General features: G+C 38.5%; 1 protein-coding gene and 1 pseudogene across 1 annotated transcript in view; both read left to right on the top strand.

The window, feature by feature from the left end:
• The window catches only part of BMP2 (bone morphogenetic protein 2), a 10,718-nt gene extending 8,039 nt beyond the window's left edge, over positions 1–2,679 (top strand). Inside the window, exon 3 of the mRNA XM_007191728.2 lies at positions 971–2,679. Within this exon, the coding sequence (XP_007191790.2) occupies positions 971–1,815 (845 nt within the window). The 3' untranslated portion in view covers positions 1,816–2,679. The remainder of the gene's footprint in view (positions 1–970) is intronic.
• Positions 2,680–21,496: 18,817 nt separating this feature from the next.
• On the top strand, positions 21,497–53,558 carry LOC130704929 (tigger transposable element-derived protein 1-like; annotated as a pseudogene).
• The last annotated feature ends 18,531 nt before the right edge of the window (positions 53,559–72,089 follow it).

The raw sequence follows: 72,089 nt of genomic DNA, 5'->3' as shown, positions 1-72,089 counted from the left end.
TAAATGGCTATTTTAAAATAATGATAATAGATATAAAATGATTATTCTGTAATTAGATTATCCCTTACATCATGAATGTCATAATGGCATTTCTGTAGATTTTTATAAAGTGGGGGGAGGGTTATCTGTACCCTGTAGCCTATTATTGGGTAGGTGTATATTTTTAATATGGTTTATTTTTTTTTTAAGATAAAGGAATTATAAACAGAAGAGAATTATTTTTTTCCCAAAAGCATCTGAAATGAGATTTTGATTTTTGAGGTCATAAAGAGGTGAGAGAACAGACAAAGTTGGGAAGTTATTTCTCTTGAAATCATCCAGCCTTAATTACTACAGTGTCCTAGTACCACCCTTACGTTTCCAAAGAAGTAGATCCCTGTAAATGCCTTTGTCTCTGGACTTTTGAGTAAAATAGTAGGGTGTACTTTGCAAAATGTCATCGTTGATGTTGAGTTTCAGAGTCTTTAATTAGGAAACTGAAATCTGTATATCGAGATTTGTAAGTCATCTAAATTGCAGAGTAATGTTTGAGAATACTGCTTAAGGGATTGACATTAAAGCCTTTTTCTTTTTAAGAAATGCAATAATTTCCTCAAATCCTTACTCATTAGACCTCTACTAACTATAGTGCTGACTTTTTTTTGCCCTAAAGTCTGTGAATTCCAAAGAAATGCTTCACCATTTCCCCCATTATTATAGCCACCTGGAAGCAGTATTCACGTATTAGATTAAACATGTAACAGTGAATTGTGAAATTTTGTTTCATGGTGTGCATATTGACATAAATGTATAGAAAAGGGAGGATCATTTCTTTATCTAAAGGGGAAATTTTAACTTTCTGGCTGCAGATTTTTACATATGTTAAATCAAACCCTGAAGTGATGTATATAAATCCTTATATACAATCAAATTGTCATACTTGCCTTACTGAATGATTTTTCTTTTTTTCCACTTTTTTATATTAAATTAGAATCTTTGGAAGAATTGCCAGAAATGAGTGGAAAAACAACCCGTAGATTCTTCTTTAATTTAACTTCTATCCCCACTGAGGAGTTTATCACCTCAGCAGAACTTCAGGTCTTTCGGGAACAGATGCAGGAAACTTTGGAAAACAATAGCAGTTTCCATCACCGAATTAATATTTATGAAATTATAAAACCTGCCACAGCCAACTCCGAGTTCCCCGTGACCAGACTTCTGGACACCAGGTTGGTGACTCAGAATGCCAGCAGGTGGGAGAGCTTTGATGTCACCCCTGCCGTGATGAGGTGGACAGCGCAGGGGCTCGCCAACCACGGGTTTGTGGTGGAGGTGGCCCACCCAGAGGACAGCCACGGGGTCTCCAAGAGGCACGTGCGGATTAGCAGGTCTTTGCACCAAGACGAGCACAGCTGGTCACAGAGAAGGCCCTTGCTGGTCACTTTTGGCCACGATGGGAAAGGACACCCTCTCCACAAAAGAGAAAAGCGTCAGGCGAAACACAAACAGCGGAAACGCCTCAAGTCCAGTTGTAAGAGACACCCTTTGTACGTGGACTTCAGTGACGTGGGGTGGAATGACTGGATCGTCGCCCCCCCGGGGTATCATGCCTTTTACTGCCACGGGGAGTGCCCTTTCCCCCTGGCCGATCACCTGAACTCCACGAACCACGCCATCGTCCAGACGCTGGTCAACTCAGTTAACTCTAAGATTCCCAAGGCGTGCTGTGTCCCAACGGAACTCAGTGCCATCTCCATGTTGTACCTTGACGAGAATGAAAAGGTGGTATTAAAGAACTATCAGGACATGGTTGTCGAGGGTTGTGGGTGTCGTTAGCACAGCAAAATAAAATAAAATAAATATATATATATATTTTAGAAAAAAGCAAAAAAAAAAAAAAATCAAGTTGACACTTTAATATTTCCCAATGAAGACTTTATTTATGGAATGGAATGGAGAAAAAAAAAAACACAGCTATTTTGAAAATATATTTATATCTACGAAAAGAAGTTGGGAAAACAAATATTTTAATCAGAGAATTATTCCTTAAAGATTTTAAAATGTATTTAGTTGTACATTTTATATGGGTTCAACCCCAGCACATGAAGTATAATGGTCAGATTTATTTTGTATTTATTTACTATTATAACCACTTTTTAGGAAAGATAGCTAATTTGTATTTATATGTAATCAAAAGAAGTATTGGGTTTGTACATAATTTTCCAAAAATTGTAGTTGTTTTCAGTCGTGTGTATTTAAGATGAAAAGTCTACATGGAAGGTTACTCTGGCAAAGTGCTTAGCACATTTGCTTTTTTTTTGCAGTGCTACTGTTAAGGTCACAAGTTCATGTCCAGAAAAAAAAAAAAAAAAAAAAGTGGATAATCCACTCTGCTGACTTTCAAGATTATTATATTATTCAATTCTCAGGAATGTTGCAGAGTGGTTGTCCAGTCCATGAGAACTTACGTCCTTATTAGGTGGAATATTTGGATAAGAACCAGACATTGCTGATCTAATATAGAAACCCCCCACCCCTTAGTTTGCAGAAAGAATAAAGCAGGACCAATAGAAATAATTAAGAAAACGATGAACCTGCAGGAAAGTGAATGATGGTTTGTTGTTCTTCTTTCCTAAACTAGTGATCCCTTCAAAGGGGCTGGTCTGGCCAAAGTATTAAATAAAACATAAGATTTCTTCATTATTGATATTGTGGTCATGTATATTTAAAACTGATATCTAGTGGCCCTCGTGAAGAGTTGAAAATTGATTTGTATTTTACTTTTACCTCACCTGAGAGCTCTTTACGCTCAAAGGACTCAATTTTCTAACTTTGCCCCTCCACAGCAAAATTGTTTTCTGCCTACCCCTGTTCTCTGTTCCATCAGCTTGCTTTTCTTTCCAAGGTTATGTGTTTGAACACATTTCTCCAAATGTTAAACCTATTTCAGATAATAAATATCAAAGCTCTGGCATTTCATTCTATAAAGGCCAACCTGTAAGAGAAAATGGTGCATTTGTACAGCGTTCACAAAGATTACCTTGTGTTTGCATTTTTGCTTCTGAGGCTACTTATTTTGGAGGGAGGTAGGGAGAAGGCAAGGAATGGTTGGAAATTTGCAGGCAAGTCATTGGCTAATTCCTAGGAATTAATCAATGATTTAGTATTTCACATGAACCTCTTTGGGGCAGGAAGATTTAAGAGAAAACCAAAGCAACAAAAATCAAGCAAAACCTGGGGAACCCAAGATAAAGTTTCAGAGATGATATCCCATGCAATAGAGGCAATGGTGCCAAAAAATTAGAAAGGGAAAGTGTCTGAGATCAAGCTTCTACAAGGACATCTGCCAGTTGGACTGAAGCCCAAGCAGAATGAAGTCAAATTAGGCCGCTCAGAATGAACACATACCAGTGGCAGGGCTTCTGTGCTCTGGGTTGAAATCAGACCCAAGGAAGGGTTTGGTAGGTATGCTTGTATGGCCAGGGGACCCACAACCCCACAATTTTACTGGAAGTATTTTAAGGTCAATTTCTAGGGCTTTGTGTCACCTCTGATCGTGCTGTGATTGGTGAGGCCTAGTTCTAATTTCCTTTCCTAGCCCTGCCTTGATTTGGCCGAAAAAAAGTGTGTTAGTAAAGGAACAGACTGTTATCGTCAGATTCTTCCCAGGAATTAACTTGCAATGACCCTGTTACATTTTGGATTATATTTTGGGTGTGATAGGTTTAACCCTAGTTTTGAGATTACATAGATCATATTTTTCTAAAAAATTAGTACAAGTTATCTTTTATTCCTTCCACTGTTAAAATCTTTTAGTCTCTTTTTATCCCTATTCTATTGCTCTTATGTATCATTGGTGTTAGACACCCCTGTGGAGGGCGGGATCGTCTTTGTCCCTTGGCATTCTTCACCCTCTCTTGCCATGGATGTGAGGGGCAGGCTGCACAGTCGTAACATCTTAAAAAATAATAATCCATGTTTTCTCATCTCCAAATACTCCAGATAAGAGTGTAAAAGTACAGCACAAGAATTTCCATACATTTGGCAGTTCCGTCCCTTTTTATTTCTCTGCTTCATTGGGTCTGATTTTCTTGGTTAAAATGGTTCTCAAATGTTCTTTTCTCAAATGGTTCTCAAATGGTTCTTGCATAATATATATGTGTAAATATATAGACATATATATGTGTAATATATATAAATATATACACAAATATATGTGTAAATCTACATACAAATATATGTGTAAATACATATAAATATATGTGTAAATATATATAGACATATGTAATATGTATAAATATACATATGAAGATATATGCGATTAGTATTACATATATATAGATGATGGCATTTTCAGTTTAGTTTCAGAGGTTTTTTAATAGTTGAGGACTCTGACCCTCTTGGCAGCTCATTTGAGAAACATAATATTCTTACATATATTCTACATTCCTACAGACATTTTGTCTCATATTCCTCATTCTGAGAAAAAAAGTGTCATAACTAACCCCATGACACTGAATGTCTTCAGTTTTCAGTCACTATTCTATAGGAAACTTTGAATCTTTTTAGAGTTGGCTTTTCAAAAAATGTAGTAAGTTTCTGAATTTGGGGAGATCACCTTTCAAAATTGATTAAGTTGTGTCATCTCGTTTTGTGCTTGTCTGGGCTGTGTGCACCTCCCCGGCACGGTTTTAACCTGTATGGCAGGTCCAGATTGCTCTGTTCATTTTTTGCCTTCAAAATTGGGGAAGAAGAAGATGAGTCGTTTACATATTTCTCTGTGCTTCCATTTTTTCATAATTTCTACTCCATTTGCTGCTTTAAATTGTACCTCAAGAGGACAAGAGTGGAGAGATGATCTATCAGTCTGGTCTAGGTAGCAGGCTACATCATTACTGGATAATCTAAGTGTTCCATATTTTTTTCCTCGGTTTTTTATTGGAGGTGGAAAAATCATTTGTGCAATTCACAGCACTTTTTAAAATAGTGTATTTCTATTCTAGAGTCATATTAATGTTAAGATATTGATTCACGGAGTGTTAGATGCCACAGCCGCCCAATCTGTTATAAGGCAAAAAGAACCTAGCCTTGCAGTAAAGAACAATTTAAGTGTAGAAATAAGTGTGACATGCATGGGCAATCACAAAGAAGTAGGACTGCCCTGGCACTATTCTATTCCTTTTCTGCTTTATTTTTTGCAGGGGGCAGGTAGGGTGAGATGGGATTAATGCAGGTCTGCTTCGCTCAGGTAAATTGCTTTTCCTCTTGCCTCCACCCCACTGACATAAATTACAGCCTTATGGTATTCTCCAGGGCAGAGTTTTCTCACTGTTTCCCTGCCCTGCAAACTTCAAAGTGAACTTCTACCTAACTTGGGGGACCAATGCTCTAAATAAAACTTTTTAGATTTTATTGTGCATGCGAATCACCAATACTAGCTCCAGGAGAATGCAGCCTTGATGTGTATACAGACCCCTTGGGATCATGTTATAACATAGGTTCTGTTGCCATGAGTCTGGGGTGGGGCCTGAGATTCTGCATTTCCAACACATTCCCAGGTGTAGCTGCCTTTACCCACCGGCTTAAGGTCTTACACATTGAGTAGCAAGGCTCTAAGAATTCTCAATCACAACAGCAGAAAGCAGGACTAAGTTTAGGCCCCTTGCTAAGAAGTAGCACTAAAAGGAAAAACAAAACAAAACAACAAAACCTGTATACAGGATGGCATTTGGATACATTTTATCTGAAATGATGCCCTACATATTTTTTTCAAAGGCATTCTTTTCCCCCACAAGATGACTGGCAATTTTGTGTTCTAGCCACCCTCAGACATGAAAACACTTGGTTGCTTATCTTGTAAAATCTGCTCAGCTTGCTTGCTTGGGCATGTATGTAGTCAGTTTAGTCAAATACGTGTCAGTACATCTATGTGGATGGGGGAGCAGGTGCAAGCCCTTAACGTACTTTTAAAAAGTTTTAACACTTAAGTCAGTCCACTGAGTTGATCCCGTGTGATCTTAGTGCCAAGCGTCTGAGTTAAAAGTTTTCCCTTTGAAGGCAGCAAATAGATGTCATACATTTGAAGCATTTGTTTATACTAAAAATGATGCTTTATTTTTTTTTCAAGTTCTAAGACAGTTCACTCTACAGCACCATTGAGCCTAGAGGGTGATATAAAGCTTCCCAAGCTAGTATTTGACATTTGATTTAATGGATATTGGAATTTGTGATGCCACGGTTGGCTTCGAAGAAGGTGCTGAAGTGAATGGGCTCTGACTAGAAAAAGTTAAAGGAATTGATTTCTGTCTGCAAAGGGGGTCAGCAAAGAAAGAACTTTGTCTTGGCCCCTCTTTTGTAGCAAAACGTCTTAGGACGGTCATCTGTTTAGTAGCCTCATTTTACTTTCTAAGGGAGCACTTTGAAGGTTTCTTACAAGCAACTCAGATTTGAATATTTGTTGAAGAAATGCTGAAATGAATGAATCCTAATCTCAAATACACTCTTTATATACATATATAATGTATACATATATCGATATAGATATACACACACACACACAGATATATATATATACCTATGTTTTCTCTTGCAGATATGTATACCCCAGGGGAAAAAAAATCTTGGTTTGTTCCTGTCTGGGGTCCAAATGCTGAGTGTAGGGTGCCTAATTTTGTATCCATTGGGTCTATCATTTCGTTTAGGTCTCCACACTTTGGACTGAGTCCCTCTGAGGTGCGTAAGCAGTGTGCCAGATATTGACTTGAACGCCACTTCCAGCCCGTGTTTGCCCTGCCTTCTGGGCCACACTCCGAGCAGTGCCAGGACTGCATTCTCGCTGCAGTGCGTGCCGGTGAGCAGCTCTCTCTGCAAGCCGCCCATTGCTGAAAGCTCCCCTCGTGAGGGGCAGGCTCTCATCTGGTCTGCATTTACACTGGAACTGCTTGGCCACAACACGATGAGAGAATAATTATTGAACTATTTTACTGTACAACTATTTCCAAATTGTTGATTCTTTATTGATTTCAGGAGGCAAGCTAATTGCCCCATGGCAACTTGATGTGAACATTTAATGAAGATCAGGAAACAGAGTTTATGAAAAGCTTTGTATAGTCACTGCAAAGTTTCAAGAACTGTTTTATACTTCCTGACAGTGCTGGGCCGAGCTTAATGGTTTGTTTTTATTACTTAAGAGTGTAAACCTTGCTTTAGCCCGGTGTGTGGAAACTATACCCTCATCCCACATTACGCATTTTCGAGTTGCTTTTTCCTCACTCCCAACTTCCTTTCCTGCCATCTACAATCAGGACTTTTTCTGTCTTAATTGTCTGAAAGCAAGTTTCTATCTTTGCACCCTGAGAACCTTAATACACACACACTCCTAAATAAGTGTCTGCATTGTTTCACTTTGTTTTGGGTGGAGTTTCTTTTCGGCACTTGGTTGCTAGACAACCAACCAGACAAAAGTTAAAGATTGAAAAGGCATTTTTAAAGATGTCGAATCTCGGCTGCTGTGCTGTTTTATCTTTGTCTTTATATGGAAGGCTTAGTTCTCTTACCAGGTTACCCTGGTCTTTTGTTGCCGAGATGGCTGGTAGAAGATTTGTTGAAGTTGAGCTCTTAAAGCATTAGCTGTTTGAGAACTTTCTTAAGTGTTGTTCCCATTTGCTGGAACACGCTTCCCACCTGGATGGACAAAAAAAGAGCCAGCTTAGTTTCCAAGGGTGTGTTTTAAATCACTAATAAAGTGAGCTCCAGCCCCCAGCTGCTTCAATTGTTTCAAGGCAAAGAGGTAGAGAAAAGATTGCTTTTTGAGGCAACATTCAGAAACACAAGACGTCAGTTTATGGAGAATCCTATCTCCATGAAGCTGCATTTGGTTTTTGGTAGATAACATTGGAAATGTTTTCAAAAATTCTTAAAAGTCTAATTCTAAATCAAAGTCACTTAAATCATCATCATTTCAGTAAGATGTTTCAGGAGCACATTATAAATACCCAATCTTTAAACATCTGCCAAGTTGGACGTGTGTTCACAAGTTCATCTTGCATGTGTACACAATTTGTAGCTGACGTGCTTGTGCTTTGCTCACTTCAGGTCTGCCCTTTTCCCTCCTCCATCCTCTGAGATGCTGTCTCTCTGCCTCTCCTCTTCACAGGGTTCCCTGTGCTGTAATTCGTCAAATCCATGGAAAACTTTACCAGCTTTACTGAATCATTTACAGGCAGGATTTCCTGGCATGGGAATCAAACAGGGATCCCCGAAGTTTGTTCGTCGTAGACTGTCTTGGAAATTAGGACCTTCTGAAGCCCGTCTGGCCTGTACATACCGATTTGATAAAATGTTCTCCTCTAAAGAAATCTTACTACTGACTTACTTAAACATTGCTCAGTCACTTGGCTTCACCAGTAAACCTACTGTCCTCACTAGCACATTTGTCTTGTCAATATTAGGAGGCACGACAATAATGATGCTTCAACGTCAAGGCCCTGAAATGAATCAGACTGCAAACCTCATGACAATCAAAGGGTGAGCTAAACAAAAATAAGAAAATAGGCCCAGGAGAAAAATTCCAATATTTTCTAATCTCAAAGGATTTGCTGTGTGTTTAACTACCTGAAGATCACTTGGCTGAATAAAAGAAAATGGGGAGAACTGGAGAAGTTAAGCGTTGTTTGTGTGAAAAGAAAAACATATGTGAGTGAGATCAATGCAGCTTTTATGAGCAGAGGGGTGATTTTTAAATACCACCATCGCACAATAACTCCTTCCTTGGTGATGCTACAGAGTATTTTACCTGTGTAGAGAAGGCACAGAGGTGACTTTTGATACCTTCCTTTTTATTGAACTGTGGAGAAACTGAAAAAGAGTTTCAGTTTTGTTACCTGAAAAAGAGCTGAAGACTAAGAATTCTAGAATCCTCTTACCAACAATAGCAACCCAAAGGAAAATATATTTCTGCCTTGTTGGGGAATAACATCTAAGTGAACTCTAGATCCTCTTTCTCTTTTGTGAGCACCTTTTATACCTGAATATCACTTTCACTGACTGGGTCAGGTTGAGGCCAGGATGGTCCTTTGTACCTTGGTGTACTCATGAGTTCGCTAAGATACTGTTAAGGATGTGGCATGAAGGAGCAGAGAGGGAGTTGCCAGATACTCCCAAAATACAGGTGCATTCTCATAACATGGGGGGCACAGTGTCTCAAGGATCCCCCCTTCCTAGAACCACATATTATGTACCATTTCTAGGACGTTCAGGGAGATGGTGGTGTTTCAGCCCCAGTGGTGTAAAAATAGGAGCCTCCCTCCATAGCAGCTGTTGCCAAAACACAACTCTCTCAAAGCTCCTGCCAAGTGGATCTGTGGGGGTTTGACTTCTGGGTCCCGAAGGACATCACAGGCTGTCCAGTGATGAGGTAAGTCAAGCGGTGGTCCTTGTTTAGCAGGAGTGGAAATTGATATATTTATTTTGTCCCCATCACTTACCTAATCTTCAAAAAACCAATTAGAATTTTCCTATACTTCTATTTTACATTCAGCTCTCCCTCTGTCTCTCTTTCTCTCTCTCTCTCTCTTTCTCCCTTCCTCTGGGTACCAGGACAGTCTGGGAGATGAGGAAATGCATTTGGGAAAGAGGAGCTAGAAAAGCTAACCTGATCTGATACAAAAGGGGAGGGAATTGGTCCTATGTTGTCACCAATCTGGGAGTTTGCTGAACCAAAGTGTAACTCTGCTGAAGGTCTCTTCTGAGACGCCAGCTTGGACAGGGAACACAATCCTATCGTGATTTCCTTTTTTTCCAGGGTTGTAGGACTGAGTTTGGGGAAAGGAGTAATGCCACAGCCTTTCCTCGTGGAAAATGCTCATGGTGGGGGAGGAATTGCTCTGCTCCTCTCCATAACCCAGCCTATGGGATGCTAGGGGGAAGGGCCGCCAGTCAGGCAGGTGGGGGTGGGGTGAGGTGGGAGGGAGCTGGCAGCCAATTGCCTGTCAGCAGAGTATAAGCACAGACCAAAGTGCTTCTGCTTTGCAGGGAGAAGCCATGATTCATTTGATTTTAATTTTGACGTTAGCATTTTTCTCATGACTCACTGATAATTTCATGTGAAATTTCAAAGGCTGAAACAGTTATTTACTTTTTAGGAACTTAAAACATTCACCAGGTGGAATACACTTTGCCCCCTCTGAAACGAAAGATGGACTAATGCTTCAATTAAAAAAAACAAAGGCAAGGGGGCATTTTGCAGACCCTTCTCCTCCTAGGTCCTGCTGGCTCCTCTTCCCCAGCACATCTTCTCTCTAACATTGACCAACTGTCAGGCAGCCTGTCTCATCTTCATGTTTCTCTTATCTTGAATTCCTTTCACCACTATATGGAATGTTACTGTAGGTATTTTTTAAAAGATGTTTCTTTATCAAGTTGAAGAAACCCTTCTCTATTCCTGTGTTTTGAGAGTTTTTAACATGCAGAAGAGATGCATTTTATGCTTCAATTGCTGAGATCACATGATTTTTCTACTTTCCTCTGTTAATGTGGTAGATTACACTGATTGATTTTCAAAATTTCAACCAGCCTCGCCTCGTTGGAATAATCCCTACTTGGTCATGGTATAATACTTTTTATACATTGCTGAATTCTGTCTGCTAATATATTATTAAGGATGTGTACATCCATATTCATGAGGAATATTGGTCTGCCTTTTTCTCTTTTTGGTACCATTTTTTTGTCTGGTTTTGTTATAAGGTAATACTGGCTTCATAGAATGAATTAGGAAGTGTTCTCTCTTCTTGAATTTTCTGGAAGAGATTGTATAAAATCGGCATTAATTCTCCTTTGACCATTTGGTAGAATTCTTCAGTGAAACCATCTGGGTTGAAGATTTCTTTTTTGGAGAAGTTTTTAATTATGAATTCAATTTCAATTTTTAAAATAATTATAGGGCTACTCAAATTATCTATTGCATATTGAGTGATTTATGTTAGTTTGTACTTCTCAAGGAATTGGTCCATTTAAATTGTCAACTTTATGTGTAGAGTTGCTTGTAATATTCCTTTATTATCCTTTTGAAGTCTGCAGGGTTTGCCATGATATCTTCTGTTTCATTCCAGATATTTTTAATTGTGTCTTCTCTCTTTTATTTTCTGTCAGACTTACTTTATAGAGTTTATTGATCTTTTCAAAGAACGAAATTTTTTGTTCATTGATTCTCTATTTTTTCCTGTTTTCAATTTTTATTAATTTCTGTTATTTGTTATTTCCTTCCTTCTTCCTATTTGGGTTTATTTTTGCTCTTTGTTGTCTATGCTCTTGAGGTGAGAGCTTAGTTTATTGATTTGAGACTTTTCTTCGTTCTTCATGTAAGCATCTGGTGCTACAAATTTCCCTCTCAACATTTCTTTATCTGTGTCTCACAAATTTTGATATGTTTTATTTTAATTTTCATTCTACTGTTTTCAATGAGACTTCCTCGTTGACCCGTGGATTATTTAGAAGTATGTTTTTTAGTTTCCAAGTGTTTGAATATTTTCACTTTGCCTTTCTGCTATTGATTTCTAGTTTGATTGCATTATGGTCATAGAACATACTGTATTTGATTTCAAATATTTTAAATTTGTTAGCATTTGTTCTATTGCCAAGATTTGGTCTATCTTGGTATATGCTATGTGAGTACTTGAAAATGTGAATTCTGCTGTCATTGTGTGGAGTGTTCTGTGAATGTCTTTAGATCTTAAACCTTGTTGGTTGATGGTGGTGTTGAATTCCTCTCTGTCTTTGACTTTCTGTCTAGTTATTCTATCAAGTGTTGGGAGACGGGAGTTGAGATATTCAACTATAGTTGTGGATTTGTTGATTTTTCCTTTCAGGTCTATCAATTTTTGCTTCACATGTATATCATAGGCATAAAATATACTGCATCATATATCTTTTTCCATTCCTAACTAAGGTGAAGAAATCTTACCTCCCTGAATGTCACTTTACTCATCCCCATTTGTAATACAGATGTTTCAAATATTTCCTCTACAGTCATTGACAATCACATTAGACAATGTTACAATTGCTACTTTAAATATTGAACATAATTCAGAAAAATCAAGGAGAAGGAAAATCTTGTGCTTAACCCATATATTTCCTCTTTCTGTGGACTTTCTTCCTTACTGATGTTCAAGAGTCCTTTTATCATTTCCCTTCTGTTTACAGTGCTGGCTGGGGAGGGGTCTGGATGAACCCTCACCCTGGAGCTGCTGCTGCCCATGGGGAAGGAGGAGGGGAGCTCCCTGTTGGCCTTGGCAATGGCTGCAAGTCCACCACAGAGCAGGGCAGCCAGGCCAGCACTTGTCCCACACCGCGTGAGCAGCCAGGACTCTTCTTTAGCTATTCTTTCAAAGTAGATCTGCTGGCAATAAATTCTTAGTTTTTCTTCATCTAAGAATGTCTAAAGTTTCCCCTTCATTCTTAAAGGATATTTTCACTGGGTATAAGATTCAGAGTTGGCAGTTCTGTTTCCTTCAGCACTTAAAAAAATCTTCTGCCCCTTCCTTCTGGCTTCCATAGCTTCTGGTGAGAAATATACTGCCATTTGAATTGTTTTTCTCCTCTAAGGGATACCTCATTTCTCTCCAGCTACTTTCAAGATTTTGTCTTTAGTTGTCAGAAGTTTGACTATGATGTGTGGTGGAATGGATTTCTTTGGCTTTTTTTCTGTTTGAGTTTCACTCAGCTTCTTGAATCTACTGGACCCCACCAACCTCCCTTTTTTTGTCAGATTTAGGAAATTTTTTTGCCATTATTTGTTTGGGTACGTTTTTCAGCCTCATCTTCTGTCTCTTTTTCTTCTAGGACTTCGATGACAGGGTCTTTTGTTATAGTTCCACATACCCCTGAGACTGTTCATTTCTTCCAGTCTATTTCCTCTCTGTTTGGATTGGATAATTTCTATTGTTCTATTCAAGTTCATTGATTCTTTCCTCTGCCTTGTTTCTTCTTATGTTGAGCCCATCCACTGAGCTTTTTTTTTGTTTTGTTTTGTTTTGTTTTGTTTTGTTTGTTCTTTTATACTGCAGGTTCTTATTAGGCATCAATTTTATACACATCAGTGTATACATTTCAATCCCAATCGCCCAATTCAGCACACCACCATCCCCACCCCACCACAGTTTTCCCCCCTTGGTGTCCATATGTCCATTCTCTACATCTGTGTCTCAACTTCTGCCCTGCAAACTGGCTCATCTGTACCATTTTTCTAGGTTCCACATACATGCATTAATATATGATATTTGTTTTTCTCTTTCTGACTTACTTCACTCTGTATGACAGTCTCACTGAGCTTTTTAATATCAGTTATTTTCGTTTTTTAGTTCTAAATTTTCCACTTCGTTTTCTCTCATGTCTTCTATTTCTTTGCTGAAATTTTCTATTAATCATTTATTTCAGGTATGTTTATAAATGTTCATTGGGGCAGCTTTATGATGGCTGTTTTAAAATCCTTGTCAGAGAATTCTAACATCTGTATCATCTTGGGGCAGCATCTGATGACTGTATTTTCTCATTCAGTTTGAGCTCCTCCTGGTTCTTGGTATAAAAAGTGAGTTTTTAAAAATTGAAACCCAGACAGTTTCAGTGTGTTATAAGATTCTAGATCTTATTCAAATCTCGTGTTGTAGCAGCCCTCCTCTGACAGTGCTCTGGTGGGTGAAGGTGGGGGGTGCCACCACCTTACTGCTGGGTGAGGTGGGAGTCCAGGTTGTCCCCTCTGCCTCCACTGACACCCAGGGGGTGAGGGGCTCTTTGTTGCTGCTGGTTGGGGTGGGATTTCAGGGTCCCCGTATGGCTTCCACTAATGCTGTGGGTTGGGGTGTTCTTGTTACCACTTAATGTTGGTGAAAATCCTGACTCTCCATTAGGCCTCCTCTGACAAACCCTGGGGGAGAGAGGATTGGAGGCCCTGATTTCAACCTGCCAAGGGTGGATGTCTAGGCTCTCCACTTGGCCTTCGCTGGTGGATGTAGGGGTTGGGCTGCAGTTTTTTTCTGTGTTGCTTGGCTGGAGTAGACTGGTTGTTATCTAAAAGTTTTTTACCTTTCTAGACTACCCCATTCCTTATCCTTTGGCCAGAGAGAGCAGGCTTTCCTTTGTTTTTTTTTTTTTTTTTTTTTTTTCATCTATGGTGTTGGTAGGGTGCCACTTCTCCAATATTCAGGCTGGAATACATGAAGTGCCGAGAAACTTCAGGGAACTTACCACCTACGGTCTTCAGGTCCCAAGGCCTCTAGATGGCCTGTCTTCTTCTTATCACCTTTAGGATCTTCTTTTTTTTTTTTTAAACATCTTTATTGGAGTATAATTGCTTTACAGTGGTGTGTTAGTTTCTGCTTTATAACAAAGTGAATCAGTTATACATATACATATGTTCCCATATCTCTTCCCTCTTGCATCTCCCGCCCTCCCACCCTCCCTATCCCACCCCTCTAGGTGGTCACAAAGCACAGAGCTGATCTCCCTGTGCTATGTGGTTGCTTCCCACTAGCTATCTATTTTACGTTTGGTAGTGTATATATGTCCATGCCACTCTCTCACTTTGTCACATCTTACCCTTCCCCCTCCCCATATCCTCAAGTCCATTCTCTAGTAGGTCTGTGTTTTTATTCCCGTCTTGCCACTAGGTTCTTCATGACCTTTTTTTTTTGTTTCCCCTTAGATTCCATATATATGTGTTAGCATACTGTATTTGTTTTTCTCTTTCTGACTTACTTCAGTCTGTATGACAGACTCTAACTCCATCCACCTCACTACAAGTAACTCCATTTCGTTTCTTTTTATGGCTGAGTAATATTCAATTGTATATATGTGCCACATTTTCTTTATCCATTCATCTGATAATGGACATTTAGGTTGCTTCCATGTCCTGGCTATTGTAAATAGAGCTGCAATGAACATTGTGGTACATGACTCTTTTTGAATTATGATTTTTTCAGGGTATATGCCCAGTAGTGGGATTGCTGGGTCGTATGGTAGTTCTATTTGTAGTTTTTTAAGGAACCTCCATACTGTTCTCCATAGTGGTTGTATCAATTTACATTCCCACCAACAGTGCACGAGTGTTCCCTTTTCTCCACACCCTCTCCAACATTTATTGTTTGTAGATTTTTTGATGATGGCCATTCTGACCAGTGTGAGATGATATCTCATTGTAGTTTTGATTTGCATTTCTCTAATGATTAATTATGTTGAGCATTCTTTCATGTGTTTGTTGGCAATCTGTATATCTTCTTTGGAGAAATGTCTATTTAGGTCTTCTGGCCATTTTTGGATAGGGTTGTTTGTTTTTTTGTTATTGAGCTGCATGAGCTGCTTGTAAATCTTGGAGATTAATCCTTTGTCAGTTGCTTCATTTGCAAATATTCTCTCCCATTCTGAGGATTGTATTTTGGTCTTGTTTATGGTTTCCTTTGCTGTGCAAAAGCTTTTAACTTTCATTAGGTCCCATTTGTTTATTTTTGCTTTTATTTCCATTTCTCTAGGAAGTGGGTCAAAAAGGATCTTGCTGTGATTTATGTCATAGAGTGTTCTGCCTATGTTTTCCTCTAAGAGTTTGATAGTATCTGGCCTTACATTTAGGTCTTTAATCCATTTTGAGTTTATTTTTGTGTATGGTGTTAGGTAGTGTTCTAATTTCATACTTTTACATGTACCTGTCCAGTTTTTCCATCACCACTTATTGAAGAGGCTGTCTTTTCTCCACTGTATATGCTTGCCTCCTTTATCAAAGATAAGGTGACCATATGTGCGTGGGTTTATCTCTGGGCTTTCTATCCTGTTCCATTGATCTATGTTTCTGTTTTCGTGCCAGTACCATTCTGTCTTGATTACTGTAGCTTTGTAGTATAGTCTGAAGTCTGGGAGCCTGATTCCTCCAGCTCCATTTTTTGTTCTCAAGATTGCTTTGGCTATTTGGGGTCTTTTGTGTTTCCATACAAATTGTGAAATTTTTTGTTCTAGTTCTGTGAAAAATGCCAGTGGTAGTTTGACAGGGATTGCATTGACTCTGTAGATGGCTTTGGGTAGTAGAGTCATTTTTCACAATGTTGATTCTTCCAATCCAAGAACATGGTATATCTCTCCATCTATTTGTATCATCTTTAATTTCTTTCATCAGTGTCTTATAATTTTCTGCATACAGGTCTTTTGTCTCCTTAGGTAGGGTTTATTCCTAGATATCTTATTCTTTTTGTTGCAATGGTAAATGTGAGTGTTTTCTTAATTTCACTTTCAGATTGTTCATCATTAGTGTATAGGAATGCAAGAGATTTCTGTGCATTAATTTTGTATCCTGATACTTTACCAAATTCATTGATTAGCTCTAGTAGTTTTCTGGTAGCATCTTTAGGATTCTCTATGTATAGTATCATGTCATCTGCAAACAGTTACAGCTTTACTTCTTCTTTTCCAATTTGGATTCCTTTTATTTCTTTTTCGTCTCTGATTGCTGTGGCTAACACTTCCAAAACTATGTTGAATAATAGTGGTGAGAGTGGGCAACCTTGTCTTGTTCCTGATCTTAGTGGAAATGGTTTCAGTTTTTCACCATTGAGAATGATGTTGGCTGTGGGTTTGTCATATATGGCCTTTATTATGTTGAGGAAAGTTCCCTCTATGCCTGCTTTCTGCAGGGCTTTTATCATAAATGGGTGCTGAATTTTGCTGAAAGCTTTCTCTGCATCTATTGAGATGATCACATAGTTTTTCTCCTTCAGTTTGTTAATATGGTGTATCACATTGATTGATTTGCATATACTGAAGAATCCTTGCATTCCTGGAATAAACCCCACTTGATCATGGCGTATGATCCTTTTAATGTGCTGTTGGATTCTGTTTGCTAGTATTTTGTTGAGGATTTTTGCATCTATGTTTATCAGTGATATTGGCCTGTAGTTTTCTTTCTTTGTGACATCCTTGTCTGGTTTTGGTATCAGGGTGATGGCGGCCTTGTAGAATGAGTTGGGGAGTGCTCCTCCCTCTGCAATATTTTGGAAGAGTTTGAGAAGGATAGGTTTTAGCTCTTCTCTAAGTGCTTGATAGAATTCGCCTGTGAAGCCATCTGGTCCTGGGCTTTTGTTTGTTGTAAGATTTTTAATCACAGTTTCAATTTCAGTGCTTGTGATTGGTCTGTTCATATTTTCTATTTCTTCCTGGTTCAGTCTCAGCAGGTTGTGCATTTCTAAGAATTTGTCCATTTCTTCCAGGTTGTCCATTTTATTGGCATAGAGCTGCTTGTAGTAATCTCTCATGAACGTTTGTATTTCTGCAGTGTCAGTTGTTACTTCTCGTTTTTCATTTCTAATTCTATTGATTTGAGTCTTCCCCCTTTTTTTCTTGATGAGTCTGGCTAATGGTTTATCAAGTTTGTTTACCTTCTCAAAGAACCAGCTTTTAGTTTTATTGATCTTTGCTATTGTTTCCTTCATTTCTTTTTCATTTATTTCTGATCTGATCTTTATGATTTCTTTCCTTCTGGTAACTTTGGGGTTTTTTTCTTCTTTCTCTAATTGCTTTAGGTGCAAGGTTAGGTTGTTTATTCGAGATGTTTCCTGTTTCTTGAGGTAGGCTTGTATTGCTATAAACTTCCCTCTTAGAACTGCTTTTGCTGCATCCCATAGGTTTTGGGTCATCGTGTTTCCATTGTCATTTGTTTCTAGGTATTTTTTGATTTCCCCTTTGATTTCCTCAGTGATCACTTCGTTATTAAGTAGTGTATTGTGTAGCCTCCATGTGTTTGTATTTTTTACAGATCTTTTCCTGTAATTGATATCTAGTCTCATAGCATTGTGGTCGGAAAAGATACTTGATACGATTTCAATTTTCTTAAATTTACCAAGGCTTGATTTGTGACCCAAGATATGATCTGTCCTGGAGAATGTTCCATGAGCACTTGAGAAAAATGTGTATTCTGTTGTTTTTGGGTGGAATGTTCTATAAATATCAATTAAGTCCATCTTGTTTAATGTATCATTTAAAGCTTGTGTTTCCTTATTGATTTTCATTTTGGATGATCTGTCCATTGGTGAAAGTGGGGTGTTAAAGTCCCCTACTATGATTGTGTTGCTGTCGATTTCCCCTTTTATGGCTGTTAGTATTTGCCTTATGTATTGAGGTGCTCCTATGTTGGGTGCATAAATATTTACAGTTGTTGTATCTTCTTCTTGGATCGATCCCTTGATCATTATGTAGTGTCCTTCTTTGTCTCTTGTAATATTCTTTATTTTAAAGTCCATTTTGTCTGATATGAGAATTGCTACTCCAGCTTTCTTCTAATTTCCATTTGCATGGAATATCTTTTTCTGTCCCCTCACTTTCAGTCTGTATGTGTCCCTAGGTCTGAAGTGGGTCTCTTGTAGACAGCATATATGTGGGTCTTGTTTTTGTATCCATTCAGGCAGTCTGTGTCTTTTGGTGGGAGCATTTAATCCATTTACATTTAAGGTAATTATCAATATGTATGTTCCTATTCCCATTTCTTAAATGTTTTGGGTTTGTTATTGTAGGTGTTTTCCTTCTCTTGTGTTTCTTGCCTAGAGAAGCTCCTTTAGCATTTGTTGTAAAGCTGGTTTGGTGGTGCTGAACTCTCTCAGCTTTTGCTTGTCTGTAAAGGTTTTAATTTCTCCATCAAATCTGAATGAGATCCTTGCTGGGTAGAGTAATCTTGGTTGTAGGTTTTTCCCTTTCATCACTTTAAATATGTCCTGCCTCTCTCTTCTGGCTTGCAGAGTTTCTGTTGAAAGATCAACTGTTAACCTTATGGGGATTCCCTTGTGTGGTATTTTTTTTTTTCCCTTGCTGCTTTTAATATGTTTTCTTTGTATTTAATTTTAGATAGTTTGATTAATATGTGTCGTGGCATGTTTCTCCTTGGATTTATCCTGTATGGGACTCTCTGTGCTTCCAGGACTTGGTTAACTATTTCCTTTCCCATATTAAGGAAGTTTTCAACTATAATCTCTTCAAATATTTTCTCAGTCCCTTTCTTTTTCTCTTCTTCTTCTGGGACCCCTATAATTCGAATGTTGGTGTGTTTAATGTTGTCCCAGAGGTCTCTGAGACTGTCCTCAGTTCTTTTCATTCTTTTTTCTTTATTCTGCTCTGCAGTAGTTATTTCCACTATTTTGCCTTCCAGGTCACTTATCTGTTCTTCTGCCTCAGTTATTCTGCTATTGATCCCTTCTAGAGTATTTTTATTTTCATTTATTGTGTTTTTCATCATTGCTTGGTTCCTCTTTAGTTCTTCTAGGTCCTTGTTAAACGTTTCTTGCATTTTGTCTATTCTATTTCCAAGATTTTGGATCATCTTTACTATCATTATTCTGAATTCTTTTTCAGGTAGGCTGCTTATTTCCTCTTCATTTGTTAGGTCTGGTGTGTTTTTACCTTGCTCCTTCATCTGCTGTGTGTTTTTCTGTCTTCTTCTTTTGCTTATCTTACTGTGTTTGGGGTCTCCTTTTCCCAGGCTGCAGGTTCGTAATTCCTGTTGTTTTTGGAATCTGTCCCCAGTGGCTAAGGTTGGTTCAGTGGGTTGTGTAGGCTTCCTGGTGGAGGGGACTAGTGCCTGTGTTCTGGTGGATGAGGCTGGATCTTGTCTTTCTGGTGGGCACGTCCACGTCTGGTGGTGTGTTGTGGGGTGTCTGTGGCCTTATTATGATTTTAAGCAGCCTCTCTGCTAATGGATGTGGCTGTGTTCCTGTCTTGCTAGTTGTTTGGCATAGAGTGTCCAGCGCTATAGCTTGCTGGTCATTGAGTGAAGCTGGGTCTTGGTGTTGAGATGGAGATCTCTGGGAGATTTTTCCCATTTGGTATTACGTGGAGCTCTGAGGTCTCTTGTGGATCAGTGTTCTGAAGTTGGCTCTCCCACCTCAGAGGCACAGCCCTGATGCCTGGCTGGAGCACCAAGAGTCTTTCATCCACATGGCTCAGAAGAAAAGGGAGAAAAAATAGAAAGAAAAAAAGAAAGAGGATAAAATAAAATAAAGTAAGATATAATAAAATAAAGTTATTAAAATAAAAAATAATTATTAAGAAAAAAGAGAAAAAAAAAACTTTTAAGTAAAAAAAAAAACAAACAAAAACGGATGGACAGAACCCTAGGACAAATGGTGAAAGCAAAGCTATACAGACAAAATCTCACACAGAAGCATACCCATACCCACTCACAAAAAGAGGTAAAGGGGGAAAAATAATATATCTTGCTCCCAAAGTCCACCTCCTCAATTTGGGATGATTCGTTGTCTATTCAGGTATTCCACAGATGCAGGAACATCAAGTTGTTTGTGGAGCTTTAATCTACTGCTTCTGAGGCGGCTGGGAGAGATTTCCTTTTCTCTTCTTTTTTCACACAGCTCCTGGGTTTCAGCTTTGGATTTGGACCCGCCTCTGCGTGTAGGTCGCCTGAGGGCGTCTGTTCTTTCTCACACAGGACGGGGTTAAAGGAGCAGCTGCTTCGGGGGCTCTGGCTCACTCAGGCCGGGGGTGAGGGAGGGGTACGGATGCGGGGTGAGCCTGTGGCGTCAGAGGCCAGCGTGACTTTGCAGCAGCCTGAGGCGTGCCGTGCATTCTCCAGGGGAAGTTGTCCCTGGATCACGGGAGCCTGACCGTGGCGGGCTGCACCGGCTCCTGGGAGAGGCGGTGTGGATAGTGACCTGTGCTCACACACAGGCTTTTTGGTGGCAGCAGCAGCAGCCTTAGCGTCTCATGCCCGTCTCTGGGGTCCGCGCTGATAGCCGTGGCTCGAGCCCGTCTCTGGAGCTCGTTTAGGTGGCGCTCTGAATCCCCTCTCCTCGTGCACCAGGAAACAAAGAGGCACGAAAAAGTCTCTTGCCTCTTCAGCAGCTCCAGACCTTATCCCGGACTGCCTCCCGGCTAACTGTGGTGCGCTAACTCCTTCAGGCTGTGTTCACGCCGCCAACCCCAGTCCTCTCCCTGGGATCTGACCTCCGAAGCCCGAGCCTCCCAGCCCCCGCCTGCCCCAGCGGTTGAGCAGACAAGCCTCTCGGGCTGGTGAGTGCTGGTCGGCACCGATCCTCTATGTGGGAATCTCTCTGCTTTGCCCTCCGCACCCATGTTGCTGCGCTCTCCTCCGTGGCTCCGAAGCTTCACCCCACTGCCACCCACAGTCTCCGCCCACGAAGGGGCTTCCTAGTGTGTGGAAATCTTTCCTCCTTCACAGCTCCCTCCCACTGGTGCAGGTCCCATCCCTATTCTTTTGTGTCTGTTGTTTCTTTTTTCTTTTCCCCTACCCAGGTACGTGTGGAGTTTCTTGCCTTTTGGGAGGTCTGACGTCTTCTGCCAGCGTTCAGTGGGTGTTCTATAGGAGCAGTTCCACGTGTAGATGTATTTCTGATGTATCTGTGGGGAGGAAGGTGATCTCTGTGTCCTACTCTTCCGCCATCTTCTCCTAAATCTAGGATCTTCATATATTTGTTTTTAGTTTAGTTGTTTTTAGTTGAACTTAGCAGGAGGACTAAGTAGAAGGATGACTACTCCATCTTCCTGGAAACAGAAATCCCAGCAGGTAGGTTTCATTCAATCTCTAAATGCCCTTACAAATTTGCAGATCAAAGGTGATACATTATTTCAATTTTCTAGAGGGAAAAATTGAGACACTTAGAGGTAATTTACCTGATCAAAGTTTGTTAGAAACGTGGCCTTGGCTTGAAGTAAAACCTTGGAATTTTAAACAGTTATTTTTTTGCGTTTCCTTTTTCTTTTTTTGTTTGTTAGAAAGAAAAACACTGGGAATAGGTGTGGTGGGGGTGAGGTAGGAAGGAATAGTTACCAAAGAGAAGACTAAAGGATTACGTTTTGGCTTGGAAGCAGCAACTGTTTAGAATTACAAAGGTAGGACTTTTCAGGGGGATTCAACTGAACTTTAAAATGTTGTTAATTTCCACAGATTGATTATATGATCTTCATAGTTACTCATTTATGTCTTATCTTGTAAATGAGTGACTTTGATTATTCACACTGTATCCTGAAGCTTAAGAGACATTTAGTAATCACTACTACTTCCTTGATTAAAGATTTGCATAGAAATGGGAAGGATGGGGAAAATCACCACTTTGCAGTGATGAAAGTTTGTAATACTTTCGTCTGAACACTTTTGGTCCTGTAAGTTCTCTAGATTGCTTAGTATTTCAAAAACGATTTTGGACTACTCTCTTAAAACCCATTATCTAGAGTTCTTGAAAGGTTTCCAACACAGCAAAGTCAATGATGAGCTCAGAGAATTACCTTTCCTAAGCAAAATTCCCTAATTCTAATATATTTCCTATTAGAGCTTTCAGAAGCCCTCTTTCCCTATTTTAGTTTTGATTGCTACCACCATTCTTCAAAACTTCCTGAGTCTAAAATCAAGAGGGGATAAGAGATGGGAAGGATCTTTTAAGAACAGTGAAGTGGACTATCTCCTTGATCATTTTGTGGCCATTTTGGTTCATCCAGTTCTTATGGGTTCAGATTGGCATACATTGCAGGAAGAGCAAAAATGCATAAGTCATTTTATTTTATTTTATTTTATTTGGCTGTGCCACGCAGCATGCAGGATCTTAGTTCCCTGACCAGGGATTGAACCCCTGCCTCCTGCAGTGGAAGCATGGACTCTTAACCACTGGACTGCCAGGGAAGTCCGAAAATGCATAAGTTCTTAAAAAGAATATAGGGGCACAGCAGAGGGTGGTTGGCAGGGAAGAATATGTATAGTCATTCCTATGGAAAATTATCTTTGCTTCCAAGAATAGTCAAGAGTTATAACAGTTCTGGTTTCACCCAGAGATTTGGGGTTCTACCTGGGGTACTTACTATTTGTGTCTGTCTTCAATTCTGTCCCCTGGTCTTCCCACAGAACTTGATGGGAAAAATATCTCTCTGAAGGCAGCAATTTCTAGGCTTTTGTAGAAATTTTAGCTACCGAGATTTTTTTTTTCCTAAGTTGTTCATGGTGTGTTCCAGCCCCTCAGCTATAGAACTGGCTTCATTGATGCTTTCAAAGTTGTTTCAGGTGGTGCATGATGCTCTTTTTTTCCCTTTCATTGCCAGGGAAAGCAACAGGTCTTGTTCCCTATGCTTCCTTTGTGTGAAGCACAGACCATTTTCTGCTTGAGGAAGGGAAAAATGGATGATAACATTTATCCCCTGCTTTCTCTTTTCTTATTCCTATATATCCTTCTCTCATGAAAAAATAAAACAGTCATTCATAAGCTTCCTGGCCAGAGAGAAACCTTATATCCTATGAACTTGTCAGGAGGCAGGCTTGGAGTTTAGGGGCAACTGAGAAGTCTCAGTTACAAGTTTGCATTTGTTTCCATGAGGCTAATTGTCACCTCCACAAATCAGTCCCCAGAAGGAATAAATGCATTTCCCCCTGATAAGAGAAGGGGTATAAGAAAATGGGGGTTGGGTATTAGCCCTTTCACAGGAACTGACTGGGCCTCTGACAGTCATCTGAGATCTACTGCCAAGCAGGTGGGGGTACACAAAGACTTTACATTGGCATTGACTGCTGTGTGGATGGCTGTTATTCCCTCTAACTTCAGAAAAGTTGCTTCATTAGGGTATTAGAGTTGGGAAGTACCGAGGGTCACAAGTCTGAGTGGGTTTTGTTTGTTTGGTTGGTTGGTTGGCTGTTTTTATGTTTTACAGTCTTCCATTTGAAGTTTTTCATTTGGAGATAATGTTTTCTCTCAAGAGCCATCAATCTGGGTGAATGCATGGAATTCAGGAAGGCATCTATCCAAGTGGCTTCACTCCTTCTACAGAATGCAGAGCTACTGCTGAGGGCTGCAATAAGAAAGAAACACTTAGAAAGATGTAAAAATATTTCAGAATAACTTCTTAGAAAGTATTAGAAGTCCTTTCAAATCTAAATCACTTGCTCTTATATTTTCTAATGAATCAGAGTATATTGTGTTAACAAAAGAATATCTCATTTCAACATTCATTTCTGTATTTCAGTATGAATTTGGATAGTTTGTGTCATTTTTACATGTCACTTACCCTTGTCCTGTACGAGAAGGCATGTTAAAAATTTGCAAAGGGATAGTCAAGAGGGCAGAGGGGAAAGACCCTGAGCTCACCTCCTCTCATGAGCCCACCAAAATCACAACTATCTGCAGATGACCATCGATGAAAAAGACCAGAACATACCAGAACCTACAACTAAAGACATAAAGATGGAACCACAACGAGATGGGTAGGAGGGGCGGACTCATGATAGAATCAAATCCCATACCCACAGGTGGGCAACATACAAACTGGAGACTAATTACAGAGGTTCTCCCACAGGAGAGAGAGTTCAGAGCCCCACGTTGGGCTCCCCAGCCCAGGGGTTCTGCACTGGGAAGACAAGCCCCCATTTGGCTTTGAAGACCTGTGGGGTTTAGTTTTGGGAGTCCCAAAGGACTGGGGGAAATAAAGACTTCACTCTTAAAGTGTGCACACAGAATCTCATGCCCACTGGGACCCAGTACAAAAACAATAATTTGATAGGAGCCTGGGCCGGACCTACCTGCTGGTCTTGGAGAGTCTCCCAGAGGGACGGGGTTGGGGGAGGTGGCTGAGACTCATCCTGGTGACGTAGACATTGGTGTCAACCATATTTGGGAGGTTTCTACTGTGTGAACACTGGTGCAGTTATGCACCATCGTGGGATCCACCCTCTAGTTCATTAGCACCAAGACCTGGCCCTACTCAGCAGCCTATAGGCACCAGTGTTGGGATGCCTCAGGCCATACAACTAATTGGGTAGGGACACAGCCCAACCCATCAGCAGACAGGTTGCCTAAAGACTTCCTAAACCCACAACCACGTCTAGACATGCCCCTACCCACCAGAGGGCCAAGACCCAGCCCCATCCACCAGGGGACAGGCACTGGCCCTGCCCTCCAGGAAGCCTGCACTAGCCTCTAGACCAACCTCACCCACCAGGGGGCAGACACCAGATGCAAGAAAACCACAATCCCACAGCCTACGGATCCAGCACACCCACAGCAGGCCAGAGCTTACCCTGGGACCAACTGGGCCCCAGCCCTGCCCACTAGCCAGCCAACACAAGCTTTGGGACACCTAAGACCCCATACCCAACTGTGTCAAGAGCTGGGCTCTGTCCTCCCCACCCTTCCACCCCCATTGATCTGACACCAGCTCTAAGAACCCTGGGCCTTGCAGCCAGACTCCAAGACCCAGTTCTACCTGCTAGTAGTCTGCCACTAACCCCAGGACCTGCCTCCACCCACCAGTGGGAGGGCAACAGCCCTGGAGTCTTCTGGACCCTGACTCAACCCACCAGTGAGCCAGCACTAGCCCTGGAGTCCCCTGGGATTCTGCAATCAGCCATTCATGACCAGGCCTTGCTAACCAACAGCCAGCAGCATCAACACAAGGCACGGCCTGGCAACCAACCAGACTATGGTCCAAATAAGCCTACCAGATCATGCCCATAGTCAGCTTGCTACAATAGAAGGACCCATACAGCCCTCTTAGGGGAACCCCTAGAGCATATAGCTTGGATGACAAGAGGGGAGTGCACTGCTAGGACACATAGGACATCTCCTATAGCAGGCCACTTCTACTATCCTTCTCAAACTATTACAAAAAAATTACAGAGGAATATTTCCAAACTCATTATACGAGGCCAGAATCACCCTGATACCAAAAGCAGACAAAGATATCATAAAAAAAAATTACAGGCCAATATCACTGATCAATATAGATGCAAAAAGTTCTCAACAAAATATTATCAAACCAAATCCAACAATACAGTGAAAGGATCATACACCATGATCAAGTGGGATTTATCCCAGGGATATAAGGATTTTTCAATATCCGCAAATCAATCAACACGATACACCACGTTAACAAATTGAAGAATAAAAACCATATGATCATCTCAATAGATGCAGAAGATTTTGACAAAATTCAACATCCATTTACGATAAAAACTCTCCAGAAAAGTGGGCATAGAAGGAAAATACCTCAACATAATAAAGGCAATGTATGACAAACCCACAGCTAACATCATACTCAATGGTGAAAAGCTGAAATCATGTCCTCTAAGATCAGGAACAAGACAAGAATACCCACTCTCGCCACTTTTATTCGACATAGTTTTGGAAGTCCTAGCCATAGCAATTAGAGAAGAAAAAGAAATAAAAGGAATCCAAATTAGAAAGAAGTAAAACTGTCACTGTTTGCAGATGACATGATACTATACATAGACAATCCTAAAGACACCGGCAGAAAACTACTAGAGCTCATCAATGAATTCTGTAAAGTTACAGGATATAACATTAATATACAGAAATGTGTTGCATTTCTATACACTAACAACAAACTATTAGAAGGAGAAATTGAGGAAACAACCCCATTTGTCATCACATCAAAAAGAATACAATACCTAGGAATAAACCTACCTAAGGAGATAAAAGACCTGTACTCAGAAAACTACAAGATCCTGATGAAAGAAATTGAAGATGACACAAACAGACGGAAAGATATACCATGTTCTTAGAATGGAAGAATTAATATTGTTAAACTCACCATACTACCCAAAGCAATCCCTATCAAAATACCAATGGCATTTTTCACAGAACTAGAACAAATAATTTTAAAATTTGTATGGAAACACAAAAGACACCAAATAGCCAAAACAATCTTGAGAAAGAAGAATAGAGCTGGACGAATCATGCTCCCTGACTTCAGACTATGCTACAAAGCTACAGTAATCAAGAAAATATGGTACTGGCAGGAAAACAGACACATAGATCAATGGAACAGAATAGAAAGCCCAGAAATAAACTGACACACTTATGATCAATTAATCTATGACAAAGGAGGCAAGAATATAAAGTGGAGAAAAGACAGCCTCTTCAATAAGTGGTGCTGGGAAAACTGGACAGCTACATGTAAAAGAATGAAATTAGAACACTCTTTAACACCATGCACAAAATTAAACTCAAAATGGATTAAAGACCAAAAGATAAGACTGGATACTATAAAACTCTTAGAGGAAAACATAGGCAGAACACTCCATGACATAAATCACAGCAAGATCCCTTTTGACCCACCTCCTAGAGGAAATAAAAACAAAAATAAACAAATGGGACCTAATTAAACTTAAAAGCTTTTGCACAGCAAAGGAAACCATCAACCTACTGAATGGGAGAAAATATTTGCAAATGACATTATCAATAAGGGGTTAATATCTAACATATATAAACAATTCATTCAACTCAACATCAAAAAGACAAACAACCTGATTTAAAAATGGGCAAAATAACTGAATAGGCATTTTTCCAAAGAAGAAATGTAGATGGCCAACAGGCACATGAAAAGATGCTTAACATCACTAATCATTAGGGCAATGCAAATCAAAACCACAATGAGATATCCCCTCATACCTGTCAGAATGGCTTTCATCAAAAAGAACACAAATAACAAATATTGGCAAGGATGTGGAAAAAAGGGAACACTTGCACACTGTTGGTGGGAAGGTAAATTGGTGCAGTCACTGTGGAACAGTATGGAGGTTTTCCAAAAACTAAAAATAGAACTACCATATGACCCAGCAATTCCATTCCTGGATATATAGCCAAAAAAACCCAAAAACACTAATTTGAAAAGATACATGCACTCCAATGTTCATAATAGCGTTATCTATGACTGCCAGGATATGGAAGAAACCTAAGTGTCTACCAACAGATGAATGAATAAAGAAGATTTGGTATGTATATACAATAGAATACTACTCAGCCATAAAAAGGAATGAAATTTTACCATTTGCAACAACCTGAATGGACTTGGAGGGCATTATGCTAAGTAAAATAAGTCCGACAGAGAAAGACAAATATTGTGTGATATCAGTTGTATGTGGAATCTAAAAAATACAACAAACTAGTGAATATAACACAAAAGAAGCAGACTCACAGATATGGAGAACAAACTAGTGGTTACCAGTGGGGAGAAGGAAAGGGGGAGGGGCAATATAGGGGTAGGGGATTAAGAGGTGCAAACTATTAGGTATAAAGTAAGCCATAAGGATATATTGTACAATATAGCCAATATTTTATAATAACTATAAATGGAGTATAACCTTTAAAACCTGTGGATCACTATAGTGTATACCTGTAACTCATATAATATTGTACAATAACTATACTTCAATTTTTAAAAAGTTTGCAAAAAATAAAGCAATTTTCTTGGAGGCTCAAACATTCAATAATTTTTGTATATAATACTTCTAATTGTAAAATTTTGTGCACCTGGAAAATAGATCCCTCTGTCTAAATATTGATGTCTCAATGGGGTTATTGAGCTGTTCTTACCAAAGTTCTCAAGGAAAGGAGACTTTTGTAACTTTCCAATTTCAAAGTGCAAGTGTTGTATCACTTATTCATTCTGGGCTTTCAGAATATATTGGGTGTTTTAAATAATATTGGAAAAGCTCAAAGGTTGACAGTTGTGCTTGGAGAGGGTTAATGGATTAGGAAGATTTGTTACCTGCCTAGCCATCAATTTCCCAGTTTTTTGGAAGATAATTCTTCAAAACTCAACAAATATTTATAGGATACCTATTATGTACTTGGTAGTGTTATAGGCCCTGGGAATTCAATGGTGAATAAAAACAAAGTTGCCATCTTCAGGAAGCTTACAGCCTTTCTATATCTAGTCCACATAGCCACTATTCCTCTGTACTCAGAATGTAGGCCTTCAGTGTTTCCTGGGATGCTAGAAATGCAGAATCTCAGATTCCACTCTAAATCTCTTGATTCAGAATCTGCGTTTTACCAAGATCCGCACAGGGTTCATGTGGACATGTAACTTTGAGAAGTTTGCCAAGGGTCAGTTTAAAAACCCAGGTTATAGCCAATCAGCATATGGCATTCCTCTGACCAAAGGAATTGGCTCAGAAATGGGTATGTTTTCAAGGAAATGTGGTAATGGGAGTTTTTTCATTAGTGAGAGAGCCAGAGGAAGTAATAGTCCTTTTCTCCCTCTCTCTGAGATGCTGTGCAGGTATGATTCTTGAAACTGCTGCAGCCTGATGATGAAAGTAAGGATGGGCAGAGGCAAGAACCTCATAGGAGGCCTGATTGAACCACACCTGATCCTCACCCTGACTTTGTCAGTTATAAGAGCCAATATATCCCTTAACATCATGATTCACTTGGAAAGGCTATTTCCTAGAGCCTTGGTAGAAAGGCACACATATCAACAAACAGTATACACCAGAGTGGGTAAACTTGGCCAGCAACACGTCAGCCTGGGGAGCACCCTTAGTGCCACCTGCCAAAGTGGATAAATGAGACACAGTTTTGGGAAATCTCTGGGCTTAGGACCAACTTGGGAGGCAAGGTGGAGGAGTGAAACTGCATATTTTGCTGATAGAGAAGAGAGAACAGTGAGTCATAGAGATATATAGATGCTTGGGGTTATTGTGAAAAAGAGAAGGGAGAAGCCCTTGGGTTCCTGAAATGAGATCCATGATGTGGCCTTAGGCAGAATCAGTCTTCTGTGCTCCCTGCCTGCTTCTTGTCACCCTCACGGGTTCTCACCTTGTTTTTTCTACCACTAGAAGCAAATCAGCGGCCTTCTGTGACCTTCTGTTCAATGGTCCCTTCTTTGTCATCTTTCCTATTTCCCACCTCATCCCATTGCACCTTCTCAATTCCACATTATAGGTTTGTGAGGCTTATAGCAGGTACTGATATTTATTTTACGGAGGGCTTTCCTAGCATGACCTATCCCAACAGCAATCTAGGAAAGGGGAGAGAGATCTGGTGTGGATTCCCACCTTTATGCACACAGCCACTTCTACTGCCAGTTCAGTACTACTCCTGGAGATATGAAATAATTATACCTACTACCGTTTATGGAGAATTTATGTGCCACACTTTGTGCTGTGAACTTGAAATGCCATATCTGTTTTAATCCTCTTAGCTGTCAAAGTGATACATGATTTTCTACTCATTTTTCAGATGAAAAACTTGAGGCCTAGAATGGTTAAGGATTCTCACCCACAGTTACTAAGCAGGGAGCAGAGATTTGAAGTTTTTTCTTTAGATGAACAAACAGCATGTTATACTTGTCATCTGGGGTGCTTAGGCCTTGGTTATCTAATTATTACTTATATTATCGAGCAGGATATTGTATGTTTTGATTATATGAGCATGTCAAAGTTCTAGTGACACATTCACATTCTCTGAGTGTGTGCTGAGCCAAGTCCATGTTCACCAGTGGGCTTTACCAAGGAAGTGGCTCTGGGTATTTTATTTAGTGCAGCAGATTTTCATTGTTTACTTTCATTGTTACTGTGGTCTTTTAAGCATCTTTCAGCCATTTTTTGCTGTTTTCATCTGAAGTGCAAATAATAGACCTAGAAAGACTCTTATGGGGACTTTTGTTTGACAGCTGAGAAATATGAGGCTCAGCTAGATGAAGCAGTACACTAGGATTGGCAGCTCATGAACAGCAGCATCAGAACCAGAGCCCAGTTATCTTAATTCCTAGATGAAAATATTTTTTGACTATTCCTTTTTGATGCTATTCAATCAAAATGTCCAAACTCCAGGTTGTTGATTTTTATTTTATTTTGTAATAAAGTGATATTTTCTAGATTTCTTCCCATCAGTAATCTCTTTGCTGGGATTCCAAAGACACACAATTTTATTCTAGAGTTCAGGGATTCCAGACAGAAGAAGTAAGAAGCAAGGCAAATCCCCTTCCCAGAAAGCAATGATAAAATAGGGCAAAATTGTGAAAACAACTATTTAGAACACTTGAAATAAATCTACCAAAGATATAAAAACAAATTTAGAACTTTGGGGTAGAACAGTGAAAATTGATGGCATTTCAGCCTGGGAATGCTTCCATTTCAGTTAGTACAGAAGTTCTGTTGTGGCATGGTAAGATAAGAAGACCAGCAGCTTCACTCCTGGAAGGAATGACTTGATTTGGAACAGAGTGCAAAAAAAATCACATCCCTAAGTGTTATTGAAAATAGTGTGATCTCGGTGGCAAACAAAGAAGGCCAATAATTCGACTAGCCTGAAGCTGTGATCTTGCTTGGGGGAAATTTTTTACAGGGAGAGCCAGGGAATAATATAGGCTTGATGGACCTTGATAAGCTCCAAGATATTTCTGGTCATCTGGAAAGCTGTCTGCATGGTTTGGCTATACATGTACTCAGGAGAGGTTGGAAAGGTCCCTAGCTATATATTTTGGCTGATTGTGAGGTTTTGAACACACAGACAGTAAGTCAGGACAGTTTTGTAAACCACCTGAACTTTAAATACATTTCCCAGTCTACACATAGCTCTATTGTCAAGTGGTAGAATGGCTCAAGGTGTTTGAGTACAACCTCTGACCAATCATTGGCTGACCATTAAGCCACGCTTACACAAGAGCAAATCAAAGGAAGCCAAACTCAACAAATTAAAGCAAGAATGAAGAAAAATCTGAGCAAAGACATTAGTGGTCAAATGCTATGGGGGAGGCAGACTCCACAGAATTAGTTCAAGCAAATTACTAAACAAATAAAGAAACAAACAAAACAGCAGCAACAATAATAGCTCCCAGGAAAGAAAAATAGGAAACCTTGAGTTGTTGTATCATGTTACATAAAATGTCCAGTTTTCAACAAAGTGTTCAGTTTTTGACAAAAAAAAAAAAAAAAATTGTAAGGCATACAAAGAAATAGGAAACTATGACCCATGCTCAGGAAAAAAAGTGAATACCTATTATCTCTGAGGAGTCCAGTTGTTGGGCTAAACAAAGACTTAAAAACAGCTATTATATATACATTCAAGCAACTAAAAGTAACTTTCAAGGAATTAAAGAACACTATGATAACAATGATTAATCAAATTGAGACTCAATAAAGTCTTGATTAATAAAATCTCAATAAATACAAAATAATTAAGTGGAGATTCTTCATTTGAAAAGTAAAATAACTGAAGTGAAGAATCACCGTAGGGGCTCTATAACAGATTTGAGATTGTAGGAGAAAGAGTCAGCAAATTTGAAGATGAATGAGTAGAAATTATTTAAGCTGGAGAAGAAAGAAAAAAAATCAAGAAAAATGAGGATAACCTCAGAGACCTATGGGATGCTATCAATCATACTAGTATATGTATATTGGAAGTCTCAGAAAAAGAGGAGAGAGAAAAGGTCAGAAAAAATTTTTTGAAGAAATAATTACCATTTTCCAAATTTTATTAAAAACTAGTCCACAGATCCAACAAACTCAATGAGTTCCAAGGAAGATAAACACAAAGAGAGTCACACCTGGAGGCGTCATAGTCAAATGTTGGTTATAATCCAATGACAAAGAAAATCTTGAAAAGAATAAGAGAAAAATGACTCATCACATACAGGGGAACAACACTATGATTAACAGCAGACTTCTCATTGAAAACAAAGTAAACAAGAAGACAATGGGATGATGTTTTCAAAATGCTGAAAGAGTATGACTGTTAACTAATTCTAAATCCATTACAATTATACTTCAAAACTGACATTCCAAAATTAAAGACATTACCAGATAAATAAAGAATGAATGAATTTGTTGCTATCAGACTTATCTTACAACAAATACTAAAGGAATTACTTCAGGCTGAAAGAAAATTATACTAGATATATTATACTAGATGGTAGCTAGAACCCATGTGAAGAAATAAATAACACTGCAAAATTAAATATACAGGAAAATACATGAAATTGTATAAATATAATTTCTTCTCTTTTCTCCTCTTAACTGGTTGAAAATATATAATATTGCATAAAACAATACTCATAAAACTGCATTACTAATCTTATAACATAAAGATATAATATATATGAAAATAATAGCAAAAAGGAGGAGGAAGAAATGGAGCTATATTGGACTAAGTGTATATATTTTATAAAACGTAAGTTAGTATTAATTTGAAATAGGTTGAAATAAGCTAAGATCTGTAGTGCAAGTCTTAAACCAACCACTTAAAAAACCCCAAACTATTTAAGAAAAAAAATAACAAAGGAATTAAAATGATGCACTAGAAATATCTATTTACCACAAAAGAAAGTAGTAATGCAGGAACAGAGGAACAAAAGAGACATGAAACAGAAAATAAAAAGTAAAATGGAAGATATATATCAAACCATATCAATAACTACATTAGGGGCTTCCCTGGTAGCGCAGTGGTTGAGAATCTGCCTGCCAATGCAGGGGACACGGGTTTGAGCCCTGGTCTGGGAAGATCCCACATGCCATGGAGCAACTAGGCCTGTGAGCCACAACTACTGAGCCTGCGCGTCTGGAGCCTATGCTCCGCAACAAGAGAGGCCGCAATAGTGAGAGGCCCGCACACTGCGATGAAGAGTGGCCCCTGCTTGCCGCAACTAGAGAAAAGTCCTTGCACAGAAACAAAGACCCAACACAGCCAAAAATAAATAAACAAATAAATAAAAAATAAAAATAAAAATAACTACATTAAATGTGAATGGATTAAAAACTAATCAAATACAAAGATTATTAGACTGGATAAAACTTCAAGCTCCAACTGTCTATAAAAGAAACACTTTTGATCCAAATAGGTTAAAATTATGACAATGATATTTTATGCAAACAATAACCTTAAGAGAGTTTGAATGGCTCTATTAATATCAGAAAAAAATAGACTTTAAAAATGTTGCTAGAGACAAAATTTCACTTTTTATAATGTAAAAGGGCCAATTAATTAGGAAGATGTAATGCATATCAACCAACTTCAACTAACAATCTGTAGAATACTCCACCCAACAACAGAGCACATGGAATATTTTCCAAGAAAGACCATATGTTATGCCATAAAACAAGACTCACTAAATTTATAAGAATTGAAATCATACAAATTATTTTCTATGACCATAACATAATTAAATTAGAAATCAACAACAGAAACAAATCTAGAAAACCCCCAATTTGGAAATTAACACATTTCCAAATAATATATGGGTCAAGAAAGAAATCACATGGAAATTAGAAAATACTTTAAATAGAATGAAAACCAAAACTTTGTGGGATGCGACCACAGAAGTGCTTAGAGGGAAATTTAAAACTATATTAGAAGTGAAGAAAGATCTCAGATCAATAACTGAGGCTTCTACCTTAAGAAACTATGAAAAGAAGAGCAAACTAAACACAAGGCAAGCAGAATAATGGAAGCAATAAAGACTGAAGTAGAAATCAGTAAAACATAAAACAGAAGAGCAATAGAGAATATTAATGAAGCCAAAGGTTGAAAAATCAACAAAATTAACAATTATTTAGCTAGGCTGACTGAGAGAAAAAGAGACAAGACGCACTACTTATCGAAATCAGGAATGAAAGAGAAGATATTAGTACTAACCCTGAAGAAATAAAAAAGGCTTATAAGGGGAAATATTAGGAAGAATTTTACATAACACATTGGACAACTTAGATGAAATGAAAAATCCTAGAAAGACAGAAATTACCAAAACTGACTCAAGAAGCAATAGAAAATCAGACTAGCACTCTGACAAGTAGAGAAATTGAATTGGTTATTAAAACTCTCCTATGTAGAAAAGTCCAGGCTCACGTGTCTTCTATGGTGAATGCTATCAAATGTTTAAAGAGCCAACATTACCAACTCTTCACAAACTCTTCAAGAAAATAGGGGAAGGAACGCTTTTCACCTCATTCTATGAGGCCATTATTACCCTGATAATAAAGCCAGACAAGGCATTACAAGAAATCTATAGACCAATATCCCTTGAGAATACAGATGAAAAGTTCTAAAATATTAGAAAACCAAATCCAGCAACATATATAAAGGATTATACACCATGACCAACTGGCATTTTTTCTAAGAAAGCAAAGTTGGTTTAATACCTGGAAATAGATTAATGTACCACACCATCTAAATGTAAAAAGCTATAAAAATTCCAGAAGAAAACATTCAAGAAAATCTTTTTGATGTTAGGATAGGCAAAGAGTTCTTAGATATGTCACCAAAATCAAGATCCATAAAGAAAAAATTTCATAAATCTCAATGAAAGGCTTTTACACTTCAAAGACACAGTTAAGAAAATGAAAAGACAAATCACAACTGGATAAAAATATTTGCAAACTATATATCTGATAAAGGATTTGCATCCATAACATTGAAAGCATTCTTACAGTTCAATACTAGGAACAACAAGCAAATTTAAAATTGAACAAATTATTGGATTAGGTATTTTACCAAGAAGATATACAAATAGCTGATAACACATGAAAAGATGTTCACCATCATTAGTCATTTAACAAATTCAAATCAAAGCCACAATAAGAGAGTCCTGGAAAGTCTATAATAAAAAAAAAAAAAAATCAGAGTATAGCAAATATTGTTAAGGATGTAGAAAAACTGGAACCCTCATACATTGCTGATGAAAATGTAAATTGGTACAGCCACTTTGGAAAACATTTTGACAGTTTCTTAAAAAGTTAAACATAAGTTTGTCATACAACCCAGTAATTCTATTCCTAAGTATTTACTCAAAAGAAATTAAAACTTGTGTTCTCCCAAAGACTTTTATGTGAATGTTTATAGTAGCTTTATGCATAATAGCCCCAAGTGGAAACCACCCAAGTGCCATCAACTATTGAATGGATAACAAAATGCAGTATATTCATACAATGGAATACTTTTCAGCAATAAAACTACTGATACATGCTACAGCATGGATCAATTTAAAAAATATTGTACTAAATGAAAGAAGCCAGAGCCAAAAGACAATATTTATAGTATGATTCCCTTTATATGAAATGCCCAGTAAAGGAAAATCGATAGTGACAGAAAGCAGTTCATTGGTTGTCTGGGGTACACACTGACTGCAAATGGACCTGAAGGATCTTTTCGGGGTGATGGAATTATGCTGACACTGGATTGTGGTGATGGTAGCACAACTCTATAAATTTACTGAAATTCATTGAATTACTTAAAATGGGCAGTTTATGGTATGTAAGTTATACTTCAATAAAACTGTTAAAAAAGATATTCTACGTAAAACCAATCAACCATCAAGCAAGCAAACCAGATACAAAAAATAGATATTATACCTCCAATTTTTTAATACCAACTTGGCCTTGAGCCTCTTGGTCAATTTTGAAATAGTGTCCCAGAAACAAGGCTAATTTTGCTGCTTAAAAGTAACACAAGTGCCCTTTGAATATATTAGGTGCATCATATACTGTGTATTCCTAAACAGTTGTAAACTTCTTTAGGTACTTTCTTCTATTTATTTGCTATCACCTTCCTATGGCCCCCTCAGTAATCCACAAACGGAACTCAGTCAAAGTTGACTGGTGCCCTCTCAGTTGGAGCAGAACTTCACGTAATCTTTTCTCAACCTAAATTTTTACGGGAGGAGAGGGAGGGCACAGAGCCACGTAGCCGATCAGGACTGAGCTTCACATATGGGTCGGCAGAGACAATTCTGGTCTGTAACTACAATTGTCACACATTCTTACTTCAGAAGGGGTTTTCAGAGGTCACCTGGCTGTGCTCACTGCTTCCCAGCTGGTGACCACCTGTCTTAGTGACTTTAACACTCTGGATTCAAAGTTGTAGAAATATGTGCTCTTAATTCTCTGGCTCAAGGCAGATTTCAAAGATTTAAAGGGCTCTGGGGTCTTTGGGTAAGGATTTCTCTCTGTAAATATAAAGGATTCTTATCATTACCAAAACATTCTGAAAACAATACTGTTCCTGGCTTTTGACCCAATTTCATATCTGTACACAAAATAACTATGCACTGAAGCCTTGCTATCTTATGTTTTCAAGGTTCCAGAAAGCACGAAAGTGGTAAATAAAGGGGATATTACAAATGGAATTTCTCTACAGCCTCACAATTAGGCTTCTGAGAACACTGTAAGTGAAAATGCTAAGTAAAAGAAGCCTATCAAATCTGCACTGTCTCCACTTTTCTCCTCCCTGTTTCCTCACAGTCCTCTGGCTTAGAGACCCCAGGGAACTGGCAGGTGCAGATTTCCATGGAAACCAACCCTAAAAGAATGAAAACCCAAAGAGAGATTGTGTGAAGTACCCTGGCTCCTGTGTAATTTCCTTGCCAACGGTTTTTGAGGTCAACTTGGCTTATTTCATGAAATTAGAGGCCCTGCTGTCAGGATTTCCCCAGGCAAGGAGGGTTTGCTCAGCTCCATTGGTTAGAGGTCCACAGATTATGGCTATTTCTCTGCTTCTAGAGGAACGGCCCTTACTACTTGGCCTGATTTTCAAACACCTTTGATTCTGGTCTCATTCTAGTTAATCAGAACCATGTTTTTTTCACATTTAGAATGCATGTGCTTATTTACTTTAAAATAATTGTTAAGAAATAAAGAGGAATAGTTTTTAAAAACCACATGACAAGATTTATATATATGCATATATATACGTATATATGCACATATGTATGTATATGAATGGTTAAAAAACTTCTAACAGTATAGAAAGTCAAAATGGAAAAAGGAAAATCTTTAAGAGCTCCTCTCCCCAGAGGCGAAATGGGTACAAGTCTGAGGAGTGAGACTAGTTCCTCCATCCCTGGCCAGAGCAATACCATCATTAATGTCTCCAGGGTGGAGAAATGGGCTTCAATTTTGGAAAATCTCTGGGCTTGAAATCAGTTTGGGAACACTTCTGCACCTTGCTTTGTAATTTAATAAAAATATAGCATAGAAGACTTTCTTCGTCAGCTCACAGACCCAACTCATGTAGTAGATCAGTGGTTCTCAAACTTGAGAGCGTATTGGAATCACCTGGAGGCTTGGCACACCCAATGCACCACCCCCCAGAGTTCCTGATTTAGGAGGTCTGGGCTGGGGTCCACGAATTTGCATTTCTAACTAGCTCTCAGGTACTGCTGATGTTGCTAATTGGTGTACCATCGATAGAGTGCTCTGGACACACCACTGTATGAACTTCCCATATGATTTTCAACCAACCCCATAGCATTGAATATTGTGAAGTTCTTTCTATTATCTCACAGTAATCCCCACAGCAACCTTATAATGCAATAATATGAACAACCACTATTCTTAAGTACTCACTATGGGCCAAACACTGTAAAATTAATTTATCCTCACAGCAATCCTTTCCTCTTTCATTTTGCAGATGAGAAAACTGAGTTTCAGGGAAATTAAGTAATGTGGTTAAGTTCATGCAACTAAAAAGTGGTGGAGGCTGGAAATGTAAAGGCAGATTTGTCTGATTCCAGAGTCTGTGTTCTTTTCAGAGTCCCTGCCCACAAGGAATGTCCAGACCAGAGGGAGAATTAAGGATGAGACTCAAAGGACTAAGAATAATAGAAAGTGATAGGTGCTATAAGAAAGGCAGAGGAGAGGTGTTCATTTAATCAAAGAAAGGGTCTGGGTGTGCAACTTATGCAGTCACGCAGGGCCCTGTGCTCAGAAGGGCTTGCACTTGGTTTAATGCTCTACTGACACCATCTTGAAGTTCTTAATATTTTTTTTCTTTAATTTTTAAATGTTTTATTTATTTTTTATTGAAGTATAGTTGACTTGCAATGTATTAGTTTCAGATTACAGCAAAGTGATTCAGTTATACATATATATATAGTTTTCCAGATTCTTTTCCATTATAGGTTATTACAAGATATTGAATATAGTTCCCTGTGCCATAGGTCTTTGTTGTTCATCTGTTTGAAGTTCTTAATAATATTTTTAACATGGGCCTCATATTTTTATTTTGCACTGGGTCCCACAAATGATACAGCCACTCCTGGAAAGGTTAATTTACTCTTCAAAAGCTTCTGCAATTCCTTAATAACCACTAAACTGCTGTGTCTACACAGTTCACTCTTCACTGTTCACTCACAGTTTACTGAAACTTCAGGGGCATTTTATAAATGATTTGTGCACCTTTTTAACCTATACTGCTTTGTTTTTAATCTCCAAGTGGACACACTCCTGGGATACTTCTTAACCTTGAGTACATTTGGGGAGGCATTCATTTATCAAGAATAAACGTCATTAGGAAGATAAAGCTAAGGGAAAATAATGCCTTACACAGCTTTCCAAAATTGGCCAAAAATTTTTTCTTTTTTTTTTTTTTTTTGGTGGGAGGTAGGAATTATTTGTTATTCCCCATCTCCTGCCCCGCATTAGTTTATTAATACATGGTTATCTTAACTATAGTTTGTAGCCTCAGACGTGTATCCTTCCTATGTAAAGCAGAGATTCTGAAATTTTGCTACATTAGCTAATTTTCATATTAGTTTTCCAGGGAGAAAGAATTATTTACACTCTTATCCTCTGAAGGTGGGAAAATTCCATTGTGAACACAGTGCACATCAACTGTGCCCCAGGGGAGTGCTACCTTGTGTATTTCATATTTTACGCCATAACAATGTTATCTGATTTTATAATTAACATTAAACTTTTATAGGAAAAAGTACCTTGTTATACTAGTTGTTAACCTTTCGATGTATTTAAAGCTCATTTCATAAGGAGCCATATGCTTCTTCATCACCACCCTAAACGGGCTCTCTTGCTAAGTGTTATGGGATTTGGTAATGAAAGATAGATACACAGTGCATTTCCCCAACACCAGTTGCAGAATTAAGGGAGCAGTGGGAACCTTAACTCTTGAATTTCCTGACTTCTGTGGGTTTCATTTGCAATCTCAACATTCCATTGATATTTCCTTTCTCACACCCATTCTTTTTTATTCTTTCTTCCTCAACATCCTCACCTCCTCTCCAACCCAGTTAAGACCTATTTAAACATTCATACTCATTTTCCTTCCATACTTGAGTCGTCTGTTTAGTTTATAATGCATTAGTGTCATCTCTCATGGAGCTTAATTATTTCTTCCATGTTTCCAAACTATTATCAGTGACACACTCAACCTAGGACAAGACATGTAATAAGAAAGCACTGGTAAACCTATAGGTATTTGTATAATTCTCCAAAAATGTAAGTAGATAACAGCTTACATAGAATTAGGTTCTCAAGTTTGTATTTAAAGTAAAAATAGAGAATGGTAAAAATGGCCATTGAAAATCTCTTACATCATTCCTCAAGAATATGTGTATGTGTGTGTTTAATACACAATAATCTTTACTACAGCTAAACTTAAAGGACGACTAAGACCAAAAGAAGAGGTTAAAGAAGAATCTTCACACAGACAATCTTGCAGCCAAACCATCTGTGTTTTAACACATCACTAGTGGTGAAAGTGGAATGGTGGATGAGGCTAATGTGCTCTTCTTATCTGCTGGTTTACTTCTTTCTATTTTAATATTAAGCATCTTCTATGTTAATTGATTGCTTGCTCATGAGGATTCAGAGAAATAAATCGGAGTCTCATCTTACAGAGAGTGAGGTTTTAAAGTCAGCACCTGAGTTAAATTTGCATAAGGTATAAACTTATACTTCTGGCACTAACTTGCATTTTTGTAACATCCATACTTGGAGAGGTGATAGATTCTCACTGCATTATCACCCAGCTTCTAGGAGAATGTGGTGATTCAATTAGGTGTTGGTGCATCCTGAAGGAGTACTTCTCAAACTTCACTGAGTCTATGAATCCCCTGGGGGATCCTGTAGATTTAGTAGGTTTGAGGTGGGGGGCCTGAGATTCTGTATTTCCAAGTTCCCAAGTCATGCTGCTGCCGTTGGTCTGCAGATATACATTGAGAAGCCAGAGTGTAATGCAATCAGTATTGGGAACCAAAAAAGGAGTGGTCATGACATGGAATTTCCCCTCTGCCTTTTTGTGCTAATAGCTGAAAATACCTTTATTCAAGTTTCTTCACGAAAATAAAGTGTCAGGGGGTGGTGGGAAACTTCATGTTAATAAGTTTCTTCAATAAATAGGTTTAAGCTAGTTGGAACAGATGCACAAAATACTTTTATGGTGAAAATACTTATGTTGCTCTTTATAATGTATACATGTATATTTTCTGGTTTGACATTAAAAAAAACCCACAGTGCTGAAACTATTCATATCAAGGTTTGAGATCTGAGTTGCAGATCTAGAATACTAAACAAACACAGGTGAAAGCATCTCTAGTGAGGAAATCACCTCCTGCCTGGGCATTTTTTATGACTGATGGCTGGTGCCTTGACTTTAAAAGAGGTCCCCCAACCTGAAATTATATAACTTTATTTAACATAGCCTGTTCAGTATTTAATTGCTCTTTTGATTAAAAACCAATTCTTTGGGACTTCCCTGCTGGCGCAGTGGTTGGGAATCCGCCTGCCAATGCAGGGGACACAGGTTTGATCCCTGGTCTGGGAAGATCTCACATGCTGTGGAGCAGCTAAGCCCATGCGCCACAACTACTGAGCCTGCGCTCTAGAGCCTGAGAGCCAAAACTACTGAGCCCACATGCCTAGAGCCCATGCTCTGCAAAAAGAGAGGCCACTGCAATGAGAAGCCCACGTACCACAACGAAGAGTAGCCCCTGCTCGCCGCAACTAGAGAAAGCCCACACACAGCAACGAAGACCCAATGCAGCCAAAACATAAATAAATAAATGAATAAATTTTTTTTAAAAAGCCAACCAAAATATTTTTAAAAAAACAACAATTCTTTTTGTCTACTCTGCAATTTAAAAGATTTTTTCCCTAGATTCAACTGAGTTTGATAATATATAAATCCACTATCCATTGAAAGAAGTCACAGTAGGATATGATTTATTTCCCATAAGCCATGTCATTTCCTTTCAATATATCAAGGCATTTTTGGATTAAAGATGGATTTTTTTTAATGATGCAAACTCTGTATCAAAAATATTATGGCCTATAATCCTAAGCACTGTCATTTTCCTATAGAATCGGGGATTTTCTTGGACCTCATCTAATAATTAGAGCTTCATCCTCCTCCTTTATTCGGTAAAACAATGACTAATACTTTGTAATAACAATGTCCTTTGACTGGACTGTCCAAAAGCACAGCATCAAACTTTGATAATTCAAAGATTTACATTTTAAAATATTTACACTCATTTTTTAAAATTCTAGATTAAATTTTCCACCTACTGAGATAACATAGAATAGTACAAATGGTAGGGAAGTTTAAAATTTCAATTAACCAATGTCATAAAAATAAACAGTTCTATCTTTCATGGACAAAATAGACTCAGAAATTCCGGATGTTTCTCTAGAAGGAGATGCTTTTGAATATTTGGCTCCTCTAGTCTTCTCTTACCAGAAGGATTGGAGACGAGGTCGTTGGTGAGGGTGGGGTGAGAACTAAGGGTGTTGGGAGTGGTGACAGTTCAGGGTGAGACCGCTGACCAGGGTGCTGAGAGGGTAAATTTTTTTTAAAGTGCAACTGCCTGCCCATTCTACTGAACAATGGAGATGAACAAAGTTTTGCACTGACCCCAGTAACAGGGGCAGTTGCTTTTATAGATGAAGCAGCAGTAATTTAGAGGAGAATTGGAATTTATTGTAATCAATGTATAACTTTTCTGTAGGGACTATGAGTTGATATTTTATATTTGTCCAGCTAAATTAAAAAGATGCCTTTTTTCATGCTTTTTCATAATCATGTATTACCTCTCATGGGACTATATGGAAGCTCAGTGAAATATTTCCTTTGGTTCAATTCCTTTGCTATATATACTTAAAGAATCTCCATTGCCAACCATGATATTTTTAAGATGCATCATTTGGAAATTGTAGTTTTCATATACTTTTATTTTAAAATCTGTAGGGACTCAAATCATAGGGAATTAAACTAGATAAGAGTTTTTTTTTTTTTTTTTTTATCTTTCATATAACATGCAATTTGGAAGGAAGCAGTGCAGGGGTGAAGTGGAAATTCCATAGCCCTACCAAGGTCGTAAGCGTATTCTTTCTTTCTGTTTTGTCATTTTTTAGAATTGAAACATGGCTGCTGCATCACCAGCAATGGAATTGACTCTCTAGGCAGGAAGAAGGAAGAGGAAAAAGACTCCTACCAGTTCAGCCGCCTTTGGGTAACTCTCCCAGATGTCCTACACAACGGCGGCAACAGCAACTTCCTCTTCCATCTCATTATCCACACTGATCTTTTAGGGAAGCTGGGAAATGCAGTTTGTAGCTGCCTCCAAGAATAGTAAAAAGTAGTAAGAAGGAAGGATGTAACTGGTAGACTCTTGCCACAATGTTTGGCATTTTGGTGAAACATGATGCTATTTCATGATGACACGAGATGTATATTCTCAGAAAAGGCCATTCAAGATGGTGTTATCCATGGGCTGGAAAATGTCCATGTCTAGGTTTTCCCTCACATGACCAGAGAAGCTGGACAAACTCCTTACAGCTATTTTAAAAAAGAAAGAAAAAGAAGAAAGAAAGTAACTACTACAATGTGGCAGAGTGAAAGGTGAACAAACACTTAGGTGTCTCAGTTGCTATGGTAGATGGGATTGTTCACTCCTTCAGTGCCCCCTTGTGCCCAATATACTGTAACAGGAAAATAAAATTAAACACTGTAGAAAGAGACTAGTTGAAAAGCTTCCTTCAATACAGTTACAGTGTAGCAATATGTGGTTTTGGCTATTAGAAAATCAAAAAGAAAATATATATATGTTCATGACATTGGAACAAAAAGTCACAATCTTCAGACTTATTTTATTTTGATAAGAGGTTTTCTTGTCAAAATAATATGTTTTAATTACATTTAGTTTAAATTTATGCCCAGTCTTATTATTTTTTTTAATAACTGTTAAATCACCTTCAACTTACCAAACTATGAACTTGGGTTATAATTTACAAGCAAATTTGATCATTTGGAATTTGAGAGGGTTTTGTGGAAATAAAATACTTATTTAGTTTGTGTGGATATCAAACTAATCTTTATTAAAGAGAGTATAGATCAGAGTCCCTCTGATGGACTTACAGGAATTGAGTAAATTTTTTTTTTTGCACTGAACCAAACCATGAAAAACTATGAACATCATTTTATTACTGTTTATCTTATAATTTACCTTATAGTTTATCTTATAAATAAAGATACTTTTTTTTGAGACAAAATGGACCCAAGTCAGACAATTACATCAAGATGGTAACTTTTCATTCTTGATGTGCTGCTACCAGGCATTTACACTTGGCTGCAGAGAAAAACAACAGACCTCTGGCATGGTCTGCCAGAGATAAAGCATCAGCATAAATTCTGAACAATCTTTGACCTCTACCTTTATGAAAACTCAGTTTAAGCTAGATGCAAAAGTGTTTTGTTTGTTTGTTTTTAATTTTCTTGAACTGTTGGAAAAACATTGGAACACATAGTGCAAATTTTACTAGCCACACTGTCATCAAATAATTGATAAAAGAAGTTGGCAAAATTAAAGCTCCCCATGCCTTTGTTATGGGTGGGCACCCATTGAGCATTAAGTTGGTCTTGCTGATCTAGTTTCTCTAGTTGCCCCCAGGTAGATTCTAATAGAAGCAACATTTAGAGCTGTAATCACCAGTAGACAACGACTAATACAATTCCCTCTTTGCACAGAAGAAGCTGAAGTTACAGAGAAACAAATCCTCTCAAAGATTCATGGGCCGAAGTAGGAGCTAGAACCAAGGTCTTATCCATAATTCATGTTAACTCCAAACTGCTGCCACCATTTACAGAGACTTACAAGGGTAGCAGCTTCCTACCCATATGTGTGTGACTACTCTGAGGTAGGGCTGAGACAAGATCTTAGAATTTCTGACTCTTTTCTAGTCTCTTTCTTGTCTACTGCTCTGTCACTCTATCTCCCTTCTCTAACATGAAGACTTGACCTATTCCAAATCTCCTTTGGAAGAAAACAGGTCAACACATAAGAATGCCACTGGGCTAACATTGTCAACAGGGAAATTAAAATTTGTCTTCTGCTTGAAATAAACTGTTGTCAGTTTAAAGTACAGTAGAAAAGTAATTCACCATAGGCGAGGAGGAAGGAGAACCTTTGGAATTTATTTTTAATAAAAGATCCTGCAAGTAGAAGAAAACCCCTGAAACTCTGGTTTTATTGACACCCATTAACACGTGAACTTGAAGCAAGAGTATGAAAGCTCTTAAAATCTGCCCTTTCAAGAACTTTGAACAGTTATGTAGGGAGTTACAAGTACATAAGATGAAAATGAACACCTTTCCTCGGTAAGTGGATTTCAGGAGCGCTGAGAAACCATAAAGAGAAAGTTGAGGGTAATAGGACCTCACCTAGTAATTTTCTAGGGTGAGAAGATGGGGCTAAATGGCCCAGGACTAAAAGGAAAGAGAGAAAGAAGGGCAACTCATTGTTAAATTATGTAGAAAAAATTCTGCCCTGAAATTCTCCTTTTGGGTAAGAAGTTTTACCTTCTCTGACAATCTGATCAGATTGAACAGTTCGATAAAATGTTTAAATGACTGATTTTTGTGTTTCTGGTCAATGAAAACTTAAATACAAATACAAGTGAAATATCTTTGCTTATTCTATATCAGTATAAATAGGTGGAGAGTGGAAAATCAGTGTCTCACTTTACATTCAATCCAATCTTGCTTTCAGCTGGATTGTAGAGGAGATTCTTGGCATTTCTGCATGTGACTCTATTCAGTTACCCAGTTATGGGCCTTTACTCTACCTTAAATCCATCCATAAGTGGCCATTATATCCTGGTCCCAAAGATAGTGAATGGGTGGGGGAGAACAGAACCCTTAACAGCTACTTCTTCGGTTCACCATGTATTTGCTCCTCCAAGTGTGATCTGCAAGCCGCTCACATCAACATCATCTGGGAGCTTGTTTGAAATGTAAATTTCGAGCCCTCACCCCAAACAGAACCAACATTTAAAAAAGATACTTGGGTGCAGTGTACGCACATTAACATTTGAGAAGCTTATAATACTTCTTCAGATGGAAATGTTTATTATGAAGCTGATAAAGCTTAAAATATACCTCACATGACTTAAGTGCCTACTCTGGGAAATATTTGGAAATATCCAGGAAATAAAATGAATAAGATTATCTGCGTATATTTCTATTCTCTGCTTGATGTTTCTTTTTCTTCTATTTTATGCCAACAACTATTCTACTGAATCAGCTTGGCTTTTGATTGGTTAATTGACTTATTCATTGCATAAATCTATATTAAACACTCTGTGTACCAAACATAATAAAAAGATAATGAAGACATGTCCTTCTCCTTGAGAAATTCAGACTCTGACTAGGGTAGCAAAATTAGTGTTTCAAGTAGCCCTAACTCAGATGTTCTTAACTTCAAGTGGGTCACCGTCCCCATTGATAGCATGATGGAAGTTAAGAAAAATTCCTCAGGGAAATGTCCACAATTTTGGATGTTAAAGTAACCAGATTAGGATGGAGATGGAGTTGCTCATGCTAAAGCTTGGGTCAGCAAACCAAAACTTCCCTACATTTCTATACCCTACTCCCCAGAAAAGAAAGTCCCAGGTCAACCAGTCAGCACTTGCCTGCTTAGCACAAGTCTCCTGACCTGGTTCCAACACTTCCCTTTACTCCGTATGAGAAAAGTAGCCCTGTTTTGGCCAGCTAGCAAATGCCCAGTATAACTTCCTTTATCCTGCTCACTTTCTATAAAAATCTCTTACCTTGTACAGCTCTTTGGAGCGCCTTACTATCTCTAGATTGGATGCTGCCCGACTCATGAATTGTTGGAAAAAAGCTTACTAGATCACTAAATATTCTATGAAAATTTTTCTTTTAACGTGGGGAATTCATGGTACCCCTGGAGCCCAGCTGCAGATCTCCTCAGATAGTTTTCTTAACCTGGTTCTCTTTGGCTGCAGTGTCTGGGATTCATGAATCTTAGAGACATCCCAAAACTCCAAAATCATATATAAAATTCTTCATCTATGTGCATTTTTCTGGGAAGAGAGACCATAATATTAATTTGCATACCAAAGAAAGCCATTTCCCAGAAAGGAGATAATAATTTTGAAGGTTTATAGATACTTTTACTACTTAGCAAATTCTTCACATGTGTTCTTCTTAGCATCTCAAAAGAATGGGTAAACTGGAGATTCAGAGATGAGGTCTGAAGAAAATGTGAGGGATTTAGCTTAGCTTCACACTCCATCATGATTCCTTGCTTTTTGAGCCCGTAAAATCTTGAGGGGCCTTCTCATCCAAACACCACATCCTCCATGTTCATGAGTGTTCCTGGAGTGTTTCTGGCTCCCAAATCTTTTTTTTGTTTTGTTTTGTTTTTTTTGTTTTTTCATAAACTTAATTTTTTAGAGTAGTTTTAGATTTACAGAAAATTTTCAAATGATAGTACAGAGAATTCCCATTAACCCCAGTCTCAGTTTGCCTTATTATTAACATTGCACATTAATATGGTACATTTGTTACAATTAATGAACCGGTATTGATAAATTCTTATTAACTAAAGTCCACACTTATTCAGATTTTCTTACTTTTTCCCTAATGTCCTTCTTTTGTTCTAGGATCTCATCCAGCACACCACATTACATTCAGTCATCCTGTCTCCTCAGGCCCCTCTTGGCTGAGACAGTTTCTCAGACTGTCCTTGGTTTTTTTTTTTTTTTTTTCACTTTCTAATCATACCATTTAATACAGGAAAGTGACTGTCTTCTTAATGACAATCTCTGGCTGGCTCCCAAATCTTAGTCCCTGCTGGGCAGCACCAATCACCCCAATATCCCAGGAGGCCAATTGTTTCCTTAAACAAGTTTCCCCGGTTTCCTGCAGTGGGCAGGCAGACCTTCATGACCATGAAGAAAAGGAGAGAGGGAAAGAAGGAAGTTAGCTCAGAAGGAAGGGGTGAAGGAAGGACATGCAATGCCATGATAGTCTCTTGCTTGGAGAATACCAAGGCAATAATATTAAAAAAAAAATGTTTGCTTAAAATGCAGCTGAGACATGGGCAAGCTTTCTCTTTGGGCAGGGTGAATTAAAAATGATTTGAAGTTGAATTTAATAAAGCTCTTTAAAAAAAGAGCCTCAGCTTGCCTGAAGTTACCCAGTTAGGAGAGCTCCAGCTCTATTTCATAGTCTTGGTGTTTAAAAATATAGCTCCTTGTATTCTCTTTTTCTTGAATGATCTTGGATGTTGTCACAAATACGAACAGCTATAATACATTTTCTTTGTAAGATTTTGTGCTTTAAAATATTTATTTTCCTTTTGTCTATAAGGATAAGATACATAAGGTAGGCAATGGGCTAAAATATGTTCATTTTTTTCTTTAATGATAAAATTTTGAACTGTAATCTTAATCATATATACAGACCTAGATTTGACAACCAAGAACATTCTAGATTAGGAAGAGTAGGCATGTTACTTCTTTGGAACTGAATTTCTTTTTAGACCATTAAAATTTTGGAAAAACTATCTTTTGAGTAAAATATTTCATGGATTGTTTTAGAATGTAGGCAGTGGTTCTTCTTATTTTTTAAAGCTGGAATTCATGTATGAATTATAGTGCCTAGAACAGTCTCATTATTTCATTTCCATTTGCCTAATAGTAACAATTTACTCTAATTGAATCTTTTAATTGAGAAATACCAGAGTACTTTATAAGCATTAATTAATGCTCCCAACTCTACAGTGCGGGAAGTTAAGTGTTAGCCTTGTTTTATAAATGGAGAACTTAAAGAATAGAGTTAAGTGACTTGCCCAGGGCCACCCAGGAAGCCAAGAGGTGGAAGGCTCAGAGTTTTTGGCTCTGGGCCAATGCTCATCCCCTTGGTTCTCAAGTTGGAGACAGGCCTGTGTTTTGGTTTATGTGGTACAAGAGAGCAAGGATAAAGCATGGAAATCCTCGAATCTTCACTCCTTTGTTTCATAGATGAGGAAACTAAGTCACAGAGCAGTAGTGAGACTTCACTACCCAAGATGCATTTGTCCATTCATTCATTCACTCATCATTTATTCATTAACAAGGATTCATGGAGCACCTCTCACATGATAAGCATGCTTGAATTCTGGAAACACACTGAACAAGACAAAGTCCCGGTTCTTGAGGAGCTTATATGACAGTGGGAAGAAGAAAGTCAATAAGCAAGTAGATAAATTTTATACTGTATCAGGTTGTAATAAGCATAAAAATGCCACACAAGGGAGAGGAAATGTGTGTGTGTTGGAGGGAAGCTGTTGCTGTTTTATATATGGCATGCAATGAAGTTCTCATTGATATTAAGATATTTGAGCAGAGATATGGATTGTGGGAGCAAGACATGCAGGTAGCTGGAGGAACAGCTTTCCAAGCAGAGGGAACAGCATATGCAAAAGCCCTGAGGTAGAAGAGTGCTTGGCTTATTTAAGGAACAGTGAAGAGGCAAATTTACCCAAGAGAAGCCAGCAAAGGGAAAAGTCTTAGGCAATGAGGTTAGAATGCAAAAGGGGCAGCATTTCAGAGGACCTGGTCAGACACTGTAAAGATTTACCCTGGCTGACATATGAAGCCAGGAAACGATTTGGCCAGAAGGATGAGGCACTCTGACTTACATTTGAGAAGGATCACTCTGGCTGTTATGTGGAGAAGAGTCAGGAGTATGTGACGGAAGTGTGCAAATAAGGAGGTCAGCTAAGTGGTCAAGGGTTATGCTAAAATTGAATATTGACCAAGACAAATGGCAGGGAATAGGAAAAGCTACCACAAACTAAACAGCTATGGCACTAAATCTCAACTTCAGGGCACAAGCCTTTCTCCTTGTCATGATGGGTATTTAATAAGCTTTAGAAGGTTTAAAATATTCCTCTGGGTGAGTAACAGCAACTGTATCTAAACTTTCTTCAATGTGTGCTTTTTAAGATATAGATGACAGAAGATGACTGGAGGGGAAGATGCACCTCAGGTATGGAAGTACGGTTCGCTCAGATGAGACACATTCTAAGACACTGACTCTGTAGATCAAAAGAGAAGTGAAGGAAGGGAGCTAATGATGGGCTGAACATTGCTGCTGGAGGCTGGAGGGTGGTACTGGAGTTAAACTTGTGGATACAAGGTCAGTGAACCTGGGTTCAAATTCCAGCTCTGTCTTGCAAGCTGGATGACTTTGGGCAAATTTACCTCCCAGAGCCTCAGTTTCCTCATCTGTGAAATGGGGTTAATAATACTGGCTCTTTCATTAGGTCAGATCATTTACAATCTCAGATCATTGAGGTGAAACCCTTTCTACTATTTTTCAGTAGTAGTCAGACTCATTAAAAATTCATTTTCATAATTCTTAAGTTTATTAAAGAAAGCTTTTCCATGGAAATGCTTATAAAACAAGTTATTTTTATAATTCAGCCTTCATTTGTTACCGCTTAAGATCTTCAAGAAAGTTTAGCAAGAAAATTATAGGCCTCAGTCTTTCTGCTGATTCTTTGTCATCAGGTATTTTGTCATCAAAATACCGCACTTTGTCATCAGTGTACTCTATGTTATAGAGTCTAAGATTTTTAATGTGTGAGCCATCTCACTTAACAGGAAAGTTCTTTGTGAATAAATTTATCAATTAGGAATGCTTTCCTCTGTGTGTATCAGAAAGACACAACCAGCAGGGTCTTAGTGATAAGGATATGTAATTATTTTACATGCCAGGGAGTCTAGAGATTTGTAGACCAGGAATGGTGTAGTGGTTCAAAGATCAGAGTCCTGGGCAATTTGTATCTTCCTATTTTATGATTTTTGGGTGTTGGGTTTTCCTTATTTTGCTGCTTATGTCATAGTCACAAGATGGTTGCTTATCTCATAGCTCTGGACTTACATCCTCATGGTAATCACATTCAGAAAAGTAGTGGAGAAAATGATGCTGTCTTCACCAAGGGAAAGGAAGCCCCCAGTAGACATCCCCTCACTTCTCATTATTCAGTTTAGGACCACATGACATTTCTAGACCCTTTTGCTTCATCATTGAAAGAAATGGTTACCATGCCTGCTACAGGGCAGCCATGTATCATCCCTGTAGATGAGAAGAGCCCACGTTCCCTGAGAGCAAGATCTCTTTGTTTGCTCTTAAACATAAAATCAGGATTCTTTTAGCAGGTAAGAAGTACACTTGTGTTCGTGTGTGGGGCTGGGGCAGGGATGACAGTTGGGCAGGGGAGTATCTGAATGAGTACTTCAGATAGGGTAGTGTTGGCTGGCTTTTCTAGAAATGACATTTAAGCTGTGATCTGAATCCTTCCAACCTGGTATGTTGGAGGAACAGGAACATATCCATGGTGTCTGGGTGTGATGGTCATTGAGGTTGACATGTAGGCAGGGCCAGGTTAAGAGTTTAAATCTCACTCTAAATAAAATGGGAAGCCATTGGAGGGTTTGGAGTACATGAATAACAAGATCTGATTTATGTTTTCAAAAAGATAGTTCTAGCTTCTGAGTGGTTAATGAATGGAGATGGCAGGAAGAGAAGCAGGGAGATGGATTAAGAAGCTATTCCAGGTGACTAGGTAGTCGAGGGTAGAGGCGTGGGCTAGGATGATATGGTAGCCAGTCTCCACATTTGCCCCCAATGATTCTCTCCTCTTCGTACAGGTATATCTCATTTTACTGCAGTCACTTTATTGCCCTTTGCAGAGATTGCGTTTTTACAGACTCGAAGTTTGTGGCAACTCTGTGTCAAGCAAGTCTATCGGCACCATTTTTCCAACAGCTTTTGCTCATTTTGTGTCTCTGTGTTACATTTTGGTAATTCTTGCAATATTTCAAACTTTTCATTATTATTACATTTGTTATGGTGATCTGTGATCAGTGGTCTTTGATATTACTATTGTCATTGTTTTGGGGTAACATGAACTGCACCCGTATAAGACAGCAAACTAATTGAGTGTGTTTTGACTGCTCCACCAGCCAACTGTTCCCCAAATCTATCCCTCTCCTTGGGCCTCTCTATTCCCTGAGACACAACAGTATTGAGATTAGGTCAATTAATAACTTTACAATGGCCTCTAGTGTTCAAGTGAAAGGAACAGTAGTACATTTCTCACTTTAAATCAAAATCTAGCAATGATTAAGCTTAGTGAGGAAGGCATGAAAGCCAGGATAGGCCAAAAGCTAGGCCTCTTGTCCCAAACAGTTAGCCAAGTTGTGAAAGCAAAAGAAAAGTTCTTGAAGGAAAGTAGCAGTGCTACTCCAGTGAACACACAAATGATAAGAAAGCAAAACAGCCTTATTGCTGATATGGAAAAAGTTTTAGAGGTCTGGATAGAAGATCAAATCAGCCACAACATTCCCTTAAACCAAAGCCTAATCCAGAGCAAGGCTCTAAATCTCTTCAATTCTATGAAGGCTCAGAGAGGTGAAGAAGCTGCAGAAGAAAAGTCCAAAGCTAACAGTGTTTGGTTCATTAGGTTTAAGGAAAGAAGCCATCTCCATAACATAAAAGTGCAAGGTGAAGCAGCAAGGGCTGATGTTAAAGCTGCAGCAAGTTATCCAGAACATCTAGCTGAGATAATTAATAAAGACAAAAGAGCCTTCTATTGGAAGAAGATGCCATGTAGGACTCATAGTTAGAGAGGAGAAGTCAATGCCTGGCTTCAAAGCTTCAAAGGACGGGGTGACTCTCTTGTTTGGAGCTAATGCAGCTGGTGACTTTAAGTTGAAGTCAACACTCATTTAACATTCCGAAAACCCTAAGCCCTTTAAGGCTAAATTGACTCCGCCTGTGCTCTACAAGTGGAACAACAAAGCCTGGATGACAGCACATCTGTTTACAACATGGTTTACTGAATACTTCAAGCCCACAGTTGAGACCTATTGCTCAGAAAAAAAGATTTCTTTCAAAATAGTACTTCTCATTGGCAATGAACCTGGTCACCTAAGAGCTCTGATGAAGCTGTACAATGAGATTCGTGTTGTTTTCATGTCTGCTAACACAATATCCATTCCACAGCCAGTGGATCAAGGAGTTATTTCAACTTTCAAATCTTATTATTTAAGAAATATATTTTGTAAGGCTATAGCTGCCATAGATAGTGGTTTCTCTGATGGACCTGGGCAAAGTCAATTGAAAAACCTTCTGGAAAGGATTCACCATTCTAGATACCATGAAGAACATTTGTGATTCATGGGAAGAGGTCAAAATATCAACATTAACAGGAGTTTGGAAGAAGTTGATTCCAACTCTCATGGATGACTTTGTGGGCTTCAAGACTTCAGTGAAAGAAGTCACTGCAGATGTGGTAGAAATGGCAAGAGAACTAGAATTAGAAGTGGAGCCTGAAGATGTGACTGAATTCCTGCAATATCATGATAAAGCTTGGACATATAAGGAGTTGCTTCTTATGGATGAACAAAGAAAATGATTTCTTGAGATGGAATCTACTCCTGGTGAAGATGCTGTGAAGATTGTTGAAATGACAACAAAGGATTTAGAATATGATATAATGTAGTTGATAAAGCAGCAACAGGGTTTGAGAGGACTGACTCCAATTTTGAAAGAAGTTCTACTGTGGGTAAATGGCTATCAAACAGCATTGCTTGCTACAGAGAAATCATTGGTGAAAGGAAAAGTCAATCCATGTGGCAAACTTCATTGTCTTATTTTAAGAAATTGCCTCAGCTACCCCAGCCTTCAGCAACCACCCCCCCATCAGTTAGCAGTCAACATTGAGACAAGACCTTCCACCAATAAAAAATTACAACTCACTGAAGGCTCAGAAGATGGTTAGCATTTTTCAGCAGTAGAGTATTTTTAAATTAAGGTATTTGTATGTTTTTTTTAGACCTAATGCTATTGCACACTTAATAGACTACAGGATAGTGTAAACATAACTTTTACATGCACTGGGAAACCAAAAATTTTGTGTGACTTGCCTTATTGTGATATTTGCTTTATTGCAGTGGTCTGGAATGGAACCCACAAAATCTTCCAGGTATGCCTGTACTTACATCCTTTTGTGGTCACCTCCTACATTTTACCAGGATTAGTCAATGTGACCAACAGAATACAGCATAAGTGATATTCTGTTGCTTCTGAGATTAGGTTATAAAAGACTATGGCTTCCATCTTTGTCTCTCTTCCTTGGATCTCTCTCTGAGAGAAATAAGCTCCCATGTGTTTCTAAGGATAAACCCATGTAGCCAGGGACTGAAACCTCCAGCCAGTAGCCAGCAAAGACCTGAGGCAGGACAACAACTACCTGAGTGATCTCAGACACGGATCCTTCCCCAGCTGACAGTTTGCAACCTCATGAGGAACCTGAAGCCAGAACGACCCAGCAAAGCCCTTCCCAGATTTCTGACCCTCAGAAACCCTGTGAGATAATAAATGCTTGTTGTTTTATGATACCCTGCTCTGGAATCATTCATTATGTCAAATAGATGACTAATATAGGTGGGATCAGTGGAGACGGAGAGAATTAGAATTTTAGAGAATTTGATGCCTAGGGATTTAGCAAGAATTCCTATAGAAGCAGTGAGAGTCAAGAGTCTGATCAAAGTTAGCTCCCAGAACTTTTACGTGAGCATCTAGGGAGATTTTAATGCCATTTACTGAGAAGAGGAAATTTAGAGAAAAGAGAAGGTTTGGAGTAACATAATTAAGAGTTTTGCTTGGGACATGTTAGGTTGGAGGTGCTGGTTACTTCTCAGATGGCCGATTGGCTATGAATCTGGAGTTCTCGGGAGAAATCAGGAATGGGGAAAGAGATGTAAGGATCTCTAGAATATAGGTGGCATTTAAAGGCTGTGGAACTGGACAAGGTAACTTGGAGTGTATACAGAAGAGAAGGGTGCCGGCATAGCCTTGGGCCCCTCATCATTGCTGTCCTTACTGTGAACTTGACCAGGGAATGAAAAATAAATATCTATATTAAAACACAACTCACATTACAAATTAAAACCCAAAACACATATAACTGTTAAGTTGTCCATGCTGGGCCTATTCAATATTGGGCATTCCTACTGAAGAAAGCTTTTAAATCTCTTTATGATGTGGCATTTGTGCACTGTGGGTGTGTGTTAAGATTGCAAAGGGATCTTAACTCTGGAACTTCCTGATACTTGGCATACTTTCATTTGAAACCTTCTTATTGTATGACCATAAATTTGTAGGTTACACATGTATAGCTATGCACAGTAGCTTCCAATGTGTCTGAATTTCCAAGGAAACATGTACCATGGCATTGGCTATTTATGAGTGTGGAGAAACCTAAGGAAAGGTATTTCCATTTCATATTCCTTCGCAAATTATAGCTCAGTATGGGTCTTTAAAAACTAGATTTGCTTTACTTCAAACAGCTTGCTTATCCTGAGTTCTCTGGGTGTGTTGGTGCATATATATACTTCTGAGGGCTCTTTTATAAATGATGTAGTGTGCCAGAACCTTATCACGCTTAGGCTCCTTGGAAACAGAGAAGTTATCCTTTGCCTTGAGAGCAAAGATGCCTAAAAGCCATCTTTCACTTGAGGTCAAGTTCCATTACCTTGAAAACTTTTAGTCTTCAAAATACAAAATTAATATAGCAAGATACAAATTATATCTCCAGTGATCAGAAGGAGGCATGTCCCACGTACCCTACAGAGAGAAGGATAATGGCGAGCAACTGAGTCTCTTGTATTGGTGACAAAATAGGACGGACACATAGCAGAACTTCTTGAAAGTTGAGTGTGAATAGGATTTTTTCCCTCTGCTTTCAGGACTGTTCTTTTCCTATCTCAAGGAAGACTGAGTCTCCAGGGTACGTGGACTCTTGATTTGGCCTTAAGCTTACAGTTTGTACTTCCCATATGAACACCCACACCCTGTACTTCAATCATGATATGTCACCAGCAGGTGGCAACAGCGAGTGCAATAGAACAAAAAAAACGTGAGGTCAAGATCTCTGCAGATAAGTAGGAGAGTGGCAGGCCATTGTATGCAAAAGGGAAAAGACTTCCACTTATTTAAAAAGAAATGTATTTTACCATTCTACTTCACCTCTCCAAAAGCCCATTTTCTTTCTGCCATCAACATTGATTTGCACCACAGTTCAGTATTCTATTAATCAGAGGAAGTTCTTTTAACAGCCTGCAGATCTTTTCCTTTACATCAAGGGAAGGGTGGTTTCCCAGCGTTTGTTAAAGAGTTATTTTCTGACTTGCCTGCCCCTGTGAGACTCTTAAAACAACTCTGAAAGCAAGTGGCAAGGAATACTTTATTACTTAGAAGACTTAGCAAGCGCTAACTAATTTGACCTGTTAAGTAGAGAACTGGAAAGCTGGGAAGGGATGACTGGATTATTTGCCAACATGCAAGAACAACAGAATCCATGGTGTTGAAAGCTGACAGCAGCTGTGGTCAGAGGGGTTCACTGGCCCTGACTCCCAGCTGGTTGATAAGGAATCCCATTTCTTGATGGATACCATCTCAAAGATAGGGAATTGTAACCCTGCAGTGGCTTCTGTGATTTCAGAGCTAGAGTTGTGAGAGACAATATGACAGAGTGTACATGCTTGGATTTGTCACACACACAGTGAGGCTCTCAAGCTCTCTTTCAGGTTCAAGGAGGAAGTTTATTTGAGAAAAGGTCAACTGGGAGTACATGTTCTTGAGGGAACATCTGCTCCATAAGGATGCAGACCCTTGGAAGGGCATCCTTTGCAGGCTGTGGATGGGACAAGCCATAATGAGTAAGGATGAGTTTGCCCTGTGCTTGGGTCTACTCTGAGCTCCAAATTCTGTTATAGACTTAATAAGTTAGTGAGACATCAACCATCACACTGCATCAAGGGAGATAAATATAATACAAAAATGTGAGGTCACGATTGTAGGCACAGCCTTAGCAGGGCACCTCTAAAACATGATCCCTTCATGCTCGTCTGAAAGCAGGAGTGTGAGAATTTTGTAGAACCTCTTGCCTCCATCCCACTTAGAATCCAAACTGTTAGTATCTTCCTGAGATGCAATTCCAGTCACCCAGGAGGGCCCTTCCCACTTCACTTGCTCTCGAAGACCAACGCTTGTCATATTTTTAAGAGGGTGGAAGCTGTCTTTACGTCGGCACCTAAAAAAGCTCACTGTAAGAGGTCGAGCTATGGCTTTGGCTTTGCCTGTGACTGACATTTAAACTTCTTGTAAGTCACAAAATTTTTGCATTTCCATTTAGTCATCTGTTAAATAAGGTAATGATTCTGCCTAGGAGACACTACAGAATACATAGTAGTAACAAATTGTGGCTATTACTTCTTTATGTGCTAATTGCTAGACCTCAAAACATCCCTGAGCTTGATCACTGCTTCTGCTATTCTAGGGAGGACAATTCTGAAGTATAGATTGACCAAGAACCCATCCAAAAAGTGTGCAAATCTAGCCAAGAATCAAGCACAAATCTTTGGACACACATGAACAGCTGTGAGGGAAGGCAAATTGAGTGTGTGTATCTACACCAGGGGACTGCACTACTGTAAATAATGATGACTTGAACTCTTAGTTGTGATGTCTTTACTTTTTCAAATAGATCAGAAGCAAGGGGACACAGAGGAAGTTTGCTAACCTTCATGTCTTAGATCCTCATTTGACCTCCAGATTCTGGATTGCTTTGAGGACTAGTGAAACACATAGCAATGATTAGCAAAATCATATATATATATATATATATTTTTTTTTCTCAGACCCAGATAACAGAATTATCTGAAGGAGATGAAATAGAATAAAACAGGGTAAAAAGAATTATGAAGGAAAATTACCTCTGACTTAAAAATGATTATGGTGACATTTGACATTAAAGAGGATTGTTGCAGAGTGTAGAATTGTTTAGTCGTTACAATCATCATTTTCAAAGCCACATATTCTGCTTTATCTCTGTAGTAGTTTTGTCTACTAGCAAATGAAGAGAGGGCCCCTGGGCTTTTGGAAACATTCAAACTCTTCTATAGAATTACTCATGGGGGTGGGGCAAGAGTGAATGGGCTCGTAAACAAATGGTTATTCACAACTGTCATTGAATTCTTATTAAAAGTATCTGAGGGCTTCCCTGGTGGCACAGTGGTTGAGAATCTGCCTGCCAATGCAGGGGACACGGGTTCGAGCCCTGGTCTGGAGAGATCCCACATGCCGCAGAGCAACTGGGCCCGTGAGCCACAATTACTGAGCCTGCGCGTCTGGAGCCTGTGCTCCGCAACAAGAGAGGCCGCAATAATGAGAGGCCCGCGCACCGCGATGAAGAGTGGCCCCCTGGCTATTGTAAATAGAGCTGCAATGAACATTTTGGTATATGACTCTTTTTGAATTATGGTTTTCTCAGGGTATATGCCCAGTAGTGGGATTGCTGGGTCATATGGTAGTTCTGTTTTTAGTTTTTTAAGGAACCTCCATACTGTTCTCCATAGTGGCTGTATCAATTTACATTCCCACCAACAGTGCAAGAGTGTTCCCTTTTCTCCACACCCTCTCCAGCATTTATTGTTTGTAGATTTTTTGATGATGGCCATTCTGACCGGTGTGAGATGATATCTCATTGTAGTTTTGATTTGCATTTCTCTAATGATTAATGATGTTGAGCATTCTTTCATGTGTCTGTTGGCAATCTGTATATCTTCTTTGGAGAAATGTCTATTTAGGTCTTCTGCCCATGTTCATTGCAGCTCTATCTACAATAGCCGGGACATGGAAGCAACCTAAGTGTCCATCATCGGATGAATGGATAAAGAAGATGTGGCACATATATACAATGGAATATTACTCAGCCATAAAAAGAAATGAAATGGAGGCGTTTGTAGTGAGGTGGATGGAGTTAGAGTCTGTCATACAGACTGAAGTAAGTCAGAAAGAGAAAAACAAATACAGTATGCTAACACATATATATGGAATCTAAGGGGAAAAAAAGGTCATGAAGAACATAATGGCAAGACGGGAATAAACACACAGACCTACTAGAGAATGGACTTGAGGATATGGGGAGGGGGAGGGGTAAGATGTGACAGGGTGAGAGAGTGGCATAGACATATATACACTACCAAATGTAAAATAGATAGCTAGTGGGAAGCAGCCGCATAGCATAGGGAGATCAGCTTGGTGCTTTGTGACCACCTAGAGGGGTGGGATAGGGAGGGTGGGATGGAGGGAGATGCAAGAGGGACGAGATATGGGAACATATGTATATGTATAACTGATTCACTTTGTTATAAAGCAGAAACTAACACACCATTGTAAAGCAATTATACTCCAATAAAGATGTTTAAAAAAAAAAAAGGAGTGGCCCCCACTTGGCGCAACTAGAGAAAGCCCTCGCACAGAAACGAAGATCCAACACAGCCATAAATGAAATAAATAAATGAATAAATAAAACCCAAAAGTTAAAAAAAAAAAAAAAGTATCTGAACATTTGGATTTGTTTGATGAGCTCAGACTTTTGCTTCTTGCCACTTATGAACGTATTTCCAGAATTTGGGGAATAAATGAGTTCAGTTTCAAAGTTGATGAAATGGTTTGTGAACTTTAGAGGGAAAATCAATGTGGAAGAATATGGTTACAACAAAGTGATTTATTGTGAATATTTAATCAGAGTAAACAAAATTTGTGCCCTTGGATAAATGTTTAATTAGTGAGGTCTTAATTGAAGGCTTAATTGTAGATGAAGAGTAGCTGAATTTATAGTCAAATTGTATATGAAATATATAGCAGCCTATACTATTATGCAAAAGAGAGGATTATGCATATTCACCAAGTTTTTCTGTGTTTGCCTATTTGAGGTTCCAGGAACTGGTAAACATTAAAGTTATGAAATGTACCACATTATTACAAAGACTGTAACTTTTTTGTTTGTGTTTTCCATTTCTTAATGGCCTCTGATGATTTTACCAAAGGCACTTGTTAAATAGAAGATGAAAGACATATGACATCTTTGCTGGGCAGTTCCTCATCTCCCTGTACCATACAATTTGAAAACAATATTTATGATTTTTTTCCACTTTCAAATAATATATGCCCTATTATGGAAAACAGGTAAATTTATAAAAAGTATAAAAAAGAGAAACACTGATCGTATTTCTCAAAAATTAACACTATTAATATTTTAATATTTTTTCTTCTATTTCTACATTTTACATATTATATATCATTTTGTGGTTGATTTTTTACTTCATATTTTTACTTTACATATCATGAGATTCACATTTTGTTTTGCACATTATGAGTTCTTCCTAAGTATATCTTGCTGTAATATTCAGTCTGAATGGATCATTAATAGCATAAATTACCAAATGTTTTTATATTTAAAAAATATTGTTTAGGAAAAACATACTTTAATGATGAAAAAAACATGAAACCTAAAAGTAAACTTCATTTTTTATTGATCACTACTACGAACATATTTAGTGCTCATGAAATGCCTCTTTGCTTCTTGATTCTCTAGCACTCTTGGGACAGTTCCTTAAAACTATCATTTAGATATTGGGAGTAAAGTTTTGAAAATTGTTTTTCAGACCAGGAGGCCTACTGGAAAATAAAATCCCTAAGAAATCACAGAAATTCATGGACCTCCTGGAGAAAAGTTATGTATTTTAGGTTCTCCTAAATTAATGTTAGGCCTGAAGGTAGGCTGAGAATGATAAACTTCTAAGGACTATTTTTTGTAGTATGATGTTAAGTGAAATAGAAAATATCCCCAATATCTGGAACACACACATACATTGCAGTTTATGAGTTAGAAATATTTAGAAAAGAAAGATGCTATTTTCTGAATTTCTCTATGTTTATCTCTATGATAATCATTTGCATTCTGATTTAATTTTCTTTGTGGGGGTCAGGTGGGGGAACTATTAGTACAATTTTCCAGTCTGTTGAAACTTTTAAATTAGGCTGAAAATCTTTGAGCACACCAGTACCCTCACCTTTCAAGATATTACATAACCCTTGCTTTTTAATAGGGAAAACAAAACAAAACAAAAATATAAAACCCTCTAATGAAACACGGCACAACAATCTTAGACGGAATGTTTCTCTTTGCTATTTCTGAATAAGTCAAAGTAACACATGGTTAGTAAAGTGTTTTAGCTGCTGAGGTAGCAATTTTTTGCATCCTGGAATTTGAGACTTGGATATGCAGACTTTACCCCGGCCACTCTGTCCCCTAGGTTGATATCCTAAAGCCTCAAATTTGCTTTGAGACAATTAAAAAGGTTTTGACACATTGAGAGTTGCATTAATTCCTCTTATTCAGAGTTATGAAAAAAGACACAGGTCATGAGTTCCTGCTTGGAAATTGTAGGGTTCCTGATGTAAACATTCGACCTGGAAGACACTTGAGCCAATTCTGTCTTGTCCAAACCAATCTTTATTTTCCAAAGAGTAAAGTCTCAGTTTGCTTAGGACCATGTTTCAGTTTGCCTAAGTCAGTCCCAATGTATGCCTGTTGTCTCTGTGAAATTATAACAGCATCTCTTCTCACCCTCAAGGGTTTCTGGTTTAAAGGATAAATTATAGAGCTACCTTACTAATGAGGGAACAGAACCTCAAGCTTTGAAAGAGCTGCACGGGGGGCTTTAAGTAGATCAAACTAAGTTTATGGCAGAGTTTAGAGATGAACACTTCTAACTTCCAAGCCAGGGTTAAATTTATTATACTGAAGCTATTCATGATTTCAGAGGAGTGAAACAAACACAAAAACCGCTAGATTTTTGACCAAGCAGTGCATGCTTCGTGATGTTACTGATGCTCTCACTTTGAGAACCTCTGACACTCAAAGTTTTAAACTGACATTTTCATACTGGAAGACAGAGATGGGATAGTGCACCTTCCTCAGCTGCAACCATTCACTTTTTCTTCTTAATATATAATTTATTTTATTTATGCCAGAGTTTCCTCATAGTAAAAGAGGGGTGGAGTAGAAAATTTGTTTGAAATACAAAATTCACAGAAGAAGGTAGTGTGATGTGGGGTTGGGTTGGTCATTTTTCCCATCAGGGGGCACAAGATCACTCTGACAGCAAAACTGGAAGGTTATCCAGTTGGAAGGGAGAAATTGCCTCTCCATTTATGCTGAGAACCTTGCTGCTCAAAGTGTGCCCGTGAACCTTGAGTGTCGTCTGGAGATCGTTGGAAATGCAGAGTTAGGAGATGCAAGGGCTCCTGTGAGAGCCCCTTAACTCGATCCTGGTCAATTTGCTACAGTGAGTGATTGCAGAAGAAACTGAGTCACTGAAGTGGAGGCAGCACTAAAGTTTACTTTGATATGGAGGAGGCATCAAAAAAGTCTTTCCTATTGAGATATTAGCTTCGGAGAGTCTCTGCTTTCAAGCCATTACGAAGGAAGATTAAAGTGTACCATAAATTGATCTGAACTGTGTTCAGTTCTGTGTTCTAAGCACACAATAAAATCCTGAACCAGAAATCTTCGGCGGGGTGGGGGGATGACCTGTACCCTCTCTTGCACTTGGAGAAATACATAACTGGAAATAGATGGGAAACCAACAACAGGGTGAGAAAATAGAGGAAGGTTAATGAGATTAAAATCATAAGGAATACTTCATGTCAGTCAGGAAAGTTTGTCTCAACAATTGCTTAAGCCAAGGTTAGAAGAATCTAGTTGGTAAGAATGAAGATATGTATTGATAAACATCATTGAAATTAGATTCACCAGGACCTTCTGAAGGCGGAGTTAGTAAGAACTTCCGGTAGTGTTCTTTCAATTACTTTGAGTTTTCCAGGAATAATTAGATCCAAATAAGACAGTGGATTCTCATTCCCTGCTTTTCTTCAACAACAAAATGGGAAAAAACATATTAAAAACAGAATTTTGTGTGAGTCAAGTAGAATCACCTGCAGCAATGATGAGTCACTATTTTAAATTACTTGTCAACTCTCAGAACCCTGTGGTCACTATGAATGAAACTGCCCTTCCTGGAGCGTGCCCCAAAGATAGCCCCAAAGGGCAGCGTTTTCTGTCTACCTTTTAAGACACCGAACTTTCTCTCTGCCTTTTAAGAGGCCAAGCATTCAAAATGCACTTTTCCTTTGTGCACCTGCAGTTCTGAGTCAACAAAAATCACCAGCCCAGGGTGATAAGCTCCATATAAATAATTAATGACATGGAACTAATTACTCCTGCATTAGGCCACCTGCACCCTCAAAGCTTGAGAGCCCCAGGTGTGAAAATTGCAGGGGCAACTAATTGTGAGCTGCATTTCATCACGTAAACCCTGCAGAGGAGGCCCTGGCTGTTTCCTGCTCACGTTTTTTCAGGGTTCAGCAGGTCGAGCATGGGTGGGACCGGCAGCGTTTGTAACTATCTCAGAAGGCAAACCAGACAACACAGTGGCTCTTGAAAACCGAGCCCTTAGAGACCACCGGGAGGTAATAGGGATTAAGTTTAATTAGAGGAAAATGTGCCTTGAAGGATATGGTTGGAAATTGTCCCTTGAGGTATGTGAAACCTCCTGCCGCAGCTCTAGGTGAGAACGCTACACTTAGGGGCCATGATTCAGCTAAAAGAGTTCAGGATTTCACTCTCCAAACATTTGAATTAAATTACTACATATCTATACATCTGACGTTTTATTTTGGTGGGGATTTTGTTTTAGTGCATTGGTGGTCCGCGCACGCGCGCTTGTGTGTGTGTGACGTAGACTCCCCCAACAAGATCTTAAAATCTTATTTAAAAGAAATCAAAAGCAAAGAACTCTACGATGACTTAAACACCAGTAGAAGTTCTGAGGCTGTCTTGTACTCACTTGTTATTTTGTGTTGACTTTGGAATGAGGAAGAAAAAGAAAAAAAAACAAAAAACAAAAAACCGTGACTAAAGTTTCTACCACTACCAACTTCAAATTCACATTTGATTTTGTTTGATGCAAAGCACAGTCTAAAGATCCAGCTCCTCATTTAATGATAGTTTCTTACCAATTATTATTTCTATTTCATGGGTTGAAGGTGAGTTGAAGAAAGGAACATTTATGAAGTGATAGAAGTAAGGATTCTAAAGGCATTTGGAAAAAAATTTCACCTGGGTTTGTCCAACTATATATTTTCCCTTCTACACACACACACACACCCACCCACAATTTTACAAGAATTAGATCATAGAATGGAGTACCTATTGTTTTCCTCTTGTAAGTTTAAAAATTTTTAAAAAAACAACAATTTTTTGGCTTGACTCCCTTATCCACTTCTCTTCTGCCCCTCCAACCTGCAACTGAGGCTGACAACCTATGGTTTTCTCTATGCTCATTATTATATTTAAATTTATATTTAAATAAATAGTGGTCTCTAATCATTTGTTAATTAATAAACTTTTTGAGTAAATATTGAGTGGAAAGTACAGAGAGATTCCATATACCCTTCAACTCCTTTCCCGTATTGGTAATATCTTGTATTAGTGTAGTACATTTGTTACAATTGATGGGTCAATGTTGATATATTATTATACATTATTATTAACTAAAATCCATAGTTAGGGTTCTCTCTTGTGTTGTACATTCTATGGGGTTTGACAAATATGAAATGGCATGTATCCACCATAATGGCATCAAACAGAAGAGTCTCACTGACTTAAAATTTCTAATCATGTTTTTACAAAAATTGGATATATGTTGCATCTTGCTTTTCTCTCAGTAGCTTCAAGTCAGCTGGCTGGGTGGAGCCACTTCATTCTTTTCAATAGCTGTGTTGTGTTCCACAGTATGACTATGCCACAGTTTATTCAACATTTCCCCTTGTGGAGTAGAATTCACATTATACCCTTGTGCATGATATGCTTTTACATTTACAGGATTAAGTCCTAAGAGTAGGGCTGCAAGATCAAAGGCTATGTGCACTATTAATTTTAATAAGTATTGTCATGTGGCTTTTAAAGATAGCTACATCAAGTGACATGTCCATGAGCCATATGTGAGTACTTTTTTTTGGTCCTGATCCCCACCAGGACCAGGTTTTTTTTGTTTTTTTTAAAGTTGGTATTTTTAAACACTTGGTAATTTCTGTTTGAGAAGGACACATAACATACTAGTTACTTACATCGGCTCTGAATCCTGATTGGGGGAGAGTTCTAGCCCTACCACTTTCTGCTCAGTGACTCAGGCAGTTCACTTTTGCCTCCCAGGGTCTCAGTTTCCTCATCTGTAAGATATGGATGCTAATGATTCTATTTCATTATAGGGTTGATTGAGCGATTAGACAAATGCTGCACATAATAGGCTTAACTTCTGCCTGCCTTAGACAAAGCATTCAATGAATGATAGTTTTTATTATTAGAATGTTACAGATTCATTATCAGACTTTTGGAGCAATAACCAGGAATATCGATTCATTATGTATATTCCTGGATGGATTGTAGAATTCTACCAAATTTGATGGTAATTAGGTGAGATATAAAGCAGGTGCAAACATTCCCTTAATGCCAAACCACAGAATGTAGTGCCCCCAAACAGAAGGCTCTTCTGATCACTGGCTCTCTGTAAATGTGCAAGAAAAAAAGAAATGAAATAAAATCCAGGTTATCATAGAACCTTGTTCTCTACAAGCACAAACCTTTTGAGTGGAAGCTACCATCTTGGCATGTTAAATTTATTCAAGTGTTATTTCCTCCTTTTCCATATTTAAAAATAAAATAGAAGCTGTTACTATTAAATATTCAAGTAGCACATTTATCTTCAGAGTTGATTTTAAATCCTTTGTTTAGGCAGTCTGTAGACTGTACCTCAAGTACGTTATATGCTCCCTGTGATGATGGTTTCTCTGACTCTCATCCTATCCCATGCTGTTTTTGCTACCCATTTGCCAAAAATTATTCCTTAAGGGAAGCTGGGAGCATCTTTGGGAAGAGAGGGAGTAAGGGGGACGGGAAGGGAGTAGGCAGAGGGATGGGTGTTTGATCTCTATCTTTGAAATGGAAGCATTCTCCTCCAGGACTCTCTAGGCCAGTGGCAGCCAGGTGATAGCTCAATTGTTCTACTCTAGTCCCAGCTGAAATGGGACTCAGATGAAAATTCTTACGATAGGTTAATAAATTGTGAATGCCCTGATAATACAGCTCCTGGTCTCATGCTGGGCAGTGTCTAGTTATGTAGAATGCTGGTTATATTAGATAAAGCCCTGGAAAATCATGAGGAGTTTTGCTTGTTTGTCTGGGGGCTTTTGTTCTATTCTGAAGCAGGACATATGGTTTATGACCTGGATGACCACCTGTTAAACATGCCCTGCTACATCGGCCCTTATTCCTGAACCAAAAGTCAGGGCATGTATTCTGACAAGGGAATTTTTATTAGCTGCTGTGACTAATGCCAGATATTGAAATTTCCAATATCTTTTCACTATTTCATGGGATTTGTGGAAGAGAGTATTTTAATCAAAATTGGTATTGACTTGAAAAATCAATAAAGTGCACTTTCTGAAAAATAAAATTGAAAATTAGTTGTGTTTTTTAAAAAATTATAGCTATTTCATATATGATACCGTACCAGAAAGTAATTTATTATATTTTAAATTATTAATTCTTTAATACCTACTGAAAGTTCATGGTATGTGAAAAATGGGCAACAAATGTCTAAGATCTAACTGATCTAACTTCCCTCTAAGCTTACCATCCAGAATGGGAAATACAATATTTGATAATATTTCAGTAGATAGAAAGCTCTGAGCAAGTGCAACTAACCCTAAGTGAGTGTGAGAAGAAGAAGGATTAACTTTTGCTTTGAAGATCTGCAACAAGCTCACGTGGGCAGAGAAAGGGGCCAGGCTTTGAATGATGGGTATGATTCCAACATCTTCAGTGAGAGGAAGCCTTCTAAGAAGCAATGATGAGTGTGAAGCCTGAGTGTGAGAAATGTTCTAGAGAGAGTGAATAGAGTGGTTTGGACCCCAGACATGTGGGGCCAGTCTAATTTCAAATATTCCCTTTCGTTGTCTTTTCATCCAAATAAATTTGTGAATCAGTAAAAAGAAAAAAACCCTTGTTACGCCATGTGTCTCCACCCTGGAGAATTTGTTCACCCAATCCAAGAAAAATGATGGGCAGTAACTCTCAAATTGTGGCAAGACTGTAGCATTGAGCATCTTGGGTAACAGTTAAAAAAAAAAAAATAGGATTTCCATTCTGGAGTCCACAGGGAATTATTAAAATGTTTTGAGTGGCCATGGTGGTGGAAGTCAAAGATGAGACAGTCCCCAAGAAATTCAGAGGAAAAACAAGACTTTCCAATCATTTATGTGGAAGAGACAATGAAAAGGAAGAAAAAAGGGAATAATTGAGGTTTTAAACTGTTGTGGGTTGATTGAAAGGTAATATAATGATTAGATGCTGATCTGTAGAATGAATACATATAGTTTGAATCTCATTTTCCTCACTTCCTAGGATTGCAACTTTGGGAAAGTTTCCTTTTTTTTTTCTGAATATTTTTATTAGAGATTTTAAAATATAGCTTTTATTTCCTGAACTGGCTATGGTTTTTCTGACGTACTTTTTTTCTTGTCTTGGTCTTTCTCTTTCATCCTTATTTTTCAAATAGAAATCCTAATAGAATCCATATTATAGAGTTGTCAAAACAAATCTGTGCTCCCAAAATTTTGCATTATTAGGAAAATATCTCAGGCAAGAAAGCCTAGATAGTCTCACTAAACTGCCCAAGTCTCTTCCATTTGCTGGAGTCAATATATCAGAGGCAGAAATCAAAATTAGCATGAACTAGTGGGTAGGATTTTGCCTTGCTTTCCCATTTGTAAATTACCTATAGAATTCCATGGATGGTTTATAGAAGTTCCAGTAGTGAAGGAAAGAGATTAAAAAGAAAGGCCAGGAATGCTAGGTGGGACATTCTGAGCCAAGGCAGAGAATTATTACCAGGAAAATGATGTGTGATGGGCGGATGGGAAGCCAGCAGGAGGACACCTGGACCGTGCGTGTACTCGTTACACTGCTTATTTTGGAAAAGATGTGGAAAATTGAATGCAGAGTTCAAACATGACTTTTGCAGCTATGATTCACTGAAGAAGTCACTCTCAGCATCATCGACCCCGGCATTTTTTCAGAGGTCATGTTTACACACAATTTATAAAGTTATAACATGCAGTTGAAAGTTTCTCTGGTATTATTTAGAAATGTCAGGGAGGGCAGTTCCTACCATTTCACTCTGCCTGCCTTTGATTTCTGCTTATGTTTTAATTCAGTGAGTATTTATTGTGCTTAGAGCAAAGAAGGGCTTTAGTTTTGTGTGCTAGGGAACCGCAAACCTGGAGCCTTCTGGAGATTTAGTTCCTGTTGTGTCTGCCAACTGGTTCTCACCTGGTCAGTTTTTAAAAAATGAAGAAACGTCTATGCTATGGACTCTGAGAACATTGTTCATCTGGCACCTCACACTGGTCCTCTTCATTTTCTGGGTCATAACTGGGGAGAAGCATTTGGTTTTTCAAATGTTTTGAAGAAAAGTCCTTAGGTTGAGTATATTATGAATCCCCGCCTGGCTGCTTCTTATCCCTTGTAATTTGATTCCATGAAAGGGAGGTCACTGCTCCAAAGGGAAAGATTCATTCCTAGGCAGTTTCAGTTGTTAACATGCTGTTTCTTAAAATCTGCGGCTATCTAACATTTACTTGTTCCTCCTGGAGCTAATTAGAATAAATCTCTTCCCTTTTCTGTATTAAAAGACATTTAAAAAATTTATTTTATTGAAGTGTAGTTGATTTACAATGTTGTGTTAATTTCTGCTGTACAGCAAAGTGATTCAGTTATGTGTATGTTTATATATTCTTTTCATATTCTTTTCCATTATGGTTTATTACAGGATACTGACTATAGTTCCCTGGGTTATACAGTAGAACCTTGTTGTTTATCCATTTTATATATACTAGTTCGCATCTGCTAATCCTAAACTCCCAATCCATCCCTCCCCTACCCCCACATCCCCCTTGGCAACCACAATTCTGTTCTCTATGTCTGTGAGCCTATTTCTGTTTCATAGATAAGTTCTTTTGTGTCATATTTTAGATTCTACATATAAGTGATATCATATGGTATTTGTCTTTCTCGTTCTGACTTACTTCACTTAGTATGATAATCCCTAGGTCCATCCATGTTGTTACAAATGGCATTTTTTCATTCTTTTTTATGGTTGAGTAGTATTCCATTATATATAATGGATTACTACTTCTTTATCCATTCATCTGTTGATGAACACTTAGGATGTTTTCATGTCTTGGCTATTGTAAATAGTGATGCTATGAACACAGGTGGTGCATGTATCTTTTCAAATTACAGTTTTGTCCAGATACATGCTCAGGAGTGGGATTGCTGGATCAAATGGCAACTCTATTTTTAGTATTTTGAGGAGCCTCCAGACTGTTTTCCATAGTGGCTACAGCAATTTACATTCCCACCAACAGTGTAGGAGGCTTCCCTTTTCTCCACACCCTCTCCAGCATTATTGTTTGTGCAGAGAGATTAATTTGGAGGCTATCATGTTTCCATATCTTTCCTTTTTTTTTCCCCCTTTTACAAGCTAAACCTACCCCAGTCTCTTCAATAAATTCTCATGTGACATGGTCAAGACTATTATATATTTCCTCTTTCTAGTACTTGAAGTCTTTCCTATCAGTAATTAACAGTATAGTATTATGTCTTCAGAATAACTTATCTTGTTAAGTATGCTAGGGTTTCACATAGATGAGCAACTAATATTTAAAATTAGTTTCCTCCTGAAAGTTAACATGTTGACTTGTGGAGCTGATAATTTCAATTTATTGGACCAGTTTCCTAAGGAAAACGTCTTTGGCATAATTTTGGGAGTTTGCCACTCTGTTTTACAAAGAGGTTTCTGGTGACCAAGTCAGATTTAAACATACATCAAATTTTATAAAAAGGAGTTTCTAGCTTTGGGGGCAAAATTGTTTTGTATTAACATTAAAGCAAGCTCCTTCATTCAACTGTTCATTAAACATTCCCTGAGTGCCTGATATATACTGGGTGAGAAGTGGTGAAAGATGAATCATGTTCCTGTCAGTCACCAAAAGCTCTCTGGGTCTCAGTTGCCTTTGCTCTGCCATTGATACAGCTCATTATTCCATTCAGAGGGCTTCCACGTGCACTATGGCATTTGAACCTCAGACTCTAGAATCTTGAGGAGCAGAGATGATGGGGGTCTCACTTTCAGTTGATAGCTGAGGTACCTGAAACCCAGGTAAAATCATTTGACCTTTTCCCACTCTGTTCACCAGGCTCTGCTAACAACTTGGTGACTTTTTGAAACCAAAAGTGATGTGAGAAGGTTTAAAAATGACAAATGAGTTATTATTCATATTTTTGAGTGGAATATGTTACTTTTGGTACATCTTAGAGACGATTTCTGGTGTTAACTAGAGAGAGACACCTCTCAGGGAAATGTTTTGAGGCCATTATTAAACTTCCTGATACCTCGGAGATAAGAGTACATATTTATTATAATTTAGCAACAAATATATCTGTAGGATATTTTTCTAGCCACCTCAGCTTTGGGAACAAAGACAAAGACCTAGAGGGAATCATAAAAATTCTTTGAGCAGCCAAACAGATGTTACAAGTTCTATAATTGAGTTTTAACAAGAGGATTTTGCAAAATCTAGACATAGCTAAACGCTTATATGTTATCCTTAAGATGGCAGAGAATAATTTAATCAACTTAGAAAGATGGCTAACCGATATACCTTTTAATAATACTAAAAGATGGAAGTCTTCAGTTATGTGGGAAAATGACTAATGTAGAATGATATTGGATACATGAGCTATTACTATGAGTTGTTTAGTACAAAAAATGTTGGATTTGAAACTGAAAACAATTTTGGAAAGAGATTAATACAGGCTCAGGAGGGTTTTTTTTTTAAAGTAATATTGTTAAGTAAAAAGATGTTTGCACGTAAGCCTTGAGAATGGTCCCCAACCCTTTGAAGCTGTGATTTCGGCTTGCGTCTGTGTGATGCATGCCTTTTACCTCCATTTCATTACCATCTCTGGACCCCATCATTAAGCACATTATTTAGCACTATAGGTCAAATTCTTTTCAAACAAATGCCACTAAAATGCAAAAATATTCCCAAATGTCACTAATTTTACATGGAATTGCATACAATAAAATTTTAGAGCTATAAAGTAACTTGGTTAAACCTGAGATTTTATTGTATGAGAGAATTTGGACTGTGCCCAAGTGATCTGAAGTGTAATATTGTTATCCACCTGGGTTGAGCCTAACTTCCCATGAGCTTTGGCACTGAGGTAGGGGGGCTTGAGCTAATTAGTCACTTCTTGCCAGAGGCCAGAGATTAAATCATGTTTCCTGGAAACTGTATAATTCTATAGATTTGTTTTCAAAGTCTTGTAACTCTCAATAGTGTCACCCATCTGCAAAGTTACATGGTATTTTCCCCCCAGTATTTGACTGCCTGGGTGTAAAAGGAGAGAAATTTATGGTTGATCTAGGGTTGGAGGTGCAGTAAAATCACAAGGCAAAAAGGAGTTAATAGGTAAAGTGGAAGCTGAAAGGACAACCCAGGATGGCTAGGCTGCTTGGCAAAGGAAGCCAGAAGGAGGAGGCTCTTGGAATGGAGGGAAAGGGGAGCAGCTAGGACAGGAGGAAAGATGGAGGAAGATGGAAGAATGTGTTCAGAAGGAAGGGTATGTGGAACTAAAATTTCAGAAGTGAAACAATCCTGAAATTCAGGGTATCGTCATGGAAGTAGATTAGCAAAGGCAGTAGAAATTTAAGTCATGGGGTTCAAGCAGACAGAGCATCATGGGTATCTGATAGCGGCCGTGTCATTTACTTGCATGTTGCTAATTGATTTAAGAAGACTGTGATCCAGGCACCAAAGTCTTCAGTGGATGGAGGGAGTATTCTAGGAGCCAGTAGGTGTCAACCATGAGGAGGGACAGGAAGTGATGGAGTTAGGTGTCATAGGCTTGATGGAGGGGGAGTTTTGTAGGAGGTTGGTTGGTGGTGAGGAGCACAGAGGCTGCTGATGTTGAACTCACCCATGAGTGGCTGGAGATCGAACAGTCTTGCCTTAGGAAAGTGACAAAGGGTTTGAAAGGATTGAACTTGTAAAAGGGCAGCTTTTGCTTAGCAGGGGGACACATGTTTGATCTCGTTTCCTTAATTCTTAAGACTCTTAGGATCTGTTTTCCACATTTAATTTTCTTGCCATCATGTATGGTGGAGTGGCCGATGCTTCAACCTGCAAAGGAAGAGATTCGGTGGCTTGGTTTTA

Source organism: Balaenoptera acutorostrata, chromosome 15 (genome assembly GCF_949987535.1).
Source record: "Balaenoptera acutorostrata chromosome 15, mBalAcu1.1, whole genome shotgun sequence".
Taxonomy (NCBI): domain Eukaryota; kingdom Metazoa; phylum Chordata; class Mammalia; order Artiodactyla; family Balaenopteridae; genus Balaenoptera; species Balaenoptera acutorostrata.
The sequence above is the reverse complement of the archived record's forward strand: the minus strand, read 5'-3'. Positions and strand labels throughout refer to the sequence as shown.